At 44.0% G+C, this 72,089-nt stretch overlaps 1 protein-coding gene across 3 annotated transcripts; it reads left to right on the forward strand.

Annotated features, from left to right (window-relative positions):
• Positions 1–39,765: 39,765 nt before the first annotated feature.
• Positions 39,766–55,936, forward strand: si:ch211-243g18.2 (uncharacterized protein LOC559906 homolog). Of its 3 annotated transcripts, XR_005473049.1 has the most exons (12): positions 39,766–39,846; positions 41,817–42,090; positions 42,310–42,435; positions 42,923–43,005; positions 43,506–43,662; positions 44,942–45,109; positions 45,389–45,514; positions 46,005–46,127; positions 46,225–46,319; positions 46,763–46,993; positions 47,132–47,157; positions 55,320–55,405. XR_005473049.1 is itself a non-coding variant. In XM_038970758.1 (11 exons), the coding sequence occupies exons 2-11, from the start codon at positions 41,824–41,826 to the stop codon at positions 55,439–55,441; spliced, it is 1,293 nt and encodes a 430-aa protein (XP_038826686.1). In that variant the 5' UTR covers positions 39,766–39,846; positions 41,817–41,823; the 3' UTR covers positions 55,442–55,936. The 3 variants fall into 3 exon arrangements, 2 of the variants coding, with proteins under 2 accessions (XP_038826686.1, XP_038826687.1); XM_038970758.1 differs by lacking the exon at positions 46,763–46,993 and having other exon boundaries at positions 55,320–55,936; XM_038970759.1 differs by lacking the exons at positions 46,763–46,993; positions 47,132–47,157; positions 55,320–55,405 and adding an exon at positions 46,409–46,642.
• The last annotated feature ends 16,153 nt before the right edge of the window (positions 55,937–72,089 follow it).

Below are 72,089 nucleotides of genomic sequence, written 5' to 3' on the forward strand. Positions count from 1 at the left end.
CAGTGGAGCTTGAGAGATGTTGCGGGAGAGCTACACTTTGTCAGCTGTGTTGTGAGTTCAAGCTCAACCTGTTTAGGTTTGAAAGAAGCCTGAGTGTTGGTGCTTCTCCTATTTGTTTTGCTCCATTTTCTTTTTTTACTCTCTTTCCTAAATTGTTGTGGGTTTTTCTTTTAGTTTGTCTTTTCGGAGGCAAATCTAGTGGGTATACACGGTGGTCTTTTAGAAACCCTTACTAGTGGCTTTGCCAACATTCGGTGGGCACCCACCTGGCTGCATTTCAGAAACCCCTTTGAACCCCTTTCTGTTCTGTTTGGTTGTCAGTGATTTTCTTTGTTAGTTCCCTTTGTTGTGAGCAATTTTTTCTTTTTTTTTGTGAGAATGTAACACATTCAACCTTAAGAAAATGTGTAACACTTCCATGGCCACATTTAGGCTACTGTAACTATAAATGTGTAATCATACAAAGCGTGCATATTCAAATTAGCATGCATAGGTCGTCGCAGAATCTCGATATGGCATTAATCCGTTCGACCATGTATTTTAATGTAATCTCAACTGCAATCCAGGTCATTTAGTTCTGCTATTAGATGAAGGACAGTGATAACACGTTAATCTGTTGTATAAAGAAACAATATCTGACGTATTCCCATTTTGGATTTTGATGTGGTTTTAGATGGTTGAAAGCCGTGACATTTGGGTGGTTTTTCCATTGGAATTTGGTTGTGCTTTTAGATGGTTGAAAGCATAGTGATAACACATTGGAAATACAAGTACATTATGGCTGTCTTTTTGAGTGGGCAAATATATATAATGAACAAAATTATATACGCAACATATAAAGTGTTGGTCCCCAATTTCATGAGCTGAAATAAATGATCCCAGAAATGTTTCATACGCACAAAAAGTGTATTTCTCTCATTTTGTGCAGAAATTTGTTTACATCCCTCTTCGTGAACATTTCTCCTTTGCCAAGATAATCCATCCACCTGACAGGTGTGGCATATCAAAAAGCTGATTAAACAGCATAATCGTTACACAGGTGCACCTTGTGCTGGGGACAATAAAAGGCCACTCTAAAATGTGCAGTTTTGTCACACAACACAATGCCACAGATGTTTTAAGGGATTGTGCAATTGGCCTGCTGACTGCAGGAATGTCATCCAGAGATGTTGCCAGAGAATTGAATGTTAATTTTCACCGCCAACGTTGTTTTAGAGAATTTGGCAGTACGTCCAACCCGCCTCACATCCGCAGACCAGGTGTCACCATGCCAGCCCAGGGCCTCCACATCCGGCTTCTTCACCTTCTGGATCGTCTGAGATCCAGCCACCCGGACAGCTGATAAAACTGAAGAGTATTTCTGTCTGTAATAAAGCCCTTTTGTGGGGAAAAACTCCTGGTTTGCTGCGGCCCTGCACAGTCATGTGAAATCCATAGATTAGGTTGCAATGAATTTATTTAAATTGACTGATTTACTTATATGAACTGTAACTCAGTAAAGTCGTTGAAATGTTTGCGTTTACATTTTTGTTCAGTATAAGATGTAATCACCATGTCTCAACCAAATATTATCCAATTATCCAACTATCCACGTCGAAATCATGTGGCGTGTCCAATGGGTCTCTTTTTTAGTTAAAGTCTGTTCTTTCAGGAAAGAGGCAGTTAGCCAGGTAATCTAGTACTGTGTTATCTCAATGGAGTTTCTGTTCTGTGGCTTTGTGTTTGCAATAGCACTGCTATAGCTGTGGGGGGTTATGGCTTGTAGCAGGCACTTCGTCAAGGGTTAAAGGTCATGAAATTAGGGGGGAGAAACTTTGACCTCTGTTTAATAAGAGGTGATTTGAGTCTCATTCTGCCACACGCTTGGGGGGGTGTAGACTAGCAACTCTAAAGTGACACTTCCCCTCCCCTTAACCTCCCTATAACCACTGCACCTTTTCAACCCTATAACCCAGGCATGTGTCTCAAATGGCACCCTATTCCCTATATAGTGCACTACGTTTGACCAGACCATTGCACTGTATTAGGCAGGGTTTCTTAGAATAGGGTGCCATTTGAGACACAAGCAGGTCCTGGTGACCTATTAGCCAAATGTGTTTATTCTATGAGGTTGCTATTACCCCTAGTATGATACCCAGCTCTGGGAACTAATGGCTCCACAAATGTCCTTCTGCTATACGTTTTTGTGAAATAATTGATCTCATATGAGTGTACTGGCACGTGTTTCCTCCTCCTGCATTTTAGAAGGTGATATCATGCTGTGGTCAGAGTGTTCTTGTGATACCGTGATTGCTTCCGGAATCGGAAGACGGTGGTAGATTCCGCAAAGCATTACAGCATTAAATTATGTGCAAACATACACTACACATCAAAACATGGTGTTATCGCTAGCCTATCACAAACTACCCCTGGACGTGAGCCACCTAAACAATAGCATTCTACAATCCTGTGGTTTTTTGTCATTTATATTACACAACCAGGAAATTGGACTATATTAGACATGGTAAGATCACATCTTTTCTAGATAAAACTCAATGAGAGTGTGGTTTGTTGGCAATTCCAAGCATTTCCAGGGGTGAGCAAGGTTTTCATGTACTGTAGTACTAGTACTAAACAGAACAAGCCCTTCTGTCTATTTGGCTGGTCCTAAAGTAAAGTAAAGGACTATACTAACAGTGCAGTTAAGTGCGTCTGGATTTTTCACTCTTAGTGCTACTTGGAAGAAATGTAGCTACATGTCAAGTTAAACTACACAGCACAGGACTGCTGTGACCTTGCTCTGCTCATATACCCCGACTCTGAGAGGGAGCCTCAGCCTTTACTGACTGCATTAACCTAACTAACTGCTCCCCTTTTTTCTTTCCCCATTTTGACAAATTTGCGTTTCCAGGAAGCGACTGAGGTCAGCCCTACATCGCCATCTGTTGCTACTTACGTCTCTGAGTCAAGGACTAGCTGCTTAGCTTTGTGTGGGTTGCCCGGGCAACTGAGCCCCGCAATCAGATCTGAATGGCAGTCTTCAAAGATCCCCAGGTCACATGACTGTTTGTTGTAGGCCTCGGGAACTTTGGAACCTCAGTATGTTCAGGGAAACTTTTTAGGAGTTACCTGAGTAATGCTGTCGAGACGTTGTCGGTTACCGGCTGACGAGCCTTTTAAGGCTTCAACTACCAATCACTCACATCCCTGTGTTTTAAACTGTCACTGTCCATTACCTTTCAGACTAGTCTCTTTTGGCAAAGACAGCCTGCATTCATGACCAAACATGGAGTTGCCTGCCCTCATCAGCAAACTTCATCAATGAAAAAGGAAACAGAAATTTGTCTCATAACTATGGGAATTTGAAAAGACATTGAGTACCCAAGATGAAAGAAGCCAGACATGGTCAGGGAACTTTCTGGGAATGTTTTCTCCAGCCCAAACCAACAGGAACCAGTCTTCACAGCCAAATCTCAAAGCCAGACAGACTCTCAGGTTAACGGCTCTTGGCCGAAGAGACCTTACAGAGAATCTGAGTCTGTACAGCGGTGTAGTGGAATGTAGAGAACCTTGTGGTTCAGACAGGTCATTGGGAGTAGAGGAATTGGATGGAACATGGAAGCCATGGAACTGTTGGATTAGCGCAAATTGGCATAATTTCTTTCCTTGAAGTTCAAGCCTTGGAGATCATCTTTAATTGGAAACGGATAGAATATACTGTATCATAAGCCTTCAAAAACCACAGCTCCATAGTACAATAACCTCCTAGGTTTACTGTGCTGGCTGGGTATAGTGCAATATTGTGGCCTTGCAGTGGTCCCAAATGTAACTTTATAATAGTCAGTGATGCTGTCCATGTTGGCCACATAGCGCCCAAGTCAACCTCAGTTTATACAATCCGATATCTGTCAAAGTAACTGAATCCACACACACACACACACACACACACACACACACACACACACACACACACACACACACACACACACACACACACACACACACACACACACACACACACACACACACACACACACACACACACACACACACACACAGAGATAAAAGGCCAGTTGTTATATCGTTGAATCAGAGTTACAATCAGAAACATCCTCCATGGGACGACAAAGCAGACATGTTCTTGAATACTACAGAGGCATACAGTATTAGGCACTGCAGTATGTGCAACCATTTTTGGAATCATACAGTGTTTATAACCTCTTATCTATGGAGTGAATGTGATTTTAGCCTACAATACATTGGATTGAACCCCATGGTTCAGAGGGATTCAGCCTACAATGAACTGAACGCCATGGTCTCCTTCGGGATGCTAATATCCAACCTTGCACTTTGATGGACTTCCAGAGGCCTGTTGTGTTAACAGGCCAGGCGTATTGTACAGGAAGACCACCCCACAAAATATTTCTCTCCCAAAACTTAACCAGATGTGTAATGACCCTCTCCTCAGTGCTCGGTGCGGATAGTGTAATTATTTTCACCTGTCCTGATACAGTCTCCGGTGTCTGAGGCTAAATGCTAATATGAGCAGCAACCCTGTCGGTCGGCCCGGTCGACCACGGACCTCACCTGGTCTACAGAGCACACACACATGCATGCACATACATACACTTATGTTATAAGTGTGGTTCTTGGACCTGAGCTATGGTACATCTCACTGGCAGCAAGGCAAGGTCCAACGTGGGGTCTTTCTCTCTCACACACTTCACATACATTTTTTTCTTTGTCTGCCCTGTCAATTTTTTTTATACAAGTGTTAGGTTCTATTCCCTTAGGCCTACATGCGCCTCCCCACACCTCGCCTCTCTAACTCCCCCTCATAACCCCCTCTACCCTCCCTCACACACTCATTGCTACCTTACAGCTGTTGTTTTGAATTAGTGAAATAGCTGCTGTCAAATGAAATAATCCTTTTCCACTGCCACCCACTGTGCTGGGCGAGAATGACAAGTAGGTAGTCGGGGTGTGTCAGTGGGAGGGGCCTAGGGCTAGCTGGTTGCCACAGGTACAGTGGTGGACTCGACTGGCGCTCTCATTCACGTCCAGGTTTTGCGACACAGCTGGCATACTGTTCACACACATTTCGGTACTGCTTGTTTCTCACGGACAAGGAATGTCATAAATTCCCACTTTTTCTGGAATTCACTTTTCCTCTCGTCTGGAGGGAGTCTTTTCAAACACTCTCTTTTCCCTCCTCTTATTGTGGAGTTCTGACAGCTGCGAGTCTGGTTAGTCCCAATGACACAGACACAACTGAAGTGGATGGGAGGGGATGGTCATGGTGTTTTTGATTTATAAAGAGAGTTGTTATACGTGTGCAGTGGCAAGGGGACCACACACACACAGAATAACCCAAAATCCCCTCATAAGTATACACTGAGTGTACAAAGCATTAGGAACACTTTCCAAATATTGAGTTGCATCCCCTTTTGCCCTAAGAACAGCCTCAATTTGTCGGGCATGGACAAGGTGGCGAAAGCATTCCATAGGGATGCTGGCCCATGTTGACTACAATGCCTCCCACGGTTATGTCAATTTGGCTGGATGTCCTTTGGGTGGTGGACCGTTCTTGATACACATGGGAAACTGAGTGTGAAAAACCCAGCAGCGTTGCAGTTCTTGACACAGTCAAACTGGTGCGCCTGGCACCGACTACCATACCCTGTTGAAAGGCACTTAAATATTTTGTCTTGCCCCATTCACCCTCTCAATGGGCACACATACACAATCTATGTCTCAATTGTATCAAGGCTTAAAAATCCTTATTTAACCTGTGTCCCCTTCATCTACACGGACTGCGGTGGATTTAACATCAATAAGGGATCATAGCTTTCACCTGGTCTGACTAGGTCATGGAATGTTTTGTACACTCAGTGTATTCAATAATTTAAAGGATAACTCAAGCCCAATTTCAGCCTTTGCCCAACACCTTCAAAGTTTCTAAAAATGCTTTCAGGTGAGAAGTTGTTGGTGGGGGGAACTGCTCATAAATATTCATTTTGGGCGTGGGTGAACATAGTTGTACCTGATCCCAACATTTTCTCACTAAAGCATACTTACCGGAAGTTCTGATAATAAAATGACATGCATCGCGATCAAATACGACTCTGAACATTTAGCTCACAGTGGTAATGCACCGTGTTTCTGATATCTATTTCCGCTTGCAGCTTAAATTCGAATCCCCCATGGAGCGGCAGTAATCAGTCATAGTAGTTGGTGACAAAATACAAAAATTTGACATGACCACCATTATCTATTTCTTGTTACAATGGATGTAGCTATGGATATAAACATATAATCCTAATAGCTGTAACGAATCTCGTCCTCGTCTGATGAGGAATATGAAAGATCGGACCAAAATGCAGCGTGGTACGTGTCCATGTTCAATTTATTAAACTGAACACTGAAATACAAAATAACAAAGGTGAAAAAACGAAACAGTCCTATCAGGTGACACAACACAAAACAGGAAACAACTACCCACAAACACAGGTGGGAACAGGATACCTAAGTATGGTTCTCAATCAGAGACAACGATTGACAGCTGCCTCTGATTGGGAACCATACCAGGCCAAACACAGAAATACAAAACATAGAACAAAACATAGAATGCCCACCCCAACTCACGCCCTGACCAAACCAAAATAGAGACATAAAAAAGGAACTAAGGTCAGAACGTGACAATAGCCTACATGTTTTTTTCTTCGTAAAAGCACATACTGTAGATGTGTAGGAAACGGTAAGCAAAAACGTAGAATTTGGTCATATGCGGAAATGTGCCTTACTGCCTTTTGAATTTTGTGTAAGGTCAGTTGTCTAGTCAAGGAAGCATCATGCAAAATATATTGACACACGCCACTTACCAAGACCACTACCAAATAAGGTGTGCTGTCACTCACTTTTATAGTAAGCCTTGAGGTGGTACCACCCAGCACATCTAGAAGGGAGTGTATTTCATACCGAACCCCTTCCTTGAGATGACCTAGAGGAAACTTCTCAAGGTGCCACAACATCACAATTTCAATGGTAGAGTTGAACCACTAGTGCCAAAAATAGCTAGATTTACTACTAAAAGACCAAAATGTCACTTTTGCAACGAACTGTCAAAATGAACTGCCCAACTGCCAGAATTTATGTGTTTCACTATAACTAAGCCTAAAACATCAGATTTGAGGGAGAATTATTAACTTTTTTTTTTTCATGAAAGTTACTCTTGAAATAGCCCTTATAAATCACAACAGACAAGTTCATCAAACAGACTACTGTATTGTAAACTGTAGGGCCCACACGTGTGCCGTTCACACAGTAAACATCACGCATGCTGCTCCTCAATTCCTTCTACAATAAACATTTGCGTTCACATAAATCAAAAATAATCTAACTTAAGTGGCTTCTTTCATCAGCTACAACCGATAATGAGAGACAAGTCCTTCCTGTCCACAGAAAGACACAGCATTTATAAACCCCCCCATCACAAAATCTGACTTTAGTGGGCAACAACCTCAATACCTCAACTCCGACCATACACCTAATTAGTATCTTAATAGTTTTTCATGCAGCCTGCCTGCTTTCCTGCTGGCCTCCAATAGCTACCGTGAGCATTCTCCCTCTCTGTTGATGTCTGTATTGTTTACTTTGACTTCTTTCTCAGACGCCACCGGTTGAGGCCCCGGTGGCTACAGTACGGTGACGTGGAACAAGGGCATGATTTAGAGGATGATTGAGGGCCCTGGCTCCCGTTGATAGTTTCCAGAGGGGAGCCATGATTAAACTGTAGCCAGGCTGGTTGAGGCTGAAAAGTACAGCAGGAGGACTGTGTCAGGACTACTATGGAGGGCTTGTCGGAGTAGGAGTGCTGATCTAGAATCAGATCCCCCCCCCACACATGTATCCTTATTCATTGTGTTCTAAAAACAAAACTGATTCTTAATCAGCACTCCTGCTCTTAGACTGTAGTACCCTGGCTTGTTGAGTGGTACAGGAGGAGGGCAGGGTGGAAGACTATAGTAGACTATAGGGGACGTACCAGGGAGACTATAGACAGATGTGTTGTTTAGCAACAAAGCCGATGCGTGCACAACTTTGGGGCAAAACAGACGGGGATGGCTTAGATATAAGCATCATATCATATTGACAACATGTAAACTATATTTAGTCGACAAAGGTTTATTGAAAACATAAATACATTTGCACAATATGCGCTCGTTGAAATCCATCTATACATGCGGTAAAGAGGTCAAAGTTAAGCGCAAGGATGACGTCATTAACGGCCATGAAAAAAATCTGATCTAACAAAATGGATATTCGTAAAATCTGTCATGATTTATGTAGTCTAACAGGCCCACAATGTGGTTACTAAAATCTGATTTGGATATACACTGAACAAAAATATAAACGCAACATGTAAAGGGTTCTTCCCATGTTTCATGAGCTGAAATAAGATTCCAGAAATGTTCCATATGCACAAAAAGCTTATTTCTCTCATATTTTGTGTACAAATTTGATTATATCCCTGTTAGTGAGCATTACTCCTTTGCCAAGATAATCCATCTACCTGACAGGTGTGGCACATCGAGCTGATTAAACAGCATGATCATTACACAGGTGTACCTTGTGCCGGGGACAATAAAAGGCCACTCTTAAATGTGCAGTTTTGTCACACAACACAATGCCACAGATGTCTCAAGTTTTGAGGGAGTGTGCAATTAGCATGCTGACTGCAAGCATGTCCACCAGAGCTGTTGCCAGATAATTTAATGTTCATTTCTCTACCATAAGCCGCCTCCATCATCGTTTTAGAGAATTTGGCAGTACGTCCAACTGGCTTCACAACTGCAGACCACGTGTATAGTGTCGTGTGGGTGAGCGGTTTTCTGATGTCATCGTTGTGAAAAGAGTGCCCCATGGTGGCGGTGGGGTTATGGTATGGGCAGCATAAGCTACGGACAACGAACACAATTGCATTTTATCTATGGCAATTTGAATGCATAGAGATACCATGACAAAATCCTGAGGCCCATTGTTGTGCCATTCATACACCGCCATCACCTCATGTTTCAGCATGATAATGCACAGCCCCATGACGGAAGGATCTGTACACAATTACCGGAGGCTGAAAATGTCCCAGTTCTTCCATGGCCTGCATACTCACCAGACATGTCACCCATTGAGCATGTTAGGGATACTCTGGATCAACGTTTACGACAGCGTGTTCCTGTTCCGGCCAATATCCAACAACTTCGCACAGCCGTTAAAGAGAAGTGGGACAACATACCACAAGCCACAACCAAATCTGATCAAATATTTTGCAAAGGAGATGTGTCACGCTGCAAGAGGCAAATGGTGGTCACACGAGATACTGACTGGTTTTCTGACCCTACCTTTTTTTAAGGTATCTTTTTAAGGTATTTAAGGTATCTATGGGGAGGCAGGTAGCCTAGTGGTTAGAGCGTTGGGCCAGTAACCGAAAGGTTGCTCGATCGAATCCTCGAGCTGACAAGGTAAAAATCTGTCGTTCTGCCCCTGAACAAGGCAGTTAACCCACTAGGCTGTCATTGTAAATAAGAATGTGTTCTTAACTGACTTGCCTAGGTAAATAAAGGAATTTTTTTTTTTTAAGTATCTGTTTCCCCAGTCATGTGAAATCCATAGATTAAGGCCTAATGAATTTATTTAAATTGACTGATTTCCTTATATGAACTGTAACAAGGGTAGAATCTTTGAAATTGTTGCATGTGGTGTTTTATATTTTTGTTCAGCATATTTCATTGTTTTCGCTGCATAATAATTTGAAGTTGTCTTTTATATCCTTTTACAGGATTACAAAAAACCTCTGTTAAATGCTAACTCCCTTTTGCACAAGCTGGTAGCACAGCTAGCCATATTGAAACCGGTGGTGGTAGTTGAAGCTGTTTTTATGTGTAATGCAGTTGATTGGTTGCTAACATGAACACGGTGGTGTAAAGTACTTTAATAAAAATACTTTAAAGGACTACTTAAGTAGTTTATTGGGGTATCTGTACCTTACTATTTATATTTTTGACAACTTTTACTTCACTCCATTCCTAAAGAAAATAATGTACTTTCTCTGACACCCAAAAGTACTTGTTACATTTTGAATTCTTAGCAGGGCAGGAAAATGGTCCACGCACTTTTCAAGAGAACATCCCTGGTCATCCCTACTGTCTCTGATCTGGCAGACTCACTAAACACACATGCTTTATTTGTAAATTATGTCTGAGTGTTGGAGTGTGACCCTGGCTATCCGTAAATAAATAAAAAACTGAAAATGGTGTAGTCTGGTTTGCTTAAAGCTGCAATATGTAACTTTTTGGGCAACGCAACCAAATTCATAAGAAAAGTGAGTTCTAGATCTACCATTCTTATTGAAAGCAAGTCTAAGAAGCGGTAGATCTGTTTTATGTGCACTATTTCTATGCTTCCCAGTCATACGTTTTGTTTTTGCGTCTTTTACATTCGGTTTGTACACCAGCTTTAAACAGTTGAAAATACAATATTTTTGGTTATGGGAAATACAGTATATTTTCCTGCAGTTTAGATGGTACGATCATTCTCTACACCAGGGTTCCCCAACTGGCGGCCCGCGGGCTGAATGTGGCCCAAAGGTGGTTTAATTTGGCCCCCCAAGTTTTCTTAGCAAAAAAAAAGATATATAATAATATTTTGTTGTGTGGAATCTGCATTGTTGGACATAAAAGACTGTAAAACACCAGGAAATCAGCTCCACGTGATTTTAATTTAAGAAATCTGTTACCAAGTATTTCCACGAATAATAGAGAGACATGTGATCGTACACAAATGTAAGCAAGGTTTGAAATTATTATGTTTTAGTCAGACATATCTGTTTGAGCTGAATCTAGCTGATGCTCTGTCTACACTATTGTCACGGCCGTCTTCGGAAGGAGACCAAGGTGCAGCGTGGTGCGCGTACATTTTCTTTTATTAGTAAAATGTCGCCAACAAAACAAGAAATAACAAAAACGACCGTGAAGCTACAAGGGCTGTAGTGCCCCTAACCAAGACAACTACCCACAAACACCAAAGGAAAAAAGGCTGCCTGAGTATTATTCCCAATCAGAGACAACGATAGACAGCTGTCCCTGATTGAGAACCATACCCGGCCAAAACATAGAAATACAAAACATAGAAATAAAGAAACTAGAATGCCCACCCTAGTCACACCCTGGACTAACCAAAATAGAGAATAAAAACCTCTCTATGGCCAGGGCGTAACAGTACCCCCCCCCCCCCCCCCCAACGGTGCGGACTCCGGCCGCAAAACCTGACTCTAAGGGGGAGGGTCCGGGTGGGCTTCCTTTACGGCGGCGGCTCTGGTGCGGGACGTAGACCCCCCTCCGCCTCTGGCTCCCCCCACTTTGGTGGCGCCCTCGCCGCCGACCCCGGACTGGGGACCCTCGTTGTGGGCCCCGGACTGGGAACCGTCGCTGGAGGGCCCCGACTGGCCCGTGGAGCAGGCACAGGACTCAACAGGCTGGGGAGACCTACTGGAGGCCTGGTCCTTGGATGAGGCACAGGATGAACCAGGCTGGGGAGACCTACTGGAGGCCTGGTCCTTGGAGGAGGCACAGGATGAACCGGGCTGTGGGGGAGCACTGGAGATCTGGTGCGTATCCCTGGCACCACTCTTCCAGGCTGAATGCCCACTTTAGCCCGGCACCTCCAGAGCACAGGCACAGGTCGAACCGGGTTGTGGGGGAGCACTGGAGATCTGGTGCTTATCCTTTGCACCACTCCTCTTGGCTGAATGCCCACTTTAGCCCGGCACGTACAGAGCACAGGCATAGGACGAACCGGGCTGTCACAAGGCACCGGAGACACAGTGCGCAGAGCCGGCGCAAGACTCACCGGGCTGTGGAGGCGCCCTGGAGGTCTGGAGCGTAGAGCTGGCACAAGACGTGCAGGGATGGGGAGGCGCACAGGAGGCCTGGTGCGTGGGGCTGGCACAGTCTTCACCAGATGGCTAGCACGCACCTCAGGACGAGTATGGAGAGCTGACTCAGGTGACATTAACCTGAGGACACGCTCCGTAGGGCGAATGTCGTGCCTCATGCACCAACACAGCATATCTCTCCTAACTCTCTCCTCCAATCTCCCCATCAACTCCTTAATTGTCTCTGCTTCCTACCTCGGCTCCGACGACCGTCCCGTGTGCCCCCCAAAAATGTTTTTTGGGGGGGCTGCCTCTCCTGGCCACGCTGCTTGGTCCTTTGGTGGTGGGTAGTTCTGTCATGGCCGTCGCCGGAAGGAGACCAAGGTGCAGCGTGGTAAGCATACATTTTATTTTATTAGTAAAATGTCGCCAACAAAACAAGAAATTACAAAAATGACCGTGAAGCTACAAGGGCTATAGTGCCCCTAACCAAGACAACTACCCACAAACACCAAAGGAAAAAAGGCTGCCTAAGTATGATTCCCAATCAGAGACAACGATAGACAGCTGTCCCTGATTGAGAACCATACCCGGCCAAAACATAGAAATACAAAACATAGAAATAAAGAAACTAGAATGCCCACCCTAGTCACACCCTGGCCTAACCAAAATAGAGAATAAAAGCCTCTCTATGGCCAGGGCGTGACAACTATACTTATTTTGTCACATGAACTGAAATTAGGCAAACTATTCGAATTTTAGCAACCAGGAAATGGCGGACCGATTTCTGCATAATGCACCTTTAATATAAGGACTTTTTAATTATTTACACTTTTATTTTTACTTTTGATACTTAAGTATATTTAAAACCAAATACTTTGAGTTTTACTCAAGTAGTATTTTAATAGGTGACTTTCACTTTTACTTGAGTCATTTTCTATTAAGGTATCTTTACCTTTACTCAAGTATGACAATTGGGTACTTATTCCACCGCTGCATGAACATACTGGGGTTGACATCCAAGCATATACTCCGACAACTTCATCTCAGCAGTGATAGCAGTCAGTGACTCTTTTTTAAATTAGTAAATCACCAGCTATCTACAGTATCTTATCTCATTCGGAGAAGCCTCCTCCACCTATATGTTTTATAAGTCACTTCTCCTGTCCTGTGCTATGTTTTCTCTCCGGCCGCCCCCCCCTGCTCCCCTGCCCTTTGACGGGGCTGAAGACAAGTCCATCCAGGGCAGGCCTCCTCCTTCAATACAGGTTTCCTCTTCAGAGACAATGGGGGGGCAGTGGGGAACGGAGGGGGGACACCTCCAGGGTCGCTCGCTGGGGCAGATTTATGAGGGAGGAAATGTGGGGCCGGGTGTCAGAGGAGAGGGAACAATAGAGGATTCACAGCGCGCCCCGCGTCCCCTGGTCTGTAGCTTACACTCCTGAAAACTCCTCTCTTCCTCTCCTACCGCCGGGCCTGCCGGGAGGGAACTCCCTTCCTGACCTGCTGCAGTGTTGGCAGAAACAGAAAAGACCGGTCTACATCCCCCTGTTCAGCGGGCAGAGGGAGCGGAAGGTGTTTCACCTCTGACGTAGGGCTGAGGTCCAGACTACCCAGCACACGCCTGCATGTCATCAGACTCTGAGACATAGCTTGAGCAGCCTCCCTCCACATTGTGGAGCCTCCAGAGCAGAGGCAGAGCTTGTGTCCCAAAGGGCACCCTATTCCTTACATAGGGCACGACTTTTGACCAGAGCTCTGGTCCATGGGTTTGTGGTGCAGAGCACGCCCCCAGCCGCAGCCCACTCTGGGGTTGCTGTTGGCAGGCAGAGGATAGGGGAGTTAGCTGCCCCACTGCCCTCTCCTCTCCTTCATCAGACTGAATGTCAGCTACAGGCTTCCCCTTTCTCTCAAATGTCTTTTGGTCAGAGAGAGGCATTTAGACCAGACCTGACTGGACGTATAAGGAAGGCAAGAAAAGAGGAGGGGTCTTTCTTGCCAAGGGGAGAGTCAACATGGACACATGCTACATGTGTATATATAGGCTCCTACAGGAGCATTGAGCAGCCACCAGCAGATCAGCAAGACATAGGCTTTGTAAAGCACAGCCAAAGGTTTTTAAATAGACCACAGGTGTTCAAGATATAATAGAAATCAACATCCTATTATGGAGATGATGTTGGTACAGTGGACTACTTCACCTAATCTAATTGTAAGGAGAGATGCTGGCCTTTACCCTCCTTGCCCTCTGGCACCTCCCAACAACAGAGGGTAGAATGTCCCTCTCTCACTCCTGAGACAATAGCCTTGAGTGCCAGCTTTCACTCAAACCTTTCCTTTTTTTCATCATATTTCCTTTGTGCTATGAGGCAATTGTTGTATTGGTTTAAGAAAAATAGTAGGCCATGCACGTCATAGGCCTAATAACATTCTCCGTTGCTCCCCCGCAGCGCAGCAAGAAGATAAAGGTGTCTATGTAAATGTATGAGATGATGTTGTTTCATTAAGTTTGTCTCCCCTTCTCCTTTCACGATGCGGTAAGAACCATTCAGCAACATAAAGCGGGCCTAAATATAGTGTTTAGAGTTATTACACCACGCGCGGCCTGGCTGGTAATTGAAACTTTTCATTTTGCTGTTTTAATGTCATGTGTCTCCGGGGGTGATTGGCAGGCTCGAGTGGCCGCATATGAAATGGCTCCCGCGTTAATGAATAGAACGCTGATTGCAGGATTCCGGAGCCGCCAAATTACCGTACTGCCACCCTGACGTGCAATTACCAGACCCCTCAGGCTCGTGCATATTCATCGTTGCTGTTTTGCATATTGATCAGCAACTTTAAAGTGCTGAAATGTACGGTGAACGAACCGTTGAGTGAAAAAAAAGAGAATCATCTTACCTTTTCTGTCTGAAGGTGAAGGTGTGGGCTGACGTGCGCTTGCCCCTCACAGCCTATCCACTGTGGTGCAGGATATTGTCAAACAAACTATTTTTTAAAGCAATACTTGCCGATTGGAGGTGTTTTATTCCATTCACATAATTTCTTCCCAAATAAATTGAAATCTTATTGTCAATCTTTTTCCAATAAGCTGGCCAAAAACAATATTTAAATTCTGTCATCCATTGACCAAGTAGGTCTACTAGCCCTTTATATTTACATAATAATTATAATTATAAGAGGAAGAAGAATACTACTAATGAAAATAACTTCTGTTTTAATGAAGCTTTTTCTCCTGTTGCTCACTGCTAGTCCTGTTAAAATAGTATCATACTTCATTATTCTATTCTATTACACAATAAAATAATTTCTATCGTTTTCATTTGACACACACACACACACACACACACACACACACACACACACACACACACACACACACACACACACACACACACACACACACACACACGCATTCTCTGTCATTGTTTGTTGTTTTACCGAGCTGTTCTGTGGTCACTCAAATAGTAGTCCATCTTTCTATTCAAGTGATGATTGCAATACTTATTTTATACAACTTTTAGGCGTACTACTGAGAATTAATCCCTAAAGCAAAGTCCTTCAAGTACATTCAGTACATGAAAAAGAGATGTAATATGGATATAAAAATGCTACCTTCAACAACAATGGAAAAATGCATATCCGCCAAAGCTTAATGTTGCCAAATCAAGTAAAGCTGAGCAATACTGGTTTTATGCCTGCCTTTCAAAACAAACAGACTACAATCACATTATCGCTGGATCAGATGAGAATATGATTATTGTCTTGTGTTTCGCTGCTCAAACAATAGCTCTCAGTCGCACCCAATATTTACTGAGAGTTTTTCGAAAGAACATTTTTAAGGAATTCAATGTCGCTGTATCTCAGAAGTTTTGACTATGGGACATATACAATTAAGGGGTCTGAGGAACAAACATTTTGTTCTTTGTCCTATTGTTAAATTTGTACTACTTTGTATTTTTGTATTTGTAGGCTACTATACTTTTATCATACTTGTTGTGAGAACGCTTTAGAAGGCTTGTTGTTATAATTAACTAATGATTGCTCATTGTTCTTGCAGAACTCATGTATGCAGTGCTTTGTCTTAGCAATCAACTGTACATGTTGCTGTGATGTATTTTGATAATCAAGGCTACTTTAGAACATGGTCACTTTTTATATCTTGCTAAATATAATATATGTATACATTAGCGCACACCTATGCCAATCTTTATTGCCAGTAATAAATGATGCATACAAGTAAACTAATATGCATGTTATTCCAGTTTTGTTAAAAAGTTTGTAATTAGTGAATTGAGTAATCCACATGAGGGATATTATGACTGTTGATTAGAGTTGTTTATTTATTTGTTATTGTTTATTTGTTTTGAACATGCCAATAGATTTTGTACACAAGACATATTATTTGATGTATTAACAGCCAAAGGTAATTTCCAATACCTCCTTTAATCCTCATTGCTATTGTTGGTTTGTACCTGTTGGAAGTGTTATGTTACTGCCTATTTCTACTGCCTGTTTCTCTCACTGTCAATTAAGAGTTTCTTTCCAAAACGCTATATATCAATTTTCAGAAATGTTTGTAAATTAGCGTTTATTGTTTAAATAACTTATGAAAGAGATTGGTGTGTTTTTTTTGACTATCTAATCATGGCGTGGGGTTGTTCAATGTTTCAAAATCTATCACTTGATGGTTTCATTTCAGAGGGACAAATAATCATGTTTTTTGTTGTTGTTGCAAAAGGCTATACAGGAGGAACCACTGTATATCTGCATCACTCAGATAAATAAGTAGTACAGCTAGGTTTTACACAGTCAATTGTACGAAATAACTACACAAATGATAACTGTACAAATGTTTGTTTTTTAAATGAATCAATACAGTAATATGAGATCTGTATGTAGCCATCATTGGTGAAAACACAAATGTGGAAAAATTGGTAGGTATAGCGTTTTGGAAATAAACTCTTCAAATATCGAAGCATAAAGGTGCTTGTGTTAAAATAAGACACAATATTTGTTAAGTTCCACTTCCTTCTTAGTGACAGTAGGGATCCCGAGTGGTGCAGCGGTCTAAGGCACTGCATCTCAGTGCAAGAGGTGTCCCTGGTTTGAATCCAGGCTGTATCACATCCGGCCATGATTGGGTGTCCCATAGGGCGGCACACAATTGGCCCAGCGTCGATCGTGTTTGGCACACACCACAAACACCCTCACTCACCTTTCCTCATATGGTCACAAACTACACTCTAAATGTTACCAACTCCACTGATAAAAATCTCCACACACATTTGAAGCTGTCTGACATGTTCCACAAACACAAAAGCAACCTGTACTCAGAGGGAAAAATACAATAAAGACCCCAAACTGAATGAAAAGAAAGAGCGAGGCAAAGGAGTGCAGGTGCTGACCTCCTGAGTTGTTCACATCTGTCTGTATCTGCTTGCAATTTCTCCACCAGAGATCTTTATCATTGATTCGTCAGTGTACTGAAATCCACCCGCCAGCCCATTCTGAACCTCCACCTCAACCCTCAACAGCCCAACTGGAAGCCAATCAAAGGCCAGAAAAGTGTGTGTGTGTATGTGTATGTGTATGTGTGTGTGTGTGTGTGTGTGTGTGTGTGTGTGTGTGTGTGTGTGTGTGTGTGTGTGTGTGTGTGTGTGTGTGTGTGTGTGTGTGTGCGTCATGCATCTTGGAACACTTGTGTTCTAGATTCTAGATCTTCTCTGGATATCACCGGAGTAATTGTGTTGAGTGGTCACTGTGCATTTTGGAACGCAAAACAGAAAACACCCCGAGGGCAAGTCTGTGTCGTCGGTCGGTCAGTCTGTCTGTCTGCCCATCTGTCCCAACAACAGGGCATAGAGCCCAGTACAGCTGGTATGGGCAAACAGGAAACAATCACTTAGCAACAGAAAAACAGCCTCTTCAAGTGCCAGTTAAGCTGATTTGTTGTCCCTTTCTGTTGGCACTGTGGTTTGTGAGTGACACCTTGCTTTTACACAATGTATATAGCCCTTTCATATTCAAGAAGTCTAATCCCTGTTTTAATATCAATTAAATAAACTACACTTCGATACATTTAGAACTTGTGTACCAAATCCACATGTTAGTAACCCAAACCTCTGTGTACACTCCATCCTTATTTATTTTGACAGTGAAGCTATAATGTGTACAGTTGGCTCTACACTACAGCATTCTGGATTTGAGATCAAACGATTCATATGAGGCGGCAGTACATAATGTCACCTTTTATTTGAGGGTATTTTCATATATATCTGTTTCACCGTTTAGAAATGAAAGCACTTTATGTATCTAGTCCCCCTATTTAAAGATTTTGGACAAATTCACTTAGTGTAATTATTAAGTAGTAAAAAGTGTAGTATTTGGTCCCATATTCCTAGCACGCAATGACTACATCACGCTTGTGACTCTACAAATGGATTTATTTGCAGTTGGTTTTTTGGTTGTGTGTGTTTCAGATTATGTTTTGCCCAGTAGTAACTGAATGGTGAATAATGTATTGTATCATTTTGGAGTCACTTTTATTGTAAATAAGAATAGAAGATGTTTCTCTACACTTCTATATTCATTTGGATGCTACCGTGATTATCATGAATGAATCATCATATGTGAGAAAGAGGAACAAAGATCATATTGCCCAAAAAATGCTAACCTCCCCTGTTATTGGTAATGGTGAGAGGTTAGCATTAGTAATGGTGAGAGGTTAGCATTAGTAATGGTGAGGAGGGGAGGGGAGGCTTTGTTCTTTTAACTTTCTGATTCATCATTATTCACAATTCATAATCATGGTATCATCCACAATATGGTCCAAATACTGGAGAAAAAAACATGTTTTCCAATGGTGGGACTAGATAGATAAAGTGATTTTATTTCTAAACTGTAAACAGCTATGTGTGAAAATACCCTCAAATAAAAGGTGACATTCTGTACTGTCGCCTTGCTTCGTATGAAACATTTGATCTCAAATCCAAAATGCTGGAGTATAGAGACAAACGTACACATTTTTGCTTCACTGTCCAAATAAATACAGAGGGGAGTGTATATTTTGCTGTAGGGGTCTATTTAGGGAGGTGTCCCTCTGCTGGTATAATCACTATGACAGGGGCGAGGAAGGGTCAAGTGGTGTCAGGGGCTGCATCCTGACATTGCATTAACCCTAATCATTTACTTATTGATTTAACAGCAACTTGAATCCATGTTGACTGACTCCTCTCAGTTCACATGGGTGAGTATGGACATGGTTTGTTTGTTTGTTTGTGTGTGTTGGGGGAGTAACTGGTTACAAAATCAGCTTTCCTTATTTTGTAACCAGTTATCAGCTTTAAAAAAAAAGTTGATATTTTGCGGTGGAAAGACATCATACTAGTGGTAAGATATAGTTCTGAGATTCTGCAGCTAGACATTAGTAGTAACGACGCAATGACAGCACATTGGTACGAAGTTTGCTACTGCCCTCTTTTGGAGATGTGATGTAGTCTTGAAGATCTGGCTCATGCGATATCCTCCTTCAAACCATTCCATAGTCTTTGTCACTAGCCTGAAACTACCATCTTTCCCATATAGAGCAAGTGTATGCCACGTTACAAAGACTTCAATATTTCTTTTATATTTTGTGTTCTTCCTCTCTCTTTATCAGACTTACAATATAAACACAGTGATACACAGAACTTGTACTAACCATCATATGCCACAGGGTGGCAATAATTCCTTACAGATAATGAAGAAGTCTCAGAACTTCTGTCATTGGATTGTGCTGGGATGGTGGCGAAGCAAAAGCCACGTACGTTCACTGATAGTCAAATCATAAACGATGAGCCAGATTCAATGGATGGTGTATTTCTTATCTCTCCTATTCAAAATGATGGCAACCTCAAAATGATGGCAACCTCAAAATGATGGCAACATCAAAATGATGGCAACCTCAAAATGATGGCAACCTCATTTTTTGCCATTTTTGAACATTTGATGTAAATGGCTTCTAACATTTCAAAGCTGTTCCCAAAGACTTTAGCATATATTATTATAAGGATGATTGACACATGCATCTTACCACTGAACCTAAATACAGGTTCAGGCCAAATACAACATGTGAATGGTTCACTTCCTTTGCACAGTGTAGAATGATGATTACAGTAGGATGCAAAACACTCACCAATGACCTCACGGAAGTGTTCGGTATAAAAGACAAAGAGAAGTTAATGACAGGAGATTATTTGTTCTACTATCAGGGCCGGACTGCCACATCTGGGGCCCCGGGGCATCTACCTTTGGCTGTCATGCCAAATAATGTCCCTCTGCCAAATAGGGTCCCCCTCTACGTCACAATGGGATTTGATAAACTATTAGCGTCCGTTGCTTTATTAATGGTGTGATGACCTAATGATTAGAATTTTGGAGATCGCTACAGCCTAAATGACGTTCTTTTCATCATCGCTATGCAAGCAAGGCTGATTTCCGCAAAATTTCGCTGTTTTAAACAAGTTTTGTTTAGCTAATAAAATGAAAACATTAATTCGAAAAACTTTTTGGTACCTTGTTAACGTTACATGAAACCCATGTCGGAAATGGCAAAGAAAACGTGTAATCTGCTTGACATATTAAAGTTTCTTACCTTACCTAATTTCCACTCCATTCATATGCAATGACTCCGTTTGACTCATACACTGGCTTGTCTGGCTGTCATGTTTTTATTTTAACCTGCCCTTCCCTTGTCTACACTGAAATAATATCATTTCAGTAGTCCTCTAAACTCAGCAAAAAAAGAAACGTCCTCTCACTGTCAACTGCGTTTATTTTCAGCAAACTTAACATGTGTAAATATTTGTATGAACATAACAAGATTCAACAACTGAGACATAAACTGATCAAGTTCCACAAACATGTGACTAACAGAAATGGACTAATGTGTCCCTGAACAAAGGGGGGGTCAAAATCAAAAGTAACAGTCAGTATCTGGTGTGGCCACCAGCTGCATTAAGTACTGCAGTGCATCTCCTCCTCATGGACTGCACCAGATTTGCCAGTTCTTGCTGTGAGATGTTACCCCACTCTTCCACCAAGGCACCTGCAAGTTCCCGGACATTTCTGGGGGGAATGGCCCTAGCCCTCACCCTCCGATCCAACAGGTCCCAGACGTGCCCAATGGGATTGAGATCCGGGCTCTTCGCTGGCCATGGCAGAACACTAACATTCCTGTCTTGCAGGAAATCACGCGCAGAACGAGCAGTATGGCTGGTGGCATTGTCATGCTGGAGGGTCATGTCAGGATGAGCCTGCAGGAAGAGTACCACATGAGGGAGTAGGATGTCTTCCCTGTAATGCACAGCGTTGAGATTGCCTGCAATGACAACAAGCTCAGTCTGATGATGCTGTGACACACCGCCCCAGACCATGACGGACCCTCCACCTCCAAATCGACACCGCTCCAGAGCACAGGCCTCGGTGTAACGCTCATTCCTTCGACGATAAACGCAAATCCGACCATCACCCCTGGTGAGACAAAACCGCGACTCGTCAGTGAAGAGCACTTTTTGCCAGTCCTGTCTGGTCCAGCGACAGTGGATTTGTGCCCATAGGCAACGTTGTTGCCGGTGATGTCTGGTGAGGACCTGCCTTACAACAGGCCTACAAGCCCTCAGTCCAGCCTCTCTCAGCCTATTGCGGACAGTCTGAGCACTAATGGAGGGATTGTGCATTCCTGGTGTAACTCGGGCAGTTGTTGTTGCCATCCTGTACCTGTCCCGCAGGTGTGATGTTCGGATATACCGATCCTGTGCAGATGTTGTTACACGTGGTCTGCCACTGCGAGGACGATCAGCTGTCCGTCCTGTCTCCCTGTAGCGCTGTCTTGGGCGTCTCACAGTACGGACATTGAAATGTATTGCCCTGGCCACATCTACAGTCCTCATGCCTCCTTGCAGCATGGCTAAGGCACGTTCACACAGATGAGCAGGGACCCTGGGAATTTTTCTTTTGGTGTTTTTCAGAATCAGTAGAAAGGCCTCTTTAGTGTTCTAAGTTTTCATAACTGTGACCTTAATTGCCTACCGTCTGTAAGCTGTTAGTGTCTTAACGACCGTTCCACCGGTGCATGTTCATTAATTGTTTATGGTTCATTGAACAAGCATGGGAAACAGTATTTAAACCCTTTACAATGAAGATCTGAAGTTATTTGGATTTTTACGAATTATCTTTAAAGACAGGGTCCTGAAAAAGGGACGTTTCTTTTTTTGCTGAGTTTATTATGATAAAAAATGTTTTATCTTGCATAGCTCACCCTTGTAGGTCCTAGGTTACAACAAGGAATAATGTGGAACAAATAAATACCATCAAATGATACTGTTGCGACTTTGTACTTGAGGTAGTTAAGGTAGTCAAGCGCAGGAGAGCAGAGATGTCAAAGTAGCCTTTAACTTTTCTGGGATGTCCCACCTAACCAACAGCCAGTGAAATTACAGGGCGCCAAATTCAAAACAACAGAAATCTCATACTTAAAATTCCTCAAACATATTAGTGTTATACACCATTTTAAAGATAAACTTCTTGTAAATCCAACCACAGTGTCTGATTTCAAAAAGGCTTTACGGCGAAAGCACACCTTGCGATTATGTTAGGTCAGCGCCAACTCACAGAAAAACATACAACCATTTTCCAAAGAAGGAGAGGTGTCACAAAACTCAGAAATAGCGTTAAAATTAATCACTAACCTTTGATGATCTTCACCGGATGACACTCCCAGGACTCCATGTTAGACAATAAATGTGTGTTTTGTTCGATAAAGTTCATCTTTATGTCCAAAAACCTAATTTGAAATTGGTGAGTTATGTTCAGAAATGCATTGTCTCAAACAAACATCCGGTGAAAGTGCAGAGAGCCACATCAAATTACAGAAATACTCATCATAAACATTGATAAAAGATACAAGTGTTAAACACACAATTAAAGATAAACTTCTCCTTAATGCAACCGCTGTGTCAGATTTCAAAAAGGCTTTACGGCGAAAGCACACCTTGCGATTATGTTAGGTCCGCGCCAAGTCACAGAAAAACATACAGCCATTTTCCAAAGAAGGAGAGGTGTCACAAAACTCAGAAATAGCGTTATAAATATTCACTTACCTTTGATGATCTTCATCGGAATGCACTCCCAGGAATCCCAGTTCCACAATAAATATTTGTTTTGTTCGATAAAGTCCATAATTTATGTCCAAATACCTCCTTTTTGTTCACACGTTTAGCCCAGTAATCCAAATGCACAGTGTGCGAGCAATTAGTTCAGACGAAAAGTCAAAAATGTTATATTACAGTTCGTAGAAACATGTCAAACGATGTATAGAATCAATCTTTAGGATGTTTTTATCATAAATCTTCAATAACGTTTCAACTGGACAATTCCTTTGTCTTTAGAAATGAAATGGAACAGAGCTCGCTCTCACGGCTGCACGCCTGACTTAGCTCATGGCATTCTGCCAGACCTCTTGACTTGCGTCACTCCTTCCTGCGCGACCGCTACGAGGTAACCTAGGAACCAGCATAGCAACGGACGCTTTGGTTAATTTGTAATTCGGTCAGAATATTGCAAATTCTAGCAACAGCCCTAGCAACATACATTAGAACTCATCAAATCCAATTGTGACGTAGAGGGGGACACTATTTGGCCGGGGGACATTATTTGGCATGACAGTCCCCCCCCAGGGATTTTTTTGTTTGTTGGGAAAACGGCTAACTTCCTGCAGTTTTACAAATTTTGCCATGGTGCAGAGATGAACATTTTCAGTTTTATAGCTCATCTCATGCTATTTTACACATTTTGCCATGAGGCTGAGCAAAAATGTGCTGATTTCAAGCAAATTTCCTGCAATTCTACACATTTTACAATGGGGCAGACAATAGCCAAAGCTGATTTGGTGCTGGATACAAAAGGCAAAACAGGAAAAAGTCACACTCCCAGTCAGATGCAAATTAAGTTTAATTATAGCTGAGTTTTTGGTCAGTTGACCTTCATCAGAGCATATCTCCACAAACAATAGCGGGACAGGTAATGCCACCTAGTGAGCTAGAGGTAATTGCAGACACCTGTGGTGATCTCAAATACCCAAAAGGGCCACTAGATGTCCTAATATCAGATAGAAATACAGGATAGAAAAGAACATGTTATAGATGTATTTCTACTAGAACAAAACACATGTACACAGGGAATGTGGCGTTAGTAGAAGGAACCCATACTCTCAAAAAGAGAGCAATAAAGGAAAAAACAAAAGAAAGAAAAGGAAAAAAATACAACACTATATACTATAGAACCAGGAGAAATCTAGAAAACAACTAGATAGAGGTAAAGGTTAAGGTAACCTGGGAAATGTCAGGCCACAAGGGCCGTCATGAATACAGGACATCCTAATACCAGGGTGTGTTTGTGAAGCTACAATGGAGAATTACAACATGACCCTCATATCAAACAAGTCCTAAAGGCTATAGGGTGCCTAAAGGATGAATATAGAAGAGTTCTCTCTCGCAGAGTTTACGGTCGTTGCCGCCTCCTCTTGGTGACACTTCCACCTTCTCAATGCCATGGAATTGTAGAGAAGACACACTGTGAGAGCACTGGACAAAGTGGCAAGCAACAGGGTCATTTTCCTCCTTGCGTCTTATAGAACTCTTATGTTTGCTTATTCTCTGTTTCAAGCATCTGGATGTCTTGCCCACAAACACAGAGTAGGATGTAAATCCATTTTTTTTGTGTTGCATGTGATCACACCTTTAACACTGTACAGTCTTGGCCAAAAGTTTTGAGAATGACACAAATATTAATTTCCACAAAGTTTGCTGCTTCAGTGTCTTTAGATATTTTTGTCAGATGTTACTATGGAATACTGAAGTATAATTACAAGCATTTCATAAGTGTCAAAGGCTTTTATTGACAATTACATGAAGTTGATGCAAAGAGTCAATATTTGCAGTGTTGACCCTTCTTTTTCAAGACCTCTGCAATCCGCCCTGGCATGCTGTCAATTAACTTCTGGGCCACATCCTGACTGACGGCAGCCCATTCTTGCATAATCAATGCTTGGAGTTTGTCAGAATTTGGGTTTTTTTGTTTGTCCACCCGCCTCTTGAGGATTGACCACAAGTTCTCAATGGGATTAAGGTCTGGGGAGTTTCCTGGCCATGGACCCAAAATATCGATGTTTTGTTCCCCGAGCCACTTTTGCCTTATGGCAAGGTGCTCCATCATGCTGGAAAAGGCATTGTTCGTCAACAAACTGTTCCTGGATGGTTGGGTGAAGTTGCTCTCGGAGGATGTGTTGGTACCATTCTTTATTCATGGCTGTGTTCTTAGGCAAAATTGTGAGTGAGCCCACTCCCTTGGCTGAGAAGCAACCCCACACATGAATGGTCTCAGGATGCTTTACTGTTGGCATGACACAGGACTGATGATAGCGCTCACCTTGTCTTCTCCGGACAAGCTTTTTTCTAGATGCCCCAAACAATTGGAAAGGGGATTCATCAGAGAAAATGACTTTACCCCAGTCCTCAGCAGTCTAATCCCTGTACCTTTTGCAGAATATCAGTCTGTCCCTGATGTTTTTTCCTGGAGAGAAGTGGCTTATTTGCTGCTCTTCTTGACACCAGGCCATCCTCCAAAAGTATTCGCCTCACTATGCGTGCAGATGCACTCACACCTGCCTGCTGCCATTCCTGAGCCAGCTCTGTATTGTTGGTGCCCCGATCCCGCAGCTGAATCAACTTTAGGAGACAGCCCTGGCGCTTGCTGGACGTTCTTGGGTGCCCTGAAGCCTTCTTCACAACAATTGAACCGCTCTCCTTGAAGTTCTTGATGATCCGATAAATGGTTGATTTAGGTGCAATCTTACTGGCAGCAATATCCTTGCCTGTGAAGCCCTTTTTGTGCGAGGCAATGATGACGGCACGTGTTTCCTTGCAGGTAACCATGGCTGACAGAGGAAGAACAATGATTCCAAGCACCACCCTCCTTTTGAAGCTTCCAGTCTGTAATTCGAACTCAATCAGCATGACAGAGTAATCTCCAGCCTTGTCCTCGTCAACACTCAGCTGATGTCAGCTGGTCCTTTTGTGGCAGGGCTGAAATGCAGTGGAAATGTTTTGGGGGGATTCAGTTCATTTGCATGGCAAAGAGGGACTTTGCAATTCATTGCAATTCATCTGATCACTCTTCATAACATTCTGGAGTATATGCAAATTGCCATCATACAAACTGAGGCAGCAGACTGTGAAAATTAATATTTGTGTCATTCTCAAAACTTTTGGCCACGACTGTATATTTTTCCAGACCTAGGGTGTCTGTGTTGCTGGACTGAGCACAATTGCCACAGGGTAGTTTCCATCTCTCAGGGGAGTAAGACGTTTTTTTTTTAGCAACTGTGTTGAGGCTGCCTTGGACTAGTCTACTGCGAATATTGGGACCCCATTTGTAGACGAATAGGGGGGAGGGTCCTTGAATTCCTGACTGAGTGTTGGGTCTGAGGTGAGCATGTGCCAATGTTTCATCACTGTTTTTAATCATCAAATCAAATCAAATTGATTTATATAGCCCTTCGTACATCAGCTGATATCTCAAAGTGCTGTACAGAAACCCAGCCTAAAACCCCAAACAGCAAGCAATGCAGGTGTAGAAGCACGTTGGCTAGGAAAAACTCCCTAGAAAGGCCAAAACCTATGAAGAAACCAAGAGAGGAACCAGGCTATGAGGGGTGGCAAGTCCTCTTCTGGCTGTGCCGGGTGGAGATTATAACAGAACATGGCCAAGATGTTCAAATGTTCATAAATGACCAGCTTGGACAAATAATAATAATCACAGTAGTTGTTGAGGGTGCAACAAGTTAGCACCTCAGGAGTAAATGTCAGTTGGCTTTTCATAGCTGATCATTAAGAGTATCTCTACCGCTCCTGCTGTCTCTAGAGAGTTGAAAACAGCAGGTCTGGGACAGGTAGCACGTCCGGTGAACAGGTCAGGGTTCCATAGCCGCAGGCAGAACAGTTGAAACTGGAGCAGCAGCACAGCCAGGTGGACTGGGGACAGCAAGGAGTCATCATGCCAGGTAGTCCTGAAGCATGGTCCTAGGGCTCAGGTCCTGCGAGAGAGAGAAAGAAAGAAAGAGAGAATTAGAGAGAGCATACTTAAATTCACACAGGACACCGGATAAGACAGGAGAAGTACTCCAGATATAACAGACTGACCCTAGCCCCCCGACACATAAACTACTGCAGCATAAATACTGGAGGCTGAGACAAGAGGGGTCAGGAGACACTGTGGCCCCATCCAATGATACCCCCGGACAGGGCCAAACAGGCAGGATATAACCCCACCCACTTTGGCAAAGCACAGCCCCCACACCACTAGAGGGATATCTTCAACCACCAACTTACCATCCTGAGACAAGCCCGAGTATAGCCCACAAAGATCTCCGCCACGGCACAATCCAAGGGGGGGCGCAAACCCAGACAGGAAGATCACGTCAGTGACTCAACCCACTCAAGTGACGCACCCCTCCTAGGGACGGCATGGAAGAGCACCAGTAAGCCAGTGACTCAGCCCCTGTAATAGGGTTAGAGGCAGAGAATCCCAGTGGAGGGGAACCGGCCAGGCAGAGACAGCAAGGGCGGTTCGTTGCTCCAGAGCCTTTCCGTTCACCTTCACACTCCTGGGCCAGACTACACTCAATCATATGACCTACTGAAGAGATGAGTCTTCAGTAAAGACTTAAAGGTTGAGACCGAGTCTGCGTCTCTCACATGGGTAGGCAGACCATTCCATAAAAATGGAGCTCTATAGGAGAAAGCCCTGCCTCCAGCTGTTTGCTTAGAAATTCTAGGGACAATTAGGAGGCCTGCGTCTTGTGACCGTAGCGTACGTGTAGGTATATACGGCAAGACCAAATCGGAAAGATAGGTAGGAGCAAGCCCATGTAATGCTTTGTAGGTTAGCAGTAAAACCTTGAAATCAGCCCTTGCCTTAACAGGAAGCCAGTGTAGGGAGGCTAGCACTGGAGGAATATGATCACATTTTTTGGTTCTAGTAAGGATTCTAGCAGCCGTATTTAGCACTAACTGAAGTTTATTTAGTGCTTTATCCGGGTAGCCGGAAAGTAGAGCATTGCAGTAGTCTAATCTAGAAGTAACAAAAGCATGGATTCATTTTTCTGCATCATTTTTGGACAGAAAGTTTCAGATTTTTGCAATGTTACGTAGATCATAAAGGCTTTGAGGGTGAATGTAGTAATGCAAGTAACAGAACTCCTTAGAAGTTTTAACACTTATTTTTGTATATCCTGGCGAGGTTTAGAGTGGTGATAAGTTCCCTATTGGCAACCCCTATTCACATGTCCAATAAATTGACCTGCTTATGGTCATATTCAATAGAGAACTTCAGTTCAGTGTTCATACTGTTCTAAAAGGAAGTGAATTCATGGAGTTTTTGTTCAGTGCCAATCCACACACAAAGAATATCATCAGTTTACCTGAACCATTTGAGCATCTTGGAGAAGTAAGGGTTCCTGGTTTACTCACAGATAATCTTGTGCTCAAAATAGCCCACATATAAATTAGCATAATTAGGGGCAAAGGTGGAGCCCATAGCGACTCCACTGATTTGAAGGAAAAAGCATTTTTTCAAAGGCAAAGTAATTGATCTTGACAACTTGAGAAGCCAGTTCACAGATTAATTCACTAGGTGGTGACATTTCGCTGTCACATTCCTGTAGGTAATATATTCCAGTGCATCTAGCCTTTTTCATGAGAGATATTCGTGCAGAGCAGGGGTACTCAACTCTTAACCTACGAGGTCCGAAGCCTGCTGGTTTTCTGTTCTACCTGATAATTAATTGCACACACCTTTTGTCCCAGGTCTAAATCAGTCCCTGATTAGCTGAGAACAATGAAAGAATGCAGTGGAACTGGCTTCAAGGTCCAGAGTTGAGTTTGAGGGGTGTAGAGGCTCTCTAGATCAAATGTAGCCAATATGATGTTGTTAGGGAGATTAGACAGTTCTGATATTTTGTTAATCACATCTGTAGAACCGTTGACGAATGCTGTGAGTTTTTGCACAATGAAAGAATCAGCAAAGTTGGAGTGTCTCTAGAAGAGAGTCAATACTGGCAACGATGGTTATGCCCTTAGGTTAGCATAGGCTCTTATGGATCTTAGGTAGTCTATAGAAAACAGGTATGACAGGGATTTTCCAATAAAGGTAGTTAAAGTCATGCATAGAGATCCCGTTCTGATCAAGATCAAATGTCAGATAGTTGGTTATCTTGGTCTGGGAGGGCAGATGTAGAGTAAGTTCTGAGTTTCCTATAGAAATGTTCATCATTTTACATTTACATTTAAGTCATTTAGCAGACGCTCTTATCCAGAGCGACTTACAAATTGGAAAGTTCATACATATTCATCCTGGTCCCCCCGTGGGAATTGAACCCACAACCCTGGCGTTGCAAGCGCCATGCTCTACCAACTGAGCCACACGGGACCATCATCAAGCGGGCGATAGGCCTCTGCCTTATAAAGTAGTCTGAACAACTATAGCTCCTCCCTTATCAGCAGGTTTAATGACAATCTGAGTGTCTTTAGCAATTGCTGAATGGACAGATCGAAGTTGCAAACATCCTGTTCCTGTCACGTTCCTGACCGGTTTTCTGTTATTTTGTATGTGTTTGACGGTCAGGGCGTGAGTTTGGGTGGGTAGTCTATGTTATGTGTTTCTATGTTGGTTAAAGGGTGACCTGATATGGCTCTCAATTAGAGGCAGGTGGTTTTCATTTCCTCTGATTGAGAGCCATATTAAGGTAGGTGTTTTCACATTGATTGTTGTGGGTGGTTGTCTTCCGTGTCTGTGTATGTTGCGCCACACGGGACTGTTTCGGTTTGTTTGTTCGTTCGGTTTTTGTGTAGTCTATTTTCCTGTTCGTGCGTTCTTCGTGTCATGTAAGTTTGTTTGTTCAGGTCTGTTGACTGCGTTTGTTATTTTGTAAATTCTCAAGTGTTTCGTGTTCGTCTATCATTTAAATAAATTCATTATGACTGCATACCTCGATGCGTATTGGTCCGACCCATGCTTCTCCTCTTCAGACGAAGAGGAGGAGAGCAGCCGTTACAGAATCACCCACCGAACCAGAACCAAGCAGCGTGAGTACGAGCAGCGACCAAGTAATCAGGACTCGTGGACTTGGGAGGAAGTAATGGAGGGAAAAGGACACTGGGCACATATTGGGGAATATCGCCGCGCTCGTGAGGAGATGGAAGCAGCGAGAGCCCAGGAGCGGTGGTATGAGGAGGCAGCAAGGAGAAGTGGCTGGAAGCCCGTGAAGAAACCCCAAAAATTTCTTGGGGGGGGGGCTAAGAGGTAGTGGGCCAAGGGCAGGTAGGAGACCTGCGCCCACTTCCCAGGCTAACTGTGGAGAGCGGGAGTACGGGCAGACACCGTGTTACGCAGTAGAGCGCACGGTGTCTCCTGTACGTGTTCATAGCCCGGTGCGGGTTATTCCACCTCCCCGCACTGGTAGGGCTAGATTGAGTATTGAGCCGGATGTCATGAAGCCGGCCCTACATATCTGGCCACCAGTACGTCTCCTCGGGCCGGCTTACATGGCACCAGCCTTATGCATGGTGTCCCCGGTTCGCCTACATAGCCCGGTGCGGGTTATTCCACCTCCCCGCACTGGTCGGGCGACGGGGAGCATTCAACCAGGTAAGGTTGGGCAGGCTCAGTGCTCAAGGGAGCCAGTACACCTGCACGGTCCGGTATTTCCGGCGCCACCTCCCCGCCCCAGCCCAGTACCACCAGTGCCTACTCCACGCACCAGGCTTCCAGTGCGTTTCCAGAGCCCTGTTCCTCCTCCACGCACTCTCCCTATGGTGCGTGTCTCCAGCCCAGTGCCTCCAGTTCCGGCACCACGCACTAAGCCACCTGTGCGTCTCCAGAGCCCTGTACACACTGTTCCTTCTCCCCGTACTCGTCCTGATGTGCGTGCCCTCAGCCCGGTACCACCAGTTCCGGTACCACGCACCAGGCCCAAGGTACGCTTTGAGAATTCAGTGTGCCCTGTCCCTGCTCCCCGCACTAGCCTGAAGGTGCGTGTCCTTAGCCCGGTGCCTCCAGTTCCGGCACCACGCACCAGGTCTACAGTGCGCCTTATCCGGCCAGAGCCATCCGTCTCCCCAGCGCCATCTGAGCCATCCGTCTCCCCAGCGCCATCTGAGCCATCCGTCTCCCCAGCGCCATCTGAGCCATCCGTCTCCCCAGCGCCATCTGAGCCATCCGTCTCCCCAGCGCCATCTGAGCCATCCGTCTGCCCAGCGCCGTCTGAGCCATCCGTCTGCCCCGAGCCATTAGAGCCGCCCGTCTGTCCCGAGCCGTCAGAGCCGTTCGTCAGTCAGGAGCCGCTAGAGCCATTCGTCAGACAGGATCTGCCAGAGCCGCCAACCAGACAGGATCTGCCAGAGCCGCCAACCAGACAGGATCTGCCAGAGCCGCCAACCAGACAGGATCTGCCAGAGCCGCCAACCAGACAGGATCTGCCAGAGCCGCCAACCAGACAGGATCTGCCAGAGCCGCCAACCAGACAGGATCTGCCAGAGCCGCCAGTGAGCCATGAGCGTCCAGAGCCGTCAGCCAGCCATGAGCGTCCAGAGCCGTCAGCCAGCCATGAGCGTCCAGAGCCGTCAGCCAGCCATGAGCGTCGAGAGCCGTCAGCCAGCCATGAGCGTCGAGAGCCGTCAGCCAGCCAAGCCATGAGCGTCGAGAGCCGTCAGCCAGCCATGAGCGTCGAGAGCCGTCAGCCAGCCATGAGCGTCGAGAGCCGTCAGCCAGCCATGAGCGTCCAGAGCCGTCAGCCAGCCATGAGCGTCCAGAGCCGTCAGCCAGCCATGAGCGTCCAGAGCCGTCAGCCAGCCATGAGCGTCCAGAGCCGTCAGCCAGCCATGAGCGTCCAGAGCCGTCAGCTAGCCATGAGCGTCCAGAGCCGTCAGCTAGCCATGAGCGTCCAGAGCCGTCAGCCAGCCATGAGCGTCCAGAGCCGTCAGCCAGCCATGAGCTACCCCTCAGCCCAGAGCTGCCATTTATCCAGAACTGCCCCTCAGTCCAGAGCTGTCTCTCTGTCCGGAGCTGCCCTTCAGCCCGGAGTTGCCCCTCTATCCTGAGCTACCTCTCTATCCTGACCTACCTCTCTGTCCTGAGCTATCTCTCTGTCCTGAGCTACCTTATCCCGGTGCTGCCCCTTGTCCCGGTGCTGCCCCTTATCTTAAGGTTACCAGTTAAATTAAGTGGGTGTAAGATGAGGGTGGTCATTCTAAGGGGGAGACGTAAGCTGGGATTGACTATGGTGGGGTGGGGACCTCGCCCAGAGCCTGAGCCACCACCGTGGTCAGACGCCCACCCAGACCCTCCCCTAGACTTTTGGTGGTGCGTTCGGAGTACGCACCTTGGGGGGGGGGTTATGTCACGTTCCTGACCGGTTTTCTGTTATTTTGTATGTGTTTGACGGTCAGGGCGTGAGTTTGGGTGGGTAGTCTATGTTATGTGTTTCTATGTTGGTTAAAGGGTGACCTGATATGGCTCTCAATTAGAGGCAGGTGGTTTTCATTTCCTCTGATTGAGAGCCATATTAAGGTAGGTGTTTTCACATTGATTGTTGTGGGTGGTTGTCTTCCGTGTCTGTGTATGTTGCGCACACGGGACTGTTTCGGTTTGTTTGTTCGTTCGGTTTTTGTGTAGTCTATTTTCCTGTTTGTGCTTTCTTCGTGTCATGTAAGTTCGTTTGTTCAGGTCTGTTGACTGCGTTTGTTATTTTGTAAATTCTCAAGTGTTTCGTGTTCGTCTATCATTTAAATAAATTCATTATGACTGCATACCTCGATGCGTATTGGTCCGACCCATGCTTCTCCTCTTCAGACGAAGAGGAGGAGAAGAGGAGGAGAGCAGCCGTTACAGTTCCACAATTCTACAGACGATGTGAATGGAAGGATTCGATACTTGATGCAAAAATACAGTGCATTCATAAAGTATTCAGACCCCTTCCCTTTTCAACATTTTGCTACATTAGAGCCTCATTCTAAAATGTATAAAATATATATTTTTCTCATCAATCTACATGCAATACCCCATAATGACAAAGCAACAACAGGTTTTAGACATTTTTGCAAATGTATTAAAAATAAAAAACTGTACTGTAAGTATTCAGACCCTTTGCTATGAGACTCGAAATTGAGCTCAGGTGTATCCTGTTTCCATTGATCATCCTTGAGGTGTTCCTACAACTTGATTGGAGTCCACCTGTGGTAAATTCAATTGATTGGACATGATTTGGAAAGGCACACACGTGTCTATATAAGGTCCCACAGTTGACAGTGCATGTCAGAGCTAAAACCAAGAAATGAGGTCGAAAGAACTGTTCGTAGACCTCCGAGACATGATTGTGTCGAGGCACACAGTGGCCTCCATCATTCTTAAATTGAAGAAGTTTGGAACCAACAAGACTCTTCCTAGAGCTGCCACCCGGCCAAACTGAGCAATCAGGGGAGAAGGGCCTTGGTCAGGGAGGTGACCAAGAACCCAATGGTCACTCTGACAGAGCTCCAGAGTTCCTAATCTTCCAGAAGGACAACCATCTCTGCAGCACTCCCCCAATCAGGCCTTTATGGTAGAGGCCAGACGGAGGCCTCTCCTCAGTAAAAGGCACAAGCTAGGCACCTAAAGGACTCAAGATTATCTGGTCTGGTCAAGATTCTCTGGTCTGATGAAACCAAGAATGAACTCTTTGGCTTGAATGCCAAGCGTCACGTCTTGAGGAAACCTGGCACCATCCCTGAGGTGAAACATGGTGGTGGCAGCATCATGCTGTAGGGATGGTTTTCGGCGGCAGGGACAGGCAGACTAGTCAGGATCGAGGGAAAGATGAATGGCGCAAAGTACAGAGAGATACTTGATGAAAACCTGCTCCAGAGCGCTCAGGACCTCAGACTAGGGCGAAGGTTCACCTTCCAACAGGACAATAACACTAAGCACACAGCCAAGACAATGCAAGAGTGGCTTCGGGACAAATCTCTGAATGTCCTTGAGTGGCCCAGCCAGAGCCCGAACTTGAACCCGATCTAACATCTCTGGAGAGACCTGAAAATAGCTGTGAAGTGACGCTCCCCATCCAACCTGACCGAGCTTGAGATGATCTGCAGAGAGGAATGGGAGAAACAGGCCTCCCGGGTGGCGCAGTGGTCTAAGGCACTGCATCGCAGTGCTAGCTGTGCCACCAGAGACTCTGGGTTCGAGCCCAGACTCTGTCGCAGCCGGCCGCGACCAGGAGGCCCATGGGGCGGCGCACAATTGGCCTAGCGTCGTCCGGGTTAGGGAGGGTTTAGCCGGCAGGGATATCCTTGTCTCATCGCGCACTAGCGACTCCTGTGGCGGGCCGGGCGCAGTACACGCTGACCAGGTCGCTAGGTGTACGGTGTTTCCTCCGACACATTGGTGCGGCTGGCTTCCGGGTTGAATGCGTGCTGTGTTAAGAAGCAGTGCGGCTTAGTTGGGTTGTGTTTCGGAGGACGCATGGCTCTCGACCTTCGCCTCTCCTGAGTCCGTGCGGGAGTTGGGGACAAGATAGTAACTACTAACAATTGAATACCACAAAATTGTGGAGAAAAAGGCGGTAAAAAATACAAATTAAATAAAAATAAAAAATAAAAAAGAATGGGAGAAACTCCTCAAATGAAGGTGTGCCAAGCTTGTAGCGTCATACCCAAGAAGACACGAGGCTGTAATCGCTGCTAAAGGTGCTTCAACAAAGTACTGAGTAAAGGGTCTGTATACTGATGTAAATGTGATATTTCAGTTTTTTTTTAATTATACACTTCCATAAATGTATAAAAACATGTTTTTACTTTCTCATTATGGGGTATTGTGTGTAGATGAGTGGAACCAAAACAATTTAATCAATTTTAGAATAAGGCTGTAAAGTAACAAAATGTGGGAAAAGTAAAGGGGTCTGAATACTTTCCGAATGCACTGTATACTCTTGAGTTTGAACCAGTGGCGACCCATCATTCAGGGCAGGTGGGGCTTTGAGCCCCACATTTTTAGCAAAAAAAGTAATAAAAAATATTTTTTTGGGGGGGGGGGTGGCTTTCCTGTTTTGAATGTTACTTTGGAAACAATATAAAGAAAAAAAATATATCATTGAGTTAACAAAGCCGCATACAAACATGGTCTCTTTTTTGTTTTCTTGAGTAAGGCAGCTCCAAAATGCAGGTATTTCAGCCTAGCTCAGTGATTTCTGTGGTGGTGGGGCAAGCCAGCAGAAAATACGGAGCATTGCGGCGTGATTCACTCAGTGTTCTGTCACTCATGGGGACACTACATCACCACCAAGTCTAAGGGTAGAGCTAGAAAATGTTAGCCCCTTGGGTGTTGCCGTAGGGTTACATTAAAAGTGCCCATCCAAGAAGGCTCAATGTCATTGGCCACAGATAAAATGACATCAAATCACGTTATATGTACAGTAGCTTTGATTGGACTGATCATGTCAACGATTTTAGCTAGCAGTCATCATCGTGCATCAAATCAACAATCTACTGGCAAATAATTTTTAATCCTTGCCATATGAAGAGAAATAATGAAGAGAAATTGTAGATAAAACGTATCGGTGATCATCGGCCATTGGACATATACATTACACAAGTTGGAAATCACAAATTCAACAATGAGTGGTTTGGAAGGAATCAGTGACAGTGGCTAATTGCAAGCATTGCAAAGCAATCACTAGCCTGCTATTCAGTGGAGTGGCTGTGTGGTCCCAACTCTGGGATTAAAGGGCTCTTTTCCAAATTTAAAATGATAAACATTCAACATTGGCCATGCTGTCAATGAAGCATGATTTGTGCCGCGCTCAAAACAACTGTTAACTCGGAACTGCGGAAACTTGACTTCAGTGAGTTCAAGACAACTGGGAAGTCAAGAATAAATGAGCTCCGACTGGGAAAATGCATTTTGAACGGTCATCCAACTCAGATTTGTAAATCCGGCCTCTTTCTAGAGCTACGACATGAAGATCCATGACGTCATCATGATTCAAACTTGTTTTTCCCAAGTTCCCAGTTGTTTTGGAAGCACCATAAATACAGAGAATGCCAGACTTTGATGACAAAATTTGCCCACGAAGGACCACCACACCACCTTCCTGTTCAAGTGAGCACAACACAGCAAGGTGAGTCCAAAAATGTATTGTATGCTGTTGCATAAATGATGTAATATGCCGGGGAGATATGTATACTGTAGCTAAGAAAGTAATACTAAGTGTATGTTGTGTAGTAAGATGTTAGTAGCCCATGAGCCTCACCATAATAATTTGCTCTATTTACCTCTCTTAATTTTGCGGTGCACATGTAGCCTATAACCTGTTTTAGAGAAATGTAATCATCGAATATTGTAAGAGCTTTCATTGTCTGCTTATATGCCTCCTTTATTTATCCTACAGTTCTGACTTGGTGTACAGGGAGAACACTGTAAGAACGGCCCATGTCCTGAATTCTGTCACTGTACATTTCAAAAGTGCAAAACAAATAGTTATCTTGACTACATCCGTCCTAGCTCGCTCATTAATGTCTTAAAACTTCTTATGGCTGCGATCCCGTTAACGGGATTGATATGACAACAGCCAGTGATAGTGCAGGGCGCCAAATTCAAACAACAGAAATCTCATAATTAAAATTCCTCAAACATACAAGTATCTTATACCATTTTAAAGGTAGTCTTGTTGTTAATCCCACCACAGTGTCCGATTTCAAAAAGGCTTTACAACGAAAGCACCATAAACGATTATGTTAGGTCACCGCCAAATCACAGAAAAACACAGCCATTTTTCCAGCCAAAGACAGGAGTCACAAAAAGCAGAAATAGAGATAAAATGAATCACTAACCTTTGATGATCTTCATCAGATGACACTCATAGGACTTCATGTTACACAATACATGTATGTTTTGTTTGGTAAAGTTCATATTTATATCAAAACATCTCAGTATACATTGGCGCGTTATGTTCAGTAGTTCCAAAAACATCCGGTGATTTTGCAGAGAGCCACATCAATTTCCAGAAATACTCATAATAAACGTTGATCAAAGATACAAGTGTTATACATGGAATTTTAGATCCACTACTCCTTAATGCAACCGCTGTGTCAGATTTCAAAAAAGCTTTACGGAAAAAGCAAACCATGCAATAATCTGAGGTCGGCGCTCAGAGCCCAATCAAGACAAAAAGATATCCGCCATATTGTGCAATCAACAGAAGTCAGAAATAGCATTATAAATATTCACTTACCATTGATGATCTTCATCAGAATGCACTCCCAGGAATCCCAGTTCCACAATAAATGTTTGATTTGTTCGATAATGTCCATCATGTATGTCCAAATAGCTACTTTTGTTAGCGAGTTTGGTAAACAAATCAAAACTCACGAAGCGCGTTCACTAGTTGCAGACGAAATGTCAAAAAGTTCCATTACAGTCAGTAGAAACATGTCAAACGATGTATAGAATCAATCTTTAGGATGTTTTTAACATAAATCTTCAATAATGTTCCAACCAGAGAATTCCTTTGTCTTCAGAAAAAGCAAATGGAACGGGAGCATGACCATAGTGCTTATGTGTTTTGCTTGTTTTAGTGTTGGTCAGGACGTGAGCTGGGTGGGCATTCTATGTTCCTGTGTCAGTGTTTGTACCACACGGGACTGTGACGGTTAGTTTGTTTGTTAGTTTGTATAGTGTCTTGTTTTCATGTATATTAAATCATGGAAACTTACCACGCTGCACATTGGTCCTCCGATCCTTCTCGCCTCTCCTCGTCCGAGGAGGAGGAAGAGCTAGACAGCCGTTACAAGAAGCCTCAAACAAGTTTCTAAAGACGGTTGACATCTAGTGGAAGCCTTAGGAAGTGCAACATGACCAATATCCCACTGTATCTTCAATAGGGGCCGAGTTGAAAATCGACCAACCTCAGATTTCCCACTTCCTGGTTGGATTTTTTTCTCAGGTTTTTGCCTGCCATATGAGTTCTGTTATACTCACAGACATCATTCAAACAGTTTTAGAAACTTCAGAGTGTTTTCTATCCAAATATACTAATAATATGAATATATTAGCAAATGGGACTGAGGAGGCTGCCCCCCCCCCACCAAGATTCACATGCTAAAATGTCCACTGGTTTGAACACAGGCATATTGGGCTTTTGTGTATCATTGGAGTCATTAGACCTGCCAAACCTGCCAAAAAGCAAAAAAGATCCGTCTTTATCTCAAAACAGTTACTGTCATATGTGGGGACAAAAGAGAGGCCTTTACTTAAGGCAGACACCTGATATGTGGTAAGTACCTTGATTACAGTATCCTCGCTGTAATCAAGGTTGATTACAGTATCCTCGCCTGTTGGCGGGTGAGGGGCATGATTCCGGGAGTGTGGTTTCCTCTTGTCCCTGCTCGTCTTCCTGTGCCCCGTCTGCCATTTTTTGATCGCTGGTGTCCACGGTTTTGGTGATAATAGCCGCTCTGATTGGAGTCTGAGTCACTTGGGAAGTCACTGTCGTTCTGCAAAGTGTGATCGGAGTTGGGGATGGCCACCCTCTCGTGCGCTATGTTGTTTCGTGGTGTCCTCATATGTCCACATGTAGACGTGGTTAAGCTGGTAATCAGTTGTGTCTCTCTTGTATTTCCTGAACTTTTGAGCCATTAGTCCTTCTTCAAATGTTTTAAGAGTCTATTTAATGGAATTGTGGATTACAGTGAAATAATTTCCAAACTTCTGTTGCTTCAGGAGTCTTCTGGTTTGAAATGTCTTTGACGTCCTCTTTCTGGCGCGAGACCTCCTCAATAATGTGGATCATGAGATCCAGGGAACATTTGTTGAGTATGTCGCGCCACTTTTTGTTGAAATCTTTGTTGTCTTTCCCAAGGTTTGGAGCTTTTTGGATGAGGAGTCCCTATGGAATGTCAATAGCCAATAGAAAAATGTGCAACCTCACGGTGTGAAGCCAGTGCTAGCTACTGTGGAGCCTCGGGCAGCTGCTGAGACATGCCAGAGATGTTGTGGCAGCAGCAACTCATCAAGTCGGGATGGACCTTACTGGAGAGCAGGTGTGTTAGCTGTTATCAACCTGTTGTGTTGGGTGTTATCAACCTGATTAACATCCCAGAGAGACTGGGAGAGACAGGGGAAGGACACGGTTTTACAGCGGGAAGACAGACCAACACGAAGACCAGGAAACCCACACTCTCTCTCTGACTCTCTCTCTCGCTCTCTCTCTCTGACTCTCTTTCTTTCTCTCTCTCTCTCTCTCTCTCTCTCTCATTGTTGTAATTTTTTTTTTTTTGCATTGGTAGACAACATTTTAAAAAATTTATTAAATGGATCAGTATCTTTAGATGCTCATGGGAGTGTGACTTTGGGTGAGTACGTTGATAAGAAGTGAGGGAATGCCTAACCACCAAATGATGACGACTAACCAACCAGCCTATCACACGCCTCAATAACTCCTCAGAATCAACAGCCAAACACCTTCTGCACGCTTAAGAATTGACGTAACACACATTAGAACTCCTTAGAATGTACATAGCCTTCTGTTGTTTGACTAGACCAATTCCCTTTCCTTCTTTCAACACATTGTTGAATATTTAATGTTACTCTCCTGAGTGAAGTTCCGGTTACCTGCCTACCCACGGGAGAGAAAGACTCCGATGTCTTATAGAGGCTCCACCTACTTTACACATTACGTGGCCCCTCCCCCCTTTCTCATCTCCATATAAATTCAGCTGTAGCATCAGTCTCAAGGTAGACAGCTTTCTCCAGGATCCATTGTCCAGGATCCCTCTCTCCCTCTTTCTCTCACTGAAGAGAACATAATCCAGGTAAGTGTTTCAATTGAATTGCTTCTTACTGAACACACTAATCAAATATCAAAAAGATGAAAGATACATACGTTTGTGATAATAACAAATTATATTTCATTTTGAAAACTGTAAATGTGTAATGACTCAAAACATTTTTTTTTTAACTAAGTTATAATATTTCAATGATCCATCTTAGTTTTTTTTGCCCCTCTAGATATATTTTATGTACTGTTATCACTTTGTTTCTATACGTTTCTCTACTCATCACAACAAAGAAATGTTTTACTTTTTCTAATGTTTAGTCGTGGTGATGGTGGGAGAAACTCAAGAGTATTATGTGACAGAGAGGACAGAGAGCGGTTCACGAGCCCACTAATCCCTATTGAACAGCCCAGTGGCTGTGTAGAATGTCTGTTTGGCACTGAACAATACTAGGCAACTACTCAGTTACTAGGTAGGGCTCTGTTTTAGACAGAGCCTCCACATAACTCTGCCCTCGTGTTAGTTCTTGTTTTTGTGATTTCTCTTATTGGTTATTGACAAAGACCTAAAAATATATTATGAACAAGAACAATCAAAATAGTAATGTAAGATATGAGGGTTTTCTTCACAGTTCTTGGGAAGCTTCCGATAGAGGATTAGTCATTTACATGTTGATGATTGTACACTGAACTTGGATAACGTAATGCTTGACTGGAGCTCAGACAGTTTAGTAGTTATAACGGCCGGCCTGTCACCTTGAACCTCAATGGACAGCTGGGTAACCAGTCAACCATTGACATTTTTATCAGTCTGTGGTTGACTTTTAGTTTGAATAGACAACAATGGTGGGCTCATTCAAAATGGCCCACAGGCTGCGTGTTCTTTTGGCTCCTGCATGGGTGAAAATTACCATTTTGGACCCTAGCCAAAGGTTTGTGTGCCTAAAATAATTATTTGCATGTTGTAAGAATAAATAATTGACTCAAAGCTTTCACAAGTCACCTTGACTAATTTTGTCCTCAAATACAGTAATGACAATTTCCATACCCACCAGATCAGACATGTTCTGGAGGCAACATCCAGTGGTGGATTTAGGCATAGGCGACATGGGCAGGGCGGCACAGGGCGCACGCTCAAAAAATAAATAAATGCAAAAAAAAATATTCAGAATGGTGACATTTGCGAGATCGGTTTTCCATCTCTCATTTGCACGTCACGTCAACGATAGCATGTCACCGTGTGGGACTGTGGGTCAATTAACCTTGTCGGAGTGGGCACCCTGATTGTAGTTTGTGAGCTAGGCAGGCTAATGCCTGGGAAGGTCTCCCACTCAGAAGTACGAGATGGGGAAGGGGGCGGGGGTAGGTTGACCTCCCCACTGGAAGCCAGAGGTAGGGGAGGCGGGGGAATCTATCAAATAGCGCACCTCTAACTTTGTACAGTACTAATGCAATTAGTAATGCAATTAGTTGTGCTATTTAGTTTGTGTGTTTCTTGTTTGAAGTGCAACAGTGTAATAATCATGTTCTCTTCTTTATAAGTGTGTTATTCTTTTTATGTATTTGTGTGATATAGGATTTCTGCAATTTAGTTTTATTCTCGTGTTTTCTGTTAGTAATAGTGTAATAATTCGATTCTCTTTTTCATTTGTATTTATATACTACAATTCGTTTCTATTTGTCTTTGTTACTTCTTTTGATATTTATGAGTCTTATTTTTAGATATATTTGTGTATTTCTATAGTTTTAAATTTCTAGAGTTTTTACAGTTAGTGCAGAATGGTGCTTGTTTTGTTGTTGTTGGGGGATGCGCTGAAGGGGGGTTCACCCAGGGAGCCATACAAGCTAGAACCGCCACTGGCCACATCTGTCATGTTTTTTATGAATGATATAGTGAAAGACCAAATCCTCTTCAGTTTAATACCAAGTTCACGTTTTATAATGTTATTAGCATATACTGTATGTGTTTCAACAAGGTCTTCTTCCTCTTTGTCATCTCTCACACAGAGCCGTCATGTCTTCCAGTTTCTCTTTGCGGAGCTTCTCTGCGGGCCGCCAACCCTCCTTCTCTAGTCTATCTCTGAGAGACAGTGGCCGTGCCCACTCTAGAGCCGCTGTGTCCTTTGCCTCCGCCAGCCCCCTGACCCGCTCTGCATCCGTCAGCCACGACATGAACAGCCAGCCCGTCACCTTGAACCTCAATGGGCAGCTGGGTAACCATACCAACGAGAAGGAGGCCATGCAAGGCCTCAACAACCGCTTGGCCACTTACCTGGACAAGGTAGGCGGAAGGTAGCCTCGAGGTTAGAAAAGCTGGTTAGCATCCGAAGGGTTGTTGGTTCAAATCCCAGAACCGCTGGAAATCTGGTGGGAAGTGAGCCGGCAACCAGAGAGTTACTGGTATCAGTATACTAGATGCCATTTCCTGCCGTTGTGCCCTTGAGCAAGACACTTGCAGGTACTAAAAGATGATGGACAATAAACTTCTTGTTGTTCTAAGGTGCGCTCACTGGAGAAGTCCAATTCAGATCTGGAGCTGAGGATCAAGCAGATAATGATTGAGCGCATCCCTAAAGGCCACGACTTCGAAACCATGATGGCCCAGGCCCACCAGGTGGAACAGGAGGTGGGTTCCCAACGTCCCTACTTTCCCATGATCCCTTTCGCTCAACCCATGTGACTTCCCATGCCCGTATCTCACCTCTTGCAGCATGTACAACAAGGACACACTGTGTCTATGTATGAATCATGATATGGATTTACACATTGTTAACATAGCCTGGATTAGTCACATGGCACATACACGTGTGGCCATACACGTACGTGTTTAACATTAGCGGAAATGTTACCTTTTAGTTAACCTGCGCTAGACCGACACAGCAGACTGTGGGTTAAAGGTTAGTCAGACTAAGGCCACGTATGGAGTGTGTTACCCAAATTCTCTAGGAAGTTTCTGGAGTCAGTGTTTCTGGAGTCAGTGTTTCTGGAGTCAGTGTTTCTGTCAGTGAGGGGAAATGCACCTTAGAGGTGACATTGAAAGTATGCGCGACGATAGAAACGTTCAACTGTGAAATCGTATGTAAAAGTTGAATGCTGACCACGTCTTTTCTCAGGTGAGGAGGAAGACACTGGAGAACGCTCGCCTCATGCTGGAGATTGACAACGCTAAACTTGCAGCTGACGACTTCAGGATTAAGTGAGCGTGGAGGCTGGCGCCGTGCACCTCTCTGTTTGTCATGTCTTTGCATCTTTGCTTCTGGTGTTCAGTACGTCTGTAGCTCTGTTTAATTTCAGGCGAAGGCTGCAACGGGTAAAGCGCTTGAAGCAGGCTTGCAGGTGTATGTTTAGGCAAAGGCCAGTGTGTACTGTATGTGTCTTTTGTAGTCTACAGGACATGTTGACTGGCACCACGCAAACACCACTTAGTAGACAAACATTTGGGAACTTACATGCGTGACTGCGTGTGTGCCAGTGTGTGCTTGTGCATATGTGTATGCAACTGCGATTAGTCCTGTGACTGCACTCCCTTCCTCCCTCCTTCCCGCCCTCCTTCACCCCACCCCTTCTTTCAAGTTTACATGTTATCTTCCTGTTTGTAATGAATTCGTTAAAGTCTTAGTCACCCAAGCTCTCACACTCTCTCACTTCACAATCTCTCACTTCGCAATCTCTCCCAATCTCTTCCCTCCCTCCCAGGTGGGAGACAGAGATGTGCATGTCCCAGTCTGTGGAGAGGGACTGCTTGGCCCTGAAGAAGGCCAAGGTGGACCATGAGCAGGTCATCATGTCCCAGAGAGGAGACCTGGACAGCCTGAAGGAAGAGCTCTACTTTCTGAAGAAGAACCATGAGGAGGTGAGAGGAGATAGCTCCGTAGATCAGGACTTTATTTATCCAAAAGCATGAAAGTAACAAAGTAAGAGGACAACTCCCCTAAGGATGATGATATCCCAGCAGACAAAACTAGTTGAAGTTATGTCATCACTATGTAATTTCAACTCGTTTTGCACATTGAGATAGTGGGGCCAGGTGTTCATCCGTAGGCCAGGTCATAGCGCTATCACTCGAACCCGGAGTTTTCCCTGGTCTCCTGGTATGAGGAGGTATTTCTGACTGGAGAGAGACAAGGATGTCCTCTGTCACCATTCCTCTTCTAGCTGGCCATTAGCTGGATAATCACGAAGACCACAGAATAGAATAAGTGGTCTGAGAGGGGAAGCAATGAAGGAGGAGAATAGAGAGGTCCTCTGTTCCTTTCTGCACCGGTGGTGATATCACTCTGCATCCCAGGGGAAGCTGGGATGCCATGGGAAGCTTGGAACCTGCTCGGAGTCTGAAACCCAACACAGGAGGCCCCTTTGTGTTAAGCAACTTGAAGCCAGAGAGTAACTCAGGTCTTAGATTTTTTACTCAAGTCTCCATAGAGGCCCCTCTGATAACATCTTTGCTCACTGGTTGCTCTGCTGTGAATAGGCACACTTCAGACCTGTGTGAAGACATAAGTCACCTTGTACTACTTGTCTGTGGCGAGGGGTAGAATGATGTGTGTGTGTGTGTGTGTGTGTGTGTGTGTGCGTGTGCGCGTGCAGTGCGGCGCATGCAAGTGTGTGTAGGCTCAACCCTTCCTGTTTCCCTATGGTGTGTGTGCTTTAAGTCGACGACTGGCACCAGAAGTGCTGGGTGTGTTTGGAAAGCAGGGTGTGGTGTGTGGTGCCAATGCAGTGGTACCATATGTTCTATCTATTAGGCTGTACGTGACACACAGAGAAAGGGCATAGTGGGAGGGAACAGCGATCAAGGCACACACTAGGCGTAACATGAGTTCAACTCCATCAAGTATTTATGGAGAGGATGTTAATAAAGTAGAGGGTCTCGCCTTCTCTCTTGTGGGGTGTAGAATTCAATGGAGAACACACACTTTGGAGGACTAATAAACAAACAGAGAATATTCCTAGAAATCATGCAAACGATGACATAGAGGAAAAACACGGGAGGAAAATATGTTAGAAAGTGAAACACAAATAGAACACGGATGCCTAAGAGTTTCTATTTCCTGTCTTGCTTGCTCTTTGGGGGTCCTATAGGCCAGGTTACTGTGAAGTACTGATGTAATTGATTGATTGTCTCTCTGAAGGAGGTGGAGTCTATGAAGGGCCACGTTGCTGCTCAGACTGTGAACGTGGAGGTGGACTCAGGCCGTGGTGGACCTGAACTGGGCACAGTTATGTCAGAGCTCAGGACTCAGTACGAGGGCATCGTCAAGAAGAACAAGGACCAGGCTGAGGAGTGGTACCTCAAGAAGGTCAGTGGGGGACTGGCTTGTTGGGTGCATCACCATGCCAGAAACCAGCCACTAGTGTCTCTCAGAGATGATTATTTGTAACTTGAGATGACTAGAATTTTCATGCAAATCTCCCATTGACATTGCATGTGTATCTCAAGTTACGTTTCAGGCGTATCATAGATATTATATCCAGGTGAACCCAGGTATTTGAACGCAGGTCTGGTATCTAGTAACATGGCCTACAGCGTTCAGGAACGGAGATGTGGTGCGTTCAGGAACGTGTGTGGTGTGTTACAGCTGGACACGGTGCAGAACGAGGTGAAGGAGTCTAACGAGGCTCTGAGGGGAGCTCAGAGTGAGCTGGTAGAGAGACGACGCTTCCTACAGACCCTGGAGGTAGAGCTGGAGAGTCTATACAAACAGGTAGGAACTAGAGACCTTTCACCTGGGAGTTGTGTTGTACTGGGGAACTTAGAATACGGTGTCACCTTAAGATACAGCTGGAAAGTCTGCACAAACAGGTAGGAACCTTTCATCTGGGGGGGTTGTGTTTCACTGGGAAACTTAAATATACCATGCCACTCCAATCTACAGTTTGAGAGCCTGTATAAGTAGGTGACACATAGCAAGAAGGAACCTTGCCTCTATGGGTTATGTTCCACTGGGGAACTTAAAAAATGCAATGGCACTCAAAGATACAGTATCACTAAGATCTCACCCTTTGTTCCCACCCATGTTAACCTTAACGTTGACAGCAAATATCACTCACTTCCCCTGACCTTGTGTGGGAGAAGAATTTGTGTTACAGAAAGATCCCTGAAATGCAGTAGCTCTCTAACAGTCATATTCAGAGGTCAACAAAGACCTTAGTTGAACAATGTGCACGTGGATGTTAACAACATCTCCCCCTCAGGTGGCAGCTCTGGAGGGTAACCTCAGCGAGACAGGTCAGAAGTACAGCCTGGAGATGGAGCGTCTGCAGACCACGCTTTCCCAGCTGGAGGAGGACCTGTCTCAGCTGCGTCTGGACATGCAGGTACTTACTGGTAGCCCAGCGGCTAAGGAGGTGGACCTGTATATATTTATGTTGTTTACTAAAACAAAAGGACCAATTATATTGTGTTTTATTGCAGCGCAACAAGAATGACTACGAACAGCTGCTCCGCATCAAGCAGAACCTGGAGTTGGAGATTGCAACCTACAGAAGACTACTGGAGGGAGAGGAGACGTGAGTCACCATGATAGTATATGCCATTTAGCAGGCGCTTTTATCCAAAACGACTTGCAGTTATGGGTGGATACATTTTTTACATATAGGTGGTCCTGGGAATCGAACCCACTATCGTGGAGTTGCAAGAGACCCATGCTCTATCAACTGAGCGACAGAACATGACTATGCTACAGTAAGAAGTCATTAAGGGATGCTTAGTGAGTACTGTATATCCAGGCTGTAACGTGTGCGCTGAGAGTCGGGAAGCAAGTTCAGGGAGTGCATCAATTAATAAACAAAACAAGAAACACGAAACAACGCACAGACAGGAAACAGAAACAGAAACAATGACACCTGGGGAAGGTACCAAAGGGAGTGACATATATAGGGCAGGTAATCAAGGAGGTGATGGAGTCCAGGTGAGTCTGATGACGCGCAGGTGCGCGTAACGATGGTGACAGGTGTGTCGCAGGACGCCAACCAAAGGGACGATCCCGGGGATCAGCCTGACGAACCGGCTGAGGCGCAAGAGCCTGATGAGCCAGCTGAGACCTCCCCGGTTGCCTCTGTCAAGGCACGGGAACCTGTTCACCAGCTGAGGCGTGGGAGCCTATCGAGCCAGCTGAGGGAGGGAGCACACGTGAACACAGGCTAGTTCTCCTCTCAAAGGACTACATTATCTGCTTTGTTGAGTTGAGTCTAACAGAGAATTGCTCTTTCCTGGTAAACCAGCCAATTGATGACCATACATGGTAACATCTTCTGCCTGTTTCAGCCCAAGTAATTATTAACTTTTTAACTCTGACCTTCTTTTTCCTTTATTCATTCAGGATTAAAGAAGTTCCCCCACCAAAAAGTGAGTATCATCAGTATATTAACTTCACATTGCTACACTCTCACTTCTTAATTGACATAGGCTAACCTAAGCAAACATCAAAGCTTGGCATTACTCACTCAGCACACAGCAACACATTGATTGGTTGATTTCAGCTGTGACCGTTCACCTGGATGGAGAGACTTTCTTTATCAGTGTGACATGAGGGAATCCATCCATGGCGTGTGATAAGAATACTATTAATTCATGAATACGTCATTTCATTCTCACACAGAGAGACTTCAATTCACCTTAACTTTGACCGCCTCTCAACCCCGTATCCGGGATCACCCCCCACCCCCCCCACACTGATTAGCATCGCTAGCATAGCTTCACAAGTAAATAGTAGCATCTAAATATCATTAAATCACAAGTCCAAGACACCAGATGAAAGATACAGATCTTGTGAATAAACCCATCATTTCTGTTTTTTAAAATGTTTTACAGGGAAGACACAATATGTAAATCTATTAGCTAACCACGTTAGCAAAATACACCATCTTTCTTTGTCCACCATTTTCTCTCTCCACCACTAGCTATCACCAATTCGGCTAAACTAAGATATTGATAGCAACAAACCAAGACAAAAACTCATCAGATGACAGTCTGATAACATATTTATGGTATAGGATAGGTGTTGTTAGAAAAAAGTGCATATTTCAGGTAGAAATCACAGTTTACAATTGCACCGACCATCACAAATCGACTAGAATTACTAGATAGAGCAACGTGTATGACCAATTTACTCATCATAAAACATTTCATAAAAATAGACAAAGCATAGCAATGGAAAGACACAGTTCTTGTGATTTCAGACCATATTTCAGATTTTCTAAGCGTTTTTCAGCGAAAACACAATAAATCGATAAGTTAGCATACCACATGTGAAAACGTTAGTAGAGTATGAATTCAAGGCAAAGGGAGCTATAACGTTATCATCGCCAAAATATATTAATTTTTTCACTAACCTTCTCAGAATTCTTCCGATGACACTCCTGTAACATCATTTTACAACATACATATACAGTTTGTTCGAAAAGGTGCATATTTAGCCATACAAAACCGTGGTTATACAATGGAAATAGTCACAACTCAAGCATCAAAATGAGGGACGTCAGCTTTCAGAGTGATCTAGTTTAATCGAAAGCTAATCATATACTTGACTAAAAAATACAGAGTTGACAGGAATCGAAAGACAAATTAGTTCTTAATGCAACCGCTGACTTACATTTTTAAAATTATCCTTACTTTTCAATACAGGGTTCGCCAAGTGAAGCTATACCAAACAAAATGGCGAAATATGCGTTTAAAATATTTCGACAGAACAACGATTTATCATATTAAATATTGCTTACTTTGAGCTGTTCTTCCATCAGATTCTTGGGCAATGTATTCTTTCTTGGGTTTAATCTTCTTTTGGTCGAAAGATGTCCTTTGTCCGTCTAAATGCCCGCTAACGTTCGACCGGGACCCCGAAATGTGCCCGGTGCTTCACATAGAAATGCATCAAAATCGCACTAAACGGATATAAATTGCTATAAAACGGTTTAAATTAACTACCTTATGATGTTTCTAAGTCCTATATCGAATTAAATTACAGACGGATACATTTTACGTTGATAACCGAGCCTTTGAAAATGGCATCCGGAGGTGTCTTCCTGCGTAAAGGCGAGCGTCGAAAGGGGGGCTACCCTCACTCCTTGGTCCTTTATAACCTCTGAGAGCTACGCAGAAGGCCCATTCCACTTCTCATTGGTTACTGACATCCAGGGGAAGGCGGGTGCAGTTCGTGTCGTTCCATAGGATATACACAGACTTTTAAAACTGATCTGAAATCAGAGCTTCGCTCTCAGACCTTTCACTGTCTGTCATGGATTTCGCTGTAGAAAGAGTTCTGGGTCACCCACAGACATCATTCCAACTTTGTATGAAACTAGAAAGTGTTTTCTATCCAATAGAATTAATAATATGCATATTGTACGAGCAAGAATTGAGTACTAGGCAGTTTAATTTGGAGACGACAAAATGCTAATTCGGAACAGCACCCCCTGTAGTCGCAAGAAGTTAACCTCTCAAATGGACAACATGAACCCACCCTGGTCACCCACTCAATCTTTTGTTTTTCTTCCCTCCTCCCTCTGCCCCTTTTTAAAAACTTTATTTTATTAAATTTAACCTTTATTTAACTAGGCAAGTCAGTTAAGAACAAATTATTTATTTATATATCTCCAATATATCTCCAATTTGTCCTTCTCCAATTTGTCTTTCTCCAATTTGTCCTTCTCCAATTTGTCCTTCTCCATCTGTCACGATCGTCGTAACTTTGAGGAAGAGTGGACCAAGGCGCAGCGTGAGAGAAATACATCTTCTTTTATTTAGAGAAGACGAAAACACGAATACTTATATAAACGAACAAAACAACAAACAGACGACGTGAAGCTATTCAAACAAAATAGTGCTGACACTAAACACTACACATAGACAACTACCCACAAATCCCCAACACAAAACAAGCCACCTATATATGATTCTCAATCCGGGACAACGATAGACAGCTGCCTCTGATTGAGAACCATATTAGGCTGAACATAGAAACAGACAAACTAGACACACAACATAGAATTGCCAGTGCCTTAGACCGTAGGTGATTTAGGTTGTTTTTCTACTTTTCTACCCAGAGTCAGATGAACTCATGAATACAATTTTTTATGTCTCTGCAGTTTGGAGATGATTGAAGTTAGCATATCGTTAGCTTAGCACAATTGCTGAAAGTCTGCTGGTATAGTTGCCAGCAGATCGCAACGTTGTATCTGTCTCAATGGTTCTGCCCATGTGCACACAGACACCATAATGAGATACATACAACGCTGCAATTTCTATGCGACAACGGGACAGAGAAAGTGGGACAGGGAATGAGGACGTGAATAGAATCTCGTTGCTTATGATTATCAGTAAAATTAACACATTTGTAAAATATCGATTACTACGTATAGCTTTGTAAGACTATAAATGACCAACCACCCAGCTTTGGAGTCATTAGAAGGTCTATGAGAGGAGCTGGCTACTGTGGGAGACTTCTAGTAATTGTGCTGAGCTAACTTCAATAATCTCCAAACTGCATGGAAAGACATAAAAATGGTTTCCATGAGTTCGTCTGACTCTGGGTAAGTAGAAAAACAATCGAAATCTCACAGTATCCCTTTAATAAACTATGTCTGTGTCTGGAATAATATTCACCATTCTTTCTGCCATGAGTCACTTATAAATCATATTATTTTTAAAACAATATCATGACGATACCCTCACACTGTCAAAATGCCCATTTGCGGTCGATGAACAAAAACCTACTCACTAATTACTTATTTTTTCTCCCCATCTTCTCCCGTTTTAGCTTTGCCACCAACAATTGTTCAAATGAAATAAGTTAAATGTGTCAAATAATTATCCAAAGTCATAAGGACACAGCCAGATATTTGAATTTGAGTTAGGTCTGAAGATGACTCTGGCTTAGCTGTACAATGCTACAAATAATACATACAGTACTTGTCAAGAGTTTGGACACACCTACTGATTCAAGGGTTTTTCTTTATTTTGACTATTTTCTACATTATAGAATAATAGTGAAGACATCAAAACTATGAAATAACACATATGGAATCATGTAGTAAACAAAAAGGTGTTAAACAAATCAAAATATATTTTATATTTGAGATTCTACAATGTAGCCACCCTTTGTCTTGATGACATCTCAAATAAGCAAAGAGAAACAACAGTCCATCATTACTTTTAAGACATGAAGGTCAGTCAATGCGGAACATTTTAAGAACTTTGAAAGTTTCTTCAAGTGCAGTCGCAAAAACCATCAAGCGCTATGATGAAACTGGCTCTCATGAGGACCGTCACAGGAAGGAAGACCCAGAGTTACCTCTGCTGCAGAGAATAAGTTCATTAGAGTTACTAGCCTCAGAAATCGGCAGTTAACTGCACATCAGATTGCACATCACAGAGTTCAAGTAAGAGACACAATATCAACTGTTCAGAGGAGACTGTGTGAATCAGGCCTTCATGGTCGAATTGCTGAAAAGAAACCACTACTAAAGGACACCAATAAGAAGAAGAGACTTGATTGGGCCAATAAACATTAGACTGGTGGAAATCTGTACTTTGGTCTGATTAATCCAAATTTTATATTTTTGGTTCCAACCTACGTGTCTTTGTGAGACGCAGAGTAGGTGAACAGATGATCCCTGCATGTGTGGTTCCCACCGTGAAGCATGGAGGAGGTGTGATATGGTGTGGGGGTGCTTTGCTGGTGACACTGTCAGTGATTTATTGAGAATTCAAGGCACACTTAACCAGCATGGCTACCACAGCATTCTGCAGCGATACACCATCCCATCTGGTTTGCGCTTAGTGGGACTATCATTTATTTTTCAACAGGACAATGACCCAACACACCTCCAGGCTTTGTAAGGGCTATTTGACCAAGAAGGAGAGTGATGGTGCTGCATCAGATGACCTGGCCTCCACAATCACCCGACCTCAACCCAATTGAGATGGTTTGGGATGAGTTGGACTGCAGAGTGAAGGAAAAGCAGCCAACAAGTGCTCAGCATATGTGGGAAATCCTTCAAGACTGTTGGAAAAGCATTCCAGGTGACTACCTCATGAAGCTGGTTGAGAAAATGCAAAGCTGTCATCAAGGCAAAGGGTGGCTACTTTGAAGAATCTTAAATATAATATATTTTGATTTGTTTAACACTTTTTGGGTTACTACGTGATTCTATATGTGTTATTTCATAGTTTTCATGTCTTCACTATTATTCTACAATGTAGAAAATAGTAAAAATTATGAAAAACCCTTGAATGAGTAGGTGTGTCCTAACTTTTGACCGGGACTGTACATATAGCGATTGTTCCATAGAATTAGAATGGACATTCCCAATCCGAAACAGTGTTGGTTTGAGTGAACATTAAGTAGACTCTTTTCACAGGCGATGTATCTCCGACACAACACTTGTTATCCTTATATGTGCATTCTGAGTTGGAGACCCCCAAAAAATGACTCAATGTGATTGGATCTTCTTCGAACTTGGAGACTCAATTCTATTGAGCCTGAGAAAGCTACTTCCTCACCCCCAAGGCCGAGCCCCTCCTAGCCATGATCTCAACAAATGGAGCTGCTCTTCCTCCTGGGGAAGGCCTGCCCACTCCAAGACCTCTCCATCATGGTTGACAACTCTCCCAAACAGACCTTCTTTGGGCCAGTAAAACTTCAAGCCTGTGTGAATTTCGATCTGCAAAACATCAATATTTCACTCAGATGCTGTAAAAAACTATAAAGTACTGTAACTAAGTACAGTAACATAATACATCCTCTGTATTTAAATAGTCATGCTAACTAATATGTTGACTTGAATTAAAAAAATATACCTTCTCAGCATTTATCTTAACCTCAGATGATATAAAAGTTAACAATCATGTACTATGTTTCAATAAAAAAGGAATACACGGGCCTCCCGGGTGGCGCAGTGGTCTAAGGCTCTGGGTTCGGCCGCGACTGGGAGGCCCATGGGGCGGCGCACAATTGGCCCAGCGTCGTCCGGGTTAGGGAGGATTTGGCCGGCAAGGATATCCTTGTCTCATCGCGCACTAGTGACTCCTGTGGCGGGCCGGGCGCAGTGCACGCTGACCAGGTTGCTAGGTGTACGGTGTTTCCTCCGACACATTGGTGCGGCTGGCTTCCATGCGAGCTGTGTCAAGAAGCAGTGCGGCTTGGTTGGGTTGTGTTTCGGAGGACGCATGTCTCTCGACCTTCGCCTCTCCCGAGTCCATAAATTGGGGAGAAAAAAAACTGTTATACACATACACTATATATACAAAAGTATGTGGACACTGCTTCAAATTAGTGGATTTTGCTATTTCAGCCACACCTGTTGCTGACAGGTGTATAAAAGCGAGCACACAGTCGTGCAATCTCCATAGACTAACATTGGCATTATGGCCTTAATGAAGAGCTCAGTCAGTTCGTCAAATTTCTGCCCTGCTAGAGCTGACCCGGTCAACTGTAAGTGCTGTTATTGTGAAGTGGAAACGTCTAGGAGCAACAATGGTTCAGCCGCGAAGTGGTAGGCCACACAAGCTCACAGAACGGGATCACCGAGTACTAAAGTGCGTAAAAATCGCCTTTCCTCAGTTGCAACACTTACTACCGAGTTCCAAACTGCCTCTGGAAGCAATGTCAGCACAAGAACTGTTCGTCGGGAGCTTCATGAAATGGGTTTCCATGGCCGAGCAGCCACACAGAGGCGTAAGATCACCATGCTCAATGCCAAGCATCGGCTGTAGTGGTGTAAAGCTCGCCGCCATTGGACTTGAGCTGTGGAAACACGTTCCCTGAAGTGATGAATCACGCTTCACCATCTGGCATTCCGACGGTCAAATCTGGGTTTGGCGGATGCCAGGTGAACGCAACTTGCCCCAATGCATAATGCCAACTGGAAAGTTTGGTGGAGGAGAAATGATGTGGGGCTGTTTTTCATGGTTCGGGCTAGGCCCCTTAGTTCCAGTGAAGGGAAATCTTAACGCTACAGCATACGATGACATTTTAGACGATTCTGTGCTTCCAACTTTGTGGCAACAGTTTGGGGAAGGCCCTTTCCTGTTTCAACATGACAATGACCCCACGCACAAAGCGAGCCAGGCCTAATTGCCCAACATCAGCGCCCAACCTCACTAATGGTATTGTGGCTGAATGGAAGCAAGTCCCCGCAGCAATGTTCCAACAGTTAGTGGAAAGCCTTCCCAGAAGAATGGAGGTTGTTATAGCAGCAAAGGGGGGACGAACTCCATATTAATGTCCATGATTTGGGAATGAGATGTTAGATGAGCAGGTGTCCACATACTTTTGGTAGTGTGGTGGATAAGGCCATATATGGCCAAATATTACTTTAATGTATGGGACTGCTAAACTAACTCAAGATCAGCGTCTACAGGCAACTTTACCATACTCTGAGCGGTTACGCAAGGAAACGTCCCTAGGCTAGCGTGTGTAGATACTGTTGGTGACTTGTATAGAGTGAAGGTAAGGTACTCCAGGCCAAGTTGCTCGCTGACAAAAGCAAACTGCTATTTACACCAGACGTTCAAAGCAGGGTCAGCGGCGTTCCCTTATGTCAGAATCAAATGTACAACTTTGATTCTGTGCTGCTTCCACCACCCTGGCATCAACAGTTTTTACCCCCAAGCCATAAGACTCCTGAACAGGTAACCAAATGGTTACCCAGACTATTTGCATTGTGTGACCCCCCCCCCCCCCCCCCCCCAACCCCTATTTTACGCTGCTGCTACTCTCTGTCTATCATATATGCATAGTCACTTTAACTATACATTCATGTACATACTACCTCGATTGGCCCGACCAACCAGTGCTCCCGCACATTGGCTAACCGGGCTATCTGCATTGTGTCCCACCACCCGCCAACCCCTCTTTTAACGCTACTGCTACTCTCTGTTCATCATATATGCATAGTCACTTTAACCATACCTACATGTACATACTACCTCAATAAGCCTGACTAACCGGTGTCTGTATATAGCCTTGCTACTGCTTTTTTCAAATGTCTTTTTACTGTTGTTTTATTTCTTTACTTACACACACACACACACAAATACCTTTTTTTCGCACTATTGGTTAGAGCCTGTAAGTAAGCATTTCACTGTAAGGTCTACACCTGTTGTATTCGGCGCACGTGACAAATCAACTTTGATTTGGTTTGATTTGAAGTCAAGAGCCGTGGCGACAGACTAACGACTGTTTGTTTCATAAACCTGCAACCAAAGCAAACGCCCAAAACACATCTGTCCCTAGCAACCACAGTAGGTACAAATATACTGTAAGCCGCAATGTCGTAACCACGTCTCAATGTAAGCCTGTGACTCACTCAATCCCTTCGGTAACACTTTATCTGATCGACTGTGGACTCCGTAACTCATTCGTGAGCAGTAGGTAAGTCAACAACGGAAAGTTAGCCTGTTCATAGGTTACAAACCAGAGCCTGTGTCACAGTGTTAGTGTGACCCTGCGACATTCGGTAACCCATCCCCTTCTTCTTCTTCATCCCCTACCTCTCGTTGCGTTGCAGAAGAGCCAGAGGTGTGGACCAGGAAGATAGTGAAGGTGGTGACACAGACCATGATCAACGGCAAGGTGGTGGATGAATCCAGCGAGGTGGAGCAGATAGAGGAAGAAGTGAAGAAGAAGTGAGATGGACATAATCGTCTTCATCCTCCTCATCACTCCTAACACCTGAGAAGCCTCCGTCAGACACAAGGGGTCAGCCAACCCACTGGCCATAAAGGGCTCACACGAACATGGCCGTCTGTTTTTATTCCCATCAGAGTCTTAGTTTTCTCTGTTTCTCTCTGGAGTATCCTGCATTACCTCATTCACATGTCTGGAGATAACGAGATGTACTGTAAGTGAATGGGATGTCTGCTACAGCATCCATTTTAAGAAGTCTCTCAGTTGTCCAATGAAACACCCTCAGTTGTGTCCCCTCCTGTATCATGGTTGTTGTTTAATAAAAGGTTTTGCTTTGTGCATGAAACTATGTATTTCTAGATTTAGGGAACAAGTTGTCCATACAGTAGATCTCTTTCATTTGAGTTGCATTTCTTCTGTTTTGTTTTCCCGACATGCGTCTGTTTTGTATTCTATAAACTTCTGTAAGGACTGAAATAAAGGTTAGTTGTCATTTTCTCTTTTTTTGTTTTACCTCAAATACAGCGCACACATTCAGTAACTATCTAACGCACTTCAAGAGTAAAAAATAAATAAATACTCACAACATACTTAAAGCACATTCTTTGTAAAACTATGAAGCTACCCTGTCTACTACAGAGCATGAGCATAATGGCATGTCAGTGCAGATCAGTACGCCTGTTCATATGCGTGTGTGATGACTGTTGTGTAGGTAGGCATGTAGTCTACAACAATGCTAGGTTAGCTAGGTTACCTTGGTGTCTGAAAACTCAGACACATCCGACACGTAGGGTGTTATTTATGGGTTTGGACTGTCTATTTCACAAATCTGAGATGTTTTACAAAAGGATTGACTGACAGACAGGCAGACAGATGACTTTTACTAAGTTCACAACCTCCACCAACTGAAAGTCAACTGAATCAAAAGACTGTGTAAAGCTGAAACACATTGTACAGAATGTAAATCATCGTGGTCTCCGGCGTCACTTGCTGTTGCTACACAGACATAATGACATAACCATTACCTGCAAAACCCATTATGCTGTCACCTTGGCATCAGTTACTGATGGTTATTTAATCTGTGAAAAGCAAACAGTGGAAATGGGTGTAAATATGTGGTGGGAGAATGCAATGTGCTATGTAAGTGTGTGTATTTGTATAAGTATTTGCAGTAAGTGTTTGGATTGTGTTGCTGTTTCTGTCCGGGTCTGTGCGGTTCTGTTGTTTGCGTCACGGTATGTGGGTTGGGTCTGTGTGTCCCTCCCTGCCAGTCTGCTCATATGCTTGTATGGTCATGTATGTGTTTCTTCAAAGGCATACATCAAGTCGGGGGAGGGTTCCCAGTCAGACATTAAGCCCTTCTTGGGGGGTGACTGTCTCTGCAGACACTAATCACTGTCACAATGAACAGTTACTGGAAATATGAGTGTGTCTGCTAGGTCTCTTTCCTGCACTGCACCATTCTCAACCAGCCACATCCCCACAAGCTGAGGAGACCAGGGTGTGTATGTGTGTGTGGGGGGTCTTTCCCCCCGACACACCCTCTAAGCTCCCTGAAGACACACGTGAGAAGAGGGGGCTGACGGATGAGGGTGGATGCCACACTATGGGTCCAAAGTCTCTCCTTCTGTACTTAGTAACGGACACTTTCAGAGATCTGTCGAACTCTTTTATTGGCATGGCTCGAGCTGAGTTAAGACTGGGAGACGGAGACTAGTGTGTCATGTCAGCTAGACATACTGTAGTACAGTATAGATTCCGCCCTACTCTCATCCATAAGTCTATGAAACCATCTCACACAGACAGACGGACAGGTGTGTTCCCGGAAGGCATTATGAACATGTACATGCTACCTGGCTGTGTCACACACACCTGTCCTGGAAAGACGCCTGATGCATCAAGACAAAAGCCGATGGGACCTTATTGATGAAACAGATGAAGCCCTGTGTAATGACTGTGTACTAATGTTTGGTAATGCCTCTAATTATCGTTATGGTGGGGTTGAACAACACATGAGAGTTAAGTTGCTCTGTCTGTCCGTCCTTCCGTCCGTCTGTCTGTCTGTCTGCCACAGTGGGATTTCCCCATGGGTCAGGAGAACTATTGTTGTTTTATCAGTAGCTCCAGTCAACAAATTATAGTTATATAATATGACAAATATCATTAAGATTCTTAATCTACAAGTCCCATCTCCCATGTGAAAGGGAAATAATTACAATGGCTAGGGCTGTTACTGTGACCATATTACCGCCAGACCGGAGGTCGCGAGTCATGATGGCAGTCAAATTCCACATGACCGTTTAGTCATGGTAGCTAGGCTTCTCCAAGCTCTGATGCTGCTGATGGTCATTTGTAGCCTACCAAACTGGCTAACTGCCTGGTACTCAGCACTCCATTGTTCTCTAATCACTCTGACATCAATGCAAATGTCATTGAAAATCGAATCAAACACTACATGAGAGCCCATGAGCTCATGTTGCACAACATTTCTATAGGCTATGGAAAACAGTTTTGATGGCCTCTACTAAAAAGAGGGGGATCCCATCAGCTTCTATAGGCTTACAATATTTATTTCTCAACTTTCCTAATATTAAGCACATTGCTTCTCTTTACAACACGAGTATAGCCTACCTGGGTGGCATGAAAATATACCACGGGGAAAACGTGCTCCTTTTGCTATTTAAGTGTATAGATGACATGTATGTTTCAAGACAGACGCATGATAATGGTCCAATCTAAATCATAACAAATTTCACACATATATTATTTAGTATATGTAAAGACAAGATTAAATCAAGAATAGTCTGATGGGTGACAATATTAGCCTATCACGTATGAATGATATATTATCACTTGTGAATGATGCCCAGTTAGTGTGCAGTAAGGCAAGAAACAGCACTTTTTTTGCAACTTTTTCAAATCATGTAGTCTCATGTAGCCTCGCCCATAGGCCTATATGTTTTGATAAGGTTTGTATCACATCAAAAGTGGCCAAATAACCTCTTAAAATGAAGCACATCAATTTGCTTTACAATGGCATACATACGCAGTTTCAAGTTTGGGGAAGATCATTTGCACCATAAAAATGCACCTCTGAGAATGGTGTTCTCCCACTAATTGATTGCATTTTGGAACATTTGCGCTTATACCCTACTGCCGTGTGTGAATTGCTGCGCTTGTAATGTTAAGAGATAGGGTAATAAGCAAAACGTTCTGATCTGTTGCATAAGCCTCATTGCTTAATTAAAACAGTTTTTTGATGCTAGTGGTTGTATTCGTTTGGGACCTATCGCATCCCACAACTGTCCCAGACAATGTTTGGAATATTTATTTCTTGCACAGAATAGAATAGGTCAACTTTTGTACTATGGGGGGATAGTAAATTGACATAGGCTAGTTATTTTGCTGTTCGTTAGGCCTACTCATCTTGTTTGCTGACGAAAAATAATTGTGGGCAGTTCTTCCAACATCTTCAATATGCGCCTCGGAATTGGATATGGTTGCGTGCAGTTGCGTCCCCGATGTCTGTCTTCACTTGAAGCCCATGAGAAGGACCCGATCATGTGATGGGCATTGGCTAATAAAAACGTAGCTATATGAGAGAGCAGTGTGAGTGAGATGTGCACTGGCCGCAAAAGGCATGGATTTTTTTAGGGGGCATTCCGGCCACACAAAGGGGATGCCGCTGGGCAATTTGAGGCATTATCAAGTGCTTGTCAAATTGTGAATGAGAAACTGATGAAGTGTGTACAGCCTGCGCAAAACAAAGCAGCGCTCATGCCTTTCATGAGACTTTTAGAGTCATCAATAGAGTCGCATCATGCAGCCTTCGAATGTATTAAAAATCTAAATATATAGCCCAATGTTTGTATCACAACTAAAGTTGCATAAATAACTCTAAATTAAGCATATAGGAGGACCTTTTTCTTTGTTAACCGCTCAACACAGAACAGCCGAATGTGCGCACTCCTTCAAATCATTTGGACAAAATATCCTTTCTATTTCATTCAGCTATGATCAACTGTATTCTTCATACTGTAAAATAATTTATAATAATGCCACAGAATTCTAAGCAAATATTGTCTGCTAAATGAACTAATGTAGCCCACATCAATATGGCATAGCCAGATCAGGGCCTAACTTAAGGACAACTCAGAGTATGCTATTCTGTTCTTCTGAAATAGACTACATTTCCTTCATATCATGTTTCTTTAGAACTGTCTAAAATAAATAATGGATTTATTATTATTATTATATATACAGTATATATATATATATTTTCACCTTTATTTAACCAGGTAGGCTAGTTGAGAACAAGTTCTCATTTACAACTGCGACCTGGCCAAGATAAAGCATAGCAGTGTGAACAGACAACAACACAGAGTTACACATGGAGTAAACAATAAACAAGTCAATAACACAGTAGGAAAAAAACAAAATGAGTCTATATACATTGTGTGCAAAAGGCATGAGGTAGGCAATATATAGGCCATAGGAGCGAATAATTACAATTTAGCAGATTAACACTGGAGTGATAAATCATCAGATGATCATGAGCAAGAAGAGATACTGGTGTGCAAAAGAGCAGAAAAGTAAATAAATAAAAACAGCAAGGGGATGAGGTAGGTAAATTGGGTGGGCTGTTTACAGATGGACAGCTGCAGCGATTGGTTAGCTGCTCAGATAGCAGATGTTTAAAGTTGGTGAGGGAAATAAAAGTCTCCAACTTCAGCGATTTTTGCAATTCGTTCCAGTCACAGGCAGCAGAGAACTGGAAGAAAAGGCGGCCAAATGAGGTGTTGGCTTTTGGGATGATCAGTGAGATATACCTGCTGGAGCGCGTGCTACGGGTGGGTGTTGATATCGTGACCAGTGAACTGAGATAAGGCGGAGCTTTACCTAGCATGGACTTATAGATGACCTGGAGCCAGTGGGTCTGGCGACGAATATGTAGCGAGGGCCAGCCGACTAGAGCATACAGGTCGCAGTGGTGGGTGATTTAAGGTTTTTTAGTAACAAAACGGATGGCACTATGATAAACTGCATCTAGTTTGCTGAGTAGAGTATTGGAAGCTATTTTGTAGATGACATCGCCGAAGTCGAGGATCGGTAGGATAGTCCGTTTTATTAGGGTGAGTTTTGCGGCGTGAGTGAAGGAGGCTTTCTTGCGAAATAGAAAGCCGATTCTTGATTTGATTTTGGATTGGAGATGTTTAATATGAGTCTGGAAGGAGAGTTTACAGTCTAGCCAGACACCTAGGTATTTATAGATGTCCACATATTCTAGATCGGAACCGTCCAGGGTGGTGATGCTAGTCGGGCGGGCGGGTGCAGGCAGCGAACGGTTGAAAAGCATGCATTTGGTTTTACTAGCGTTTAAGAGCAGTTGGAGGCCACGGAAGGAGTGTTGTATGGCATTGAAGCTTGTTTGGAGGTTAGATAGCACAGTGTCCAAGGAAGGGCCAGAAGTATACAGAATGGTGTCGTCTGCGTAGAGGTGGATCAGGGAATCGCCCGCAGCAAGAGCAACATCATTGATATATACAGAGAAAAGAGTCGGCCCGAGAATTGAACCCTGTGGTACCCCCATAGAGACTGCCAGAGAACCGGACAACATGCCCTCCGATTTGACACACTGAACTCTGTCTGCAAAGTAGTTGGTGAACCAGGCAAGGCAGTCATCAGAAAAACCGAGGCTACTGAGTCTGCCGATAAGAATATGGTGATTGACAGAGTCGAAAGCCTTGGCCATGTCGATGAAGACGGCTGCACAGTACTGTCTTTCATCAATGGCGGTTATGATATCGTTTAGTACCTTGAGCGTGGCTGAGGTGCACCCGTAACCGGCTCGGAAACCGGATTGCACAGCGGAGAAGGCACGATGGGATTCGAGATGGTCAGTGATCTGTTTATTAACTTGGCTTTCGAAGACCTTAGATAGGCAGGGCAGGATGGATATAGGTCTGTAACAGTTTGGATCCAGGGTGTCTCCCCCTTTGAAGTGGGGGATGACCGCTGCAGCTTTCCAATCCTTGGGGATCTCAGACGATATGAAAGACAGGTTGAACAGGCTGGTAATAGGGGTTGCGACAATGGCGGCGGATAGTTTCAGAAATAGAGGGTCTAGATTGTCAAGCCCAGCTGATTTATATGGGTCCAGGTTTTGCAGCTCTTTCAGGACATCTGCTATCTGGATTTGGGTAAAGGAGAAGCTGGGGACGCTTGGGCGAGTAGCTGCGGGGGGGGCGGAGCTGTTGGCCGAGGTTGGAGTAGCCAGGTGGAAGGCATGGCCAGCCGTTGAGAAATGCTTGTTGAAGTTTTCGATTATCATGGATTTATCGGTGGTGACCGTGTTACCTAGCCTCAGTGCAGTGGGCAGCTGGGAGGAGGTGCTCTTGTTCTCCATGGACTTTACAGTGTCCCAGAACTTTTTGGAGTTAGAGCTACAGGATGCAAATTTCTGCTTGAAAAAGCTAGCCTTTGCTTTCCTGACTGACTGCGTGTATTGGTTCCTGACTTCCCTGAACAGTTGCATATCGCGGGGACTATTCGATGCTATTGCAGTCCGCCACAGGATGTTTTTGTGCTGGTCGAGGGCAGTCAGGTCTGGAGTGAACTAAGGGCTATATCTGTTCTTAGTTCTGCGTTTTTTGAACGGGGCATGCTGATCTAAGATGGTGAGGAAGTTACTTTTAAAGAATGATCAGGCATCCTCAACTGACGGGATGAGGTCAATATCCTTCCAGGATACCCGGGCCAGGTCAATTAGAAAGGCGATGGTGTATTGGGATGGTGTAGGCTATATTACATGGATTTATTAGACTTTTTAAAATGTAGCTGTTCCAAAGTTCTGTATCAACGGCTTGTAGGCTATGCGTGGAAGCCAGGAGATGCTAAATGTGTCAGTGGAGGCTCCTCAGAGGAGGAAGAGGAGGACCATCCTCAGTGAATTTCATTAAAATAAAAATAGTAAAACCTTGAGAAAGTTATCCTTTTTAGATACAACTATACTAAATATATTCACATCACCAAATAATTGATTAAAACACACTGTTTTGCAATGAAGGTCTACAGTAGCCTCAACAGCACTCTGTAGGGTAGCACCATGGTGTAGTCGGAGGACAGCTAGCTTCCGTCCTCCTTTTGGTACATTGACTTCAATACAAAACCATAGACTTACATAGTAATTATGACAACTTCCGGAGGACGACCTTCAAACTATCAGATCCCTTGCAGCATGAACTGACATGTTGTCCACCCAGTCAAAGGATCAGAGAATGAATCTAGTACTGAAAGCAAAAGCTACAGCTAGCTAGCGCTGCAGTGCATAAAATGTGGTGAGTAGTTGACTCAGAGAGAACGAAAGACAATAGTTGAACAGTTTTCAACAAATTGATTTCTTTAAAAATGAAGGAGAAGCAAGAGAGCGAGAGAGAAAGATTGTCTTTTTTTTCACTTACTTGCAGCTGGCTAGTTTAGTTACTCAAACACCCGGCTCAAACAGAGGGATGCTATGTTAGCTAGCTGGCTATGACTATCCAACACAACACTGGAACTCTTACCAAGTCAAGGTAAGCTTTTGATTTGATTAATTTATTGCCAGTGACTGGGGCCCTCCGTTGTAACTGCTTACTGACTATACAATGTAATGTTACTCCATGACTGTAGCGGGTTTACTAACACATTAGTTATATTAGCTATGTTGACTAGGATGTTACTTTAGCTAATATGGGGGCAACAATGTAGGCTGTGTGTAGCAGTTATGACATGGTTTGGCTTGGAAAAGGTTTTTACGCGTGGTCACATACAGCTTATGTGTTGTTCATTGAAGTTCACAAACGAAAGGGAAAAGGTGAGAGGAGGAGAGTGCATTCTGTTGAAAAACTTTTCTTAAACGGAAGCAAACGAAACGGGGATAAAAAGACCTGAATTTGTCCAATAGAAACTCTCGTTTGCAACTGTTGGACTATTGATTACACCCTAGATAAGCTAAATACAGGCAAGAGTCTGCAAGGCGGCATAGAATGTGTCACTGTCTGTCCATATGTCACTGTCTGCCATCCCAAATTTCTCTCTCGACCTGTGCACCTACATTGTAAACTTTCATTCAAAGGCTAGGTTGTAGCAACCTCATGATGGGTATAAGGGAAATTTGAGCATCATGTAGTTATCTAAACCTATCGAGGTTACATTGAACTGGGTGAATGGAATATGAATGACAGTCATCCAACATGCTGTAATAGAAATAAAGGCCATGCTCATGAACAAAAAACTAATCCTCCCTCAACATAAACGGCACTGATATCAGTAGTGATGAAAGAATAAAATCGACTAGAGCAGCCTTTCTTAAAGTATGGGTCGCGACGGACCTGTTAATGGTGGGTCGCAATGTATCAGAGTAAATGTATAATTATTTCATTAATTACTGGAATTGATTTGGCCAAGTGCAGCTGCGCTCTCTGTTCAGTGCGCTCTCTGCTTAGTAGCTATGGGGGGTGATTCATGCCAGAATTAAGCCTTGTGAAGCTACTGTGGTGGCATTTTCCTGTATTACCCAATGAGGAGAGTTACAAAGTACACACCAGTCAGAGTTATACTTAAACTTCATCTTTAATAAGCTTTAAGCTTTAGCCTTTGACTTTCAACAATTCACTATCTATAATGAACCACTGAGAGTGACTACAGAAAAATACAAAGATCTTTTATAGCCAAGATACACCCCTCTCAACTTACATGAGAGGGGTGTATCTTCACAAAGGGACTTTTACTTGAGATAGGAGTATCCCTTAGCCAGATAGCATTCACTATAAATTATCGCTCAGTTTGGTCTCTAAAACGAGGTTCTAATCTCGTTCCTGGTACTTCATAGTACGAAAACATTACCTCATCCAAGGCATAACTCAATTATCAACTCTAGATACTCCCATCTCAAGTAAATCCCCTCTTGACCCCACTCCTGGACAAGCTCACTGAGGGAAGTGAGCCTCTAGGTCATACACTATCCCAGGATAAGCACACAGACATTATGGAGACAAGTAATTGGTTCCCCATTAATCACGCCATCCCTTCACATGGTTTAAGAATAGGTAAAGACACATTCACATATGAAGACAATGTTCCATTCTGTCCTCTTCCCTTTCTGATATTCTGCATAGCACCAGGGACATGTGAAAGACAAGCCTGACCTCTCCCCTCTCTGGGCCCCAAGTGACTGAGCCCTAGCTGAGGGAAAAGTGCAACTGCCAACACTATAGTCCAAATGGATACATTCTAATGACAAGTATCTCACATAAGCATATTATATAAATAAAACATCTTATTTATCTATGTTACCCAAGTAATTCTGATTCATCCGCCACACTACTGATACCGCTCACCAAGTCACCTAACGTCTTCCTAGTGCCATAAAATAACGTCATGAATTAATATGGACTGTCAATGGAGACAAGTTTGTTTCTAAGGCGTCAAACTGCCGACGCGTTCACATCACGTGACACGTACACATCATATAGACGTTGTGTTCACGTGGTGTTCACATTGCGTAACGTGTCACTGACACGTCACGTGTCAGTTTGCGTGTAAGTTTATTATGAATGATCTTACCATGAACGCCTTAATAACCTTTCTAGCGCAGGCGTTCCGCTAGCGACCCACCTCGACAACATCTGGTGAAATTGCAGAGCGCGAAATTCAAATGACAGAAATAGTCATATTTAACATTCATGGAAATACAAGTGTCATACATCAAAATAAAGCTTAAAAAGGTCTGCATGTGTGACATGTTAGTTTAAGTGTCAGTTTAGTTCATCAATTTCATTTGTCGATTTAGCTAAAATAGGCCTGTCACCTCAATGCAAAAAGAATATTAGGCTAGTTGATATTGCAGCCACCATTACTGTGTAGATATTCCTATTTCTCGCATCAATACAAACACAAAGGCTTCTTGGTAGCCTAGTGGTTAGAGCGTTGGGCCAGTAACCGAAAGGTTGCTAGATTGAATCCCAAAGCTGACAAGATAAACTTTTTTTGTCATTTTGCCCGAGCAAGACAATTAACCCACTGTTCCCCAGGCGATGAATATGTGGATTTTGATTAAGGCAGGCCCCCACACCTCTCTGATTCAGAGGGGTTGGGTTAAATGCGGAAGACACATTTCAGTTGAATACATTCAGTTGTACAACAGATTAGGTATCCCCCTTTCCTTTTCTTTGTTGGAGGTAGTCTAGGTCTCTAGTGGCGCATTCAAAACAACTCGGAAGTCGGCAATCTCTGACTTCCGACTTCAGTGCGTTCAAGACAACTGGGAACTCTGAAATAAATGAGCTCAGACTGGGATTTTTGTTTTGTTTTGAACAGTCATCCAACTCGGAATCTTTGGCATCTTTCTCTGACCTGAAAATCACTTATGTCAATATTTTCACCTCGTTTTCCCCCCACTTCCCAGAGTACCGGATTAACAGACACAATCACTGTCACCATGCAATCCTTCATCTATATATTTCTGTGGAGATGTCTTATGGTTAAAAATCTCCCGGGTGGCGCAGTGGTCTAGGGCACTGCATCGCAGTGCTAGCTGCGCCACCAGAGTCTCTGGGTTCGCGCCCAGGCTGGGCTGGGTTCGCGCCCAGGCTCTGTCGCAGCCGGCCGCAACCGGGAGGTCCGTGGGGCGACGCACAATTGGCATAGCGTCGTCCGGGTTAGGGAGGGTTTGGCCGGTAGGGATATCCTTGTCTCAGTATGTAAAATGTATGCACTCTACTGTAAGTCGCTCTGGATAAGAGCGTCTGCTAAATGACTAAAATGTAAATGTAAATGTAAAAGCAGGGTTCAAATTGAGGGGGTATGTGAGGATATAGGCTTTGTTATAGAGACGTGCAGAAAGCATATGCTACCACTTGTTAGCCATAGGAAAAGCAACGATCCAGATTTTATAAAGCGGTCTAGGCTATAACAATGATAAACTCCATGATTATTTCCTCGGTCTACTAGCCTACCGAAGGTCTTGCATAGCCTAAATATCACAGGATTATTAAATGCTCTGCAATGTAGAGCTATGCCTAATGAAAAATGCCCCAAAATTTGAATCGGTATGGGTCTATGCATCGACCAAACACCTTAACAGATAAAAACATTTATTATTCAGGAGAATCCCATTGAATCAGGCTATTCATTTCAGTGCAGTTGCGTTTTTACGTATATGCTTAGACTAAACGGAACCGAAAACACTCCAGCCTGTTTTGATCACAGATCATGATGAAGCCTGAACATTTAAGCTCTTTGTCATTGATTTAGCCCACAATTGCCTACAGATTTGATACACATGAAGACCTATATTTAATCTGGAATTGACAAACAAAAGCCTGACTAGGATTCCGACTTTCCCCCACGTCATATTTATTACCAATTAAGCTAAATGTATTCCTATTAATTTGCATAGGCTAACCATTGCGATTAATGCTTTTTATGAATAAACAGGGATCAGGGTAAACATAATATCGTTTCAATGCCTCCCACACACACATTAATGTTACTTACATTACAGATCACAAAGTGAGCTAATTTCCACTCCATTCATATGCAAATACATTTGATTCATACACTGGCTTGTCTGGCTGGCATGTTTTCATTTTAAACATGAATTCCCTTATCTACACAAAACATTTTAGTCCTCAATTATGATTTTTTTTAAAATCATAGCTCATTAGTACACCCTTGTGGTTGAATATATATCTATTGTATGTCTTATGATACAATGAATAATGTTGAATTAACAAATACCATCAAGGCATACGTTACAATTTACAATACCAAACACCTTATGAAACAGCTGTGAAAACCAATCTAGCAATATTTTTGATTTAAATACATAACCATTGATATTTGTTTGGTACATGTGTGTCAATTTACTTTCAGATTTTTTTGTATGCTCCCATGGCAATCATAGACTGAAATACAGAATTCTGGTGTGTGGAATAGAGAGGATGGGAGGTTCTGCCTGTCACTTGTTTTTCAACAGGTAGTCAGTCTTGGAAGGTGCACTCGAAGAGGAAAACTGCAAAGTCCAGGCGCTGCTGCCCTCTTTGTTCTGAGTGTTTGCAGTGCTAGTGTTTTTAGCTAATCTGTGCAGCTCACATTATGTGCCCCGTATGATAGTTTCTTGCTCTTTCTTAGCAGATAATGACAACTTGACAATAACAGTAGCTGATGTAGTGAAAAGTTGGAGGGTGGTTGGTAATGGAGGACATCATGTCTGGGTGTCAGGCAGAACCCCTAGGTCCTGGATAACAGAAGCAGAGTAAAGGTAACAGGGTAGTAGACAGACCTAAACAAGCAAACACACAGGTTAAATGATTATCAGGTATGTAAAAATACAGTTACTGAATGATTTCATTTAAATGTTTGATTAGACATGCAATAATGTTAATGGCAGACAGAAAAGAAAGGATACCTGTCTAATTGTTGTTGTCAGTGGGGTTATAAGGGATGGTCCCTGGAAAAGATAGAGAGATGAGTTGAGAGAAACTCCAGGGTGGTGTCATGACCCCTGGAGTCATACACCTTAACAGTACCTGAAAGTGGCAGTTACTTAACGCGACCCAGTGGTTAGCCTTGAGATTGACTATTTGGAGAAACCCCTGGGCCAGTGTTGGTACTGCTGACAGCATGGCGATGCCGCCCACCACAAGGCAGCAAATGCAAATAGTTATCATCTGAGATTTTTTATGTTGACCTTAATGGATGTTGACCCCAGCAAGGAGCGAAAGAGCTCCAAGCTTTCCCGGGTCTCGCCTTCCTTCCGTCCTTCTTCCAAGCCAAGCCATTCGCCCAGATGTCGAAGCATTTGGTCCCCTTGATTATTCTCCGGTGGCTCTGCTTTTTCTCATGCGCCCAGTCCATGTTCAGTCTCACCTTGATCGATAATAGAAATAAATGCAATTATATTTTATATTATTGCAAATACATCTCTTATATATCTCTTGGAAGGCCAGAAAATAAATTAACAGCAGACAATAATTTTTACCTGGTCAAAAACCTCCACATCCTTCTCAGTCCGTGTCTGAAGGCGGTCTTCGAAGGCGTTCTGATCTGGTTCAACAACTTCCACCGCATCAGGTGGAGAATCAGTGACCTCATAGTACGTTATACAAAACAGCAAAAGAAAAACACTAAGTCAATCAAAAAAAAATGATACTACAGTATATGCAATAATGTTATATACAATTGCATTGTTTACGTCAGTTAACTGCTGCGGCTCCCCTCCATATAGCAGACGATAGAGTGAGTACTCTGGAGTTCTGGACACCACTTGTGTGCAAAGATAATTACCTTCAGATTGTCCTTCCATCATTCCTGGTACCCGTCAAGAGACTTGCCCATGGCAGTCCCGTTGGTCCGTTCATCCAAACGAGGAGTCACCATGCATCTACACAGTCATATTATATATAACTCACTGTACTATCAGTGTCAATTTCGAAAAAAACTCTAAATTACTGGACGCCTATGCGAAACAATGCTACAACCATTACATTTAGCTGACATTGACTAAAACCAACTAGGCTAGAGCTAACTACTATAGCGCTTAGCCAAGCTAAAATTGGTTAGGATCAAGCTAGCGAACTGTTAAACGCCATTTTCGTACAAATATTAACACTAACAGATTTTATCGTGACATCACATATTTACATATATTACCTAAAGTAAACTGAGCCTGTGTTCATAGAAAATAAAACAAATTGGACATAAAACATTGAGAAAAAAAAGGACAGAAAGTTTGGACGCCAAACTCGTTCATGTAAAACGAACTTGTTCATGTAAACCATTAGCAACCTAGCCTAACTCCATTAACTTACATACAATGGGGAAAATACCAACCAGTTTTTCACTCTGTTAAAACTGCCTTCAAACATCACCAAACTCATGGACTATGTAATTAACCATGTTATCTCAATATTTTGAGTCATATTGCACTTTTGCACATTTACATACCTGAATTAATAGGGTAAAATGATGAGACGGAGAAATGTTTGTTTTCATTACTAGTCATTCTCCATAATGAATAAGAAATGTTAAAGATCTCACTAACTCACTTCATTGACATCACAACTCCCTTAGCGGCAGTAATTATATACATACATTAAATGCAAACACCTGGGAGGCAAAATAAAACATAAAAAATATGACCATACGTATGTGTGTCACATATACACATCTCATAGGCTTGAGTACCACCTTGACATCTCTGATCTGCTTGCCTCAATAAATTAACACTTGAACATTGGTAGCAAGGATTAGCTATTTGAAATCAAACTTTATTTGTCACATGCGCCAAATACAATAAGTGTAGACCTTACTGTAACACACTAGGCGTAGTGGGTGCGGAGTCAGGTGCAGGAGGCAGAAAGTTCAGAATAGCGCTTTATTACGCACAGGGAAAAGTAGTACTCTCCACGAAACTGGGCGTAATCAAACAAATGCCCAAAGCAGGTAACTAAACAACACGCACTACCACACGTCAACACAGTGGGAAAAATAATCAAGCCCGCACAAAGAGCAGGCGGGCCTACCGGCTTAAATAGCCCAACTCAAAATCTAAACAAGAAACAGGTGAAACAAATCAGACAAAACCAACAGAAAAGGGAAAAGGGATCGATGGCAGCTAGTAGGCCGGTGACGACAACCGCCGAGCGCCACCCGAACAGGAAGAGGAGCCACCTTCGGTAGGATTCGTGACAGTACCCCCCCCCCGGTGTCGGCTCCCGTAGCGCGCCGACACCGGCCTCGAAGAAGGCCCGGAGGGCGAGGCGCAGGGTGATCCGGATGGATGAGATGGAAATCCCTCAACAGTGATGGATCCAAGATGTCCCCCACCGGTACCCAGCACCTCTCCTCCGGACCGTACCCCTCCCAGTCCACAAGGTACTGCAGGCCCCTCACCCGGCGTCTCGAGTCCAGAATAGCACGTACTGTGTACGCCGGGGACCCCTCGATGTCCAGAGGGGGCGGAGGGACCTCCGGCACCTCACCTTCTTGCAGGGGACCAGCTACCACCGGCCTGAGGAGAGACACATGATCTATAACACACCTCGTTTATCCTCCTCAGGACTTTGAATGGCCCCACACACTGCGGCCCCAGCTTCCGGCAGGGCAAGCGGAGGGGTAGGTTTCGGGTCGAGAGCCAGACCCTGTCCCCCGGTACGAACATGGGGGCCTCACTGAGGTGGCGGTTGGCGCTCCTCTTCTGCCATCCACCTGCTTGCTTGAGGGATTCCTGGACGGCCCTCCAGGTCTCCTTGGAGCGCTGCACCCACTCCTCCACCGCAGGAGCTTCGGTCTGACTCTGATCCCAAGGCGCCAGGACCGGCTGGTGGCCCAACACGCATTGAAATGGAGACATGTTCGTGGAGGAGTGGCGGAGTGAGTTCTGGGCCAACTCTGCCCATGGTACGTACCTTGACCACTCCCCTGGCCGGTCCTGGCAATACGACCGCAGAAACCTACCCACCTCCTGGTTCACTCTCTCCACCTGCCCATTACTCTCGGGGTGATAACCAGAGGTCAAGCTGACCGAGACCTCCAGACGCTCCATGAACGCCCTCCACACTCGGGACGTGAATTGGGGACCCAGATCAGAGACGTGGGTAAATAGAGCCTCAGCAGTCTGTAGGGCCGTAGGGAGACCGGGCAACGGGAGGAGACGGCAGGACTTAGAAAACCGATCCACAACAACCAGAACCGTGGTGTTCCCCTGAGACGGGGGAAGATCGGTAAGGAAGTCCACCGACAGGTGAGACCAGGTGAGATGTGGAACGGGGAGGGGCTGTAACTTCCCTCTAGGAAGGTGCCTATGAGCCTTACTCTGGGCGCACACCGAACAGGAAGAGACATAGAACCTCACGTCCCTAGCCAAGGTGGGCTACCAGTACTTCCCCCTAAGACCCCGCACTGTCCTCGCCACACCAGGATGACCCGAAGAGGGTAGTGTGTGCGCCCACCGAATCAATTGATCACGAACACCAAGCGGCGCGTACGTACGACCAGTAGGACATTGTGGAGGCGCAGGTTCCACCCGTAACGCCCGCTCAATGTCCGTGTCCACCTCCCATACCACTGGTGCCACCAGCCTAGAGGCTGGAAGGATGGGAGTAGGATCGATGGGCTGATCCTCCGTGTCATAGAGACGGGACAGCGCGTCGGCCTTAGTGTTCAGGGAGCCTGGTCTATACGAGATGGTGAACCTAAATCGGGTGAAGAACATGGCCCACCTTGCCTGACGCGGATTCAGTCTCCTAGCTGCCCGGATATACTCCAGATTCCGGTGGTCAGTCCAGATGAGTAAAGGGTGCTTAGCCCCCTCAAGCCAGTGTCTCTACACCTTCAGGGCCTTTACCACAGCCAACAACTCCCGGTCCCCCACATCATAGTTACGCTCCGCTGGACCGAGCTTCTTCGAAAAGAAAGTGTAGGGACGGAGTCTCGGTGGCATACCCGAACACTGTGATAGCACGGCACCCACCCCAGCCTCAGACGCGTCCACCTCCACTATGAACGCTAAAGAGGGGTCCGGGTGCGCCAACACGGGCGCATCTGTGAACAGCGCCTTCAAACAATTGAAGGCTCTGTCAGCCTCTGCCGACCACCGCAAACGCACCGG

Source organism: Salvelinus namaycush, chromosome 31, assembly GCF_016432855.1.
Source record: "Salvelinus namaycush isolate Seneca chromosome 31, SaNama_1.0, whole genome shotgun sequence".
In the NCBI taxonomy this organism is placed as follows: domain Eukaryota; kingdom Metazoa; phylum Chordata; class Actinopteri; order Salmoniformes; family Salmonidae; genus Salvelinus; species Salvelinus namaycush.

What these genes read in the sequence shown, in the direction of transcription:
- si:ch211-243g18.2 (XM_038970758.1), top strand. Translation starts at nt 41,824, where the DNA reads ATGTCTTCCAGTTTCTCTTTGCGGAGCTTCTCTGCGGGCCGCCAACCC. An exon ending in GCTGACGACTTCAGGATTAA is followed by an intron (nt 43,006 to 43,505) that starts GTGAGCGTGGAG and finishes CCTCCCTCCCAG; the next exon opens with GTGGGAGACAGAGATGTGCA. An exon ending in AGCTGCGTCTGGACATGCAG is followed by an intron (nt 46,128 to 46,224) that starts GTACTTACTGGT and finishes GTTTTATTGCAG; the next exon opens with CGCAACAAGAATGACTACGA.